Raw genomic sequence first — 67713 nt, 5'->3', positions numbered from 1 at the left:
AATTGTTTAAGTAAGACTCATTAGAGTGTTGTCAAATGGATAATGAGATACCTCAAGGGCTCTTCTAATTGTGGTTTGCTGTATGACAAAACTAAATGTGATACAAATAAGGTTGTAGTATTTGTAGACTCTGACTTTGCTGGAGATTTTGACAGAAGGAAGTTAACTTCAGGGTATATGTTTATGCTGAACATGTGCATGATAAGCTGGAGATCTTGACAGAAGGAAGTCAACTTCAGGGTATACGTCTGTGGTTCCCTTATGACTGAAAGATCTGCTTAATGAATTGTGGTTAAATTAAAAAACAGTTCAAATTAACTGTGATAATCAAAGTGCTATACAGCTGGTAAAGAATCATATGTATCATGAAAGAACATGTGAAACTCCAGTTTATCAGAGATGGGGTTGGAAAGGGAACAATAATTGTGTCTAAGATCCACACAAGTGTGAACCCAGCTGATGCACTTATAAAAGTGCTTCCCACTGCAAAGTTTGAATTCTATGTGAATCTAATGGGCATTTTGCGCAAACGTAACTAAATTTAGGAGTGAATTGTAGTTGATTAAAGATTTTTTTGGGTGCTTCTTTATTGAAAAGATCAACTGAATCAATTGCAAGGTAGAGAATGTGGAGATATATGTATCTGAATTTGTGGACTCAGATGGAAAATATAAAGAAGTTTAAAATCATTGTGCAGATTGACTTCAGTTGTGGCACGAATTAGTTATAATCTATTGTAAAATTTCCAGAAACATCAGTACATATAGAAGCCGATGAGCAATGCCTAATGTACAATCTCTTTCTTCTTCTTTTGTTCATCAATTTGCATATAATCTGTTTTGTTGTGATCTATGCAAAGTCTTCTATAAATCCATCTATATTTGATTAGTTGTTGATCAATAAAGTGGTTGAATTTTTCCCTTAAAACTTGGTGATTCGTACCTCTGTTCTTGTTCTGAATTCTTATTTTAGTTTTGGTTTCTTTATTCAATTGAATTTCTTAGTTCTTAATTCATCAAGATTCATTAGAATCAACTTGAAAAAGACTCAATAGATCCAACAATGTACATAAGCAGAAAATTTATTATTTGCTTGGTCGAAAACTCAACTATGAAATTTTAAAAGTATTTAACATGTGCTACATAAGCGTTTTTCCTTAGTTCCTTTTAATACTCATGGGCATTCCATAAAGGATTCCAAGTCAATCTCATTATTCAATATAATTAAAACATGGTGAGCACTAAGAAGTTGCCTATAGTTGTGACCTTTTCTTTCTTTCTTTCCTTTTTTTTACTAGTTAGAAGTTGATTTTAAATCAATGTGAGTATTTGGCTCCTGGATATTAAAAAAAAAATGGAAAGCCACTTAGTTTCTCAACATGGTTCCTAACCATACACTATTCCAAGCTGCTACTGGTGGGACTTAAGGAACATCTCATGTTGATGTTGAAATGCAAGTTATGCAACCCAAAAGGGTGGGTGAATTAGGATTTTAAAATTTATGCAATACAATTCGCACAACAATTTAATCTATTGCCTTAATCAAATAAAAAATAATAAATTCAATCAAGCACAATATTAAAAGAGTAAGGGAAGATAAAAAAAAAACACAAGGATTTTTACGTGGTTCGGCTATCCCCGCCTACGTCCACGCCTCCAAGCTCACCCGGCTTGAGGATTTCACTATCCAAGTCTCTCAAGGCTTCAAATATTTACAATTAACTTCCAATGTGTCAATGGACCTTTACAACAAGAGATTATATCCCCAATCTCTTCACCCCAAGTGTTTCTCACACTTGTACATTCACAATTTGATAATAAATGAAAATTACAACAAAAACTCTCTTTAAGAGTGGATATGCAAATAATAGCTCCACAATGATTCAATCTATGATGATTTGCGTTTTGGAAGCTCAATATATGTTATATGATCTTATATTTACTTGCATTAGTTCATAAAATGAAGTTTGGGTTGAGTTTTTATAGTTAAAGCCCTCAAAGTAGCCGTTATAGGTAAATTCTAGCGCCCAAACGGTTAGCCGCTTGATTTATCCGGCCAGCCGCTCAGGAACAGTGATATTACCGTTATTTTTGAATTTTGGCCCAAAACTTTTTATAATTATACTACGACCCAAAACGTCATAAAACTTTGCAAATAGGTCCATTTTCAGAACTTCCTAAGAATAGTTGTCTTTCCCAAACTTTTTGAAACTATGATATAGCCCCAAAGATATTATTATTTCGCAAAAAGATATTTTTCAACATAATACCCATATTTTTCAAAGTTCTCAAATTCTTTCACTTTAATCCAAAATATTCATAAATTATAGTATGGCCCAAAACATTTCAAATGTTTATAAAAACGTCCAACTCTGAAATTTAATAATAATACTTATTAAAATCAAAGATTTCAAAACTTAGCATTTTAAGTCCACATTACTCAAATCCACAAAATACTTTACTTTATAAAAACAAAACCTTTTAGTTTATGAAAAGTATTTAATTAAATTAATCTCTTAAGCTTCTCAAATGCTAAATCATGCATCAATTAAATCATACCGGCTTTACAATAATTTATCGCACTAATTTGTCCGTTTGAGCTCTAAACTTTATTCTTGACTTCACGGTTGTTCGTTGAGTGTCTTGAGCTTGATTTCACTTGATTCACTTGCATAAATATTACCCTTAAAAAACTAGTGAAAATGTGAAATACAATATCTATTAAATCACTTAATACATATGTTTGTTATCATCAAAATTACATTATGTATAACCCTTTAGGCTAACAGATGTGACCAAATGCAAAAAGAAATAATATTATATTAAGTTGAATGTTCAGATTAACACTTTTGTCTTTCCCCCAGGAGGATGCAAATCTAGAGTTTGGATTTCTTTAACCTCAAATATCAACAGTGATATTATTTAACATGATTTTCTTGTTATTTCCTTTTAAGTGGCTACAACAGGATAGTTATGATTTATGAATGAAACATGCTCTAAGATCCCAATTCCATTTGAGATTGAAGTTGAATAATTGTAACTAAAAAGTTATAGTGCTAAAATGTTTGATAAACACTAACTATTATAATTTGAAAGCTTAGTTGATTTGATTTTATACTTATATAATAAAAAAATCTATTATATTTTTACTACTTTTGTCAAAATAATTATTTAAAACTTATATTTACGACATATTATTAACTTTTATTTCATAATTATAATTTTTTTTACAGTAATTGTAACTTTTACACCTCCATACTAAACATGGCTTGAAAGTCCTTTTGAATTTTTTAAAGATAATTATAATATATACCATGAATTTAGGTGAGCTTAAGCTTGCACCTGGAAAATGTAAAGATCTTTCACTCTTAATCTTGTTCAATAAATTGGAGTTCAGGCCTTAGAAAGAGAGGAGCCATAAATTGAATTGACTTGATCTCAATATGATTCATTGTTCTTCAAATTGCAGAAAATGGTTCTTGTATTATATCTTTCTTGGGAAATTTACGAAAATAACCATTAAAATTTTATTATTTTCGCAAATAATCCTGTTAACTTTTTTCTATCAACATTAGCCAAATACAAGCCTTTCTTCCTAAATTACCCTTCTTTACAGAACAAAACCACCATTGTTTCTCCCATGTCGCCAAACCAAAAGCAGCTTGTCACTCTTGAATCATCAGCCAACAGCGACCGCAAAAGACAACGATAAAAGTGATATTCGATCATACTCTATTCAGATCCAACACAAATCGACCGGTATGAATTATTTTCTGAACTTACTTAACTGAGTCGGGTCAATCTGAATCTGCCGACGGGCTAATGTCGCAGTAAAACTCGGTGCGACAGGGTGCCTGTTGCACCTTGCTTGGAGCGACAGGCGCCTGTCGCACCACACCTTGCTCGGTGCGACAGGCACCCTGTCGCACCAAACCTTGGAGCGACAGGCACCCTGTCGCACCAAACCTTGGAGCGACAGGCATCCTATCGCACCAAGATTCGGGCGACAGGTTGCCTGTCGCACCCACCCTGGAGATTCATTAAAACTGTATTATTTTAATATGACTGCAATAATTTTTTTTTTATAATTTCAGGCTTAATGGATTCAGTTGTACTTGAATTATGTTACGATGGTTGGTGGGAGACATTAGAGAATGACCGTATGGAGTACGTGAATGGTAAAAATCGAGCTTTTTTGGTTGGAAAAAATTATCTGTTTGATCAGTTATTGGCAAGAGTATACGAGGTGTTACAAATAAACCCTAATGATTATAATATCACAATGAAGACAACTTTGAGGTCTAGTAACACATTATATCGTATATGTGCAATGCCCATGGATATATGTGATGATGAAATGGTGAGGGTTGTGTTGCATATGGCATCTGACGTAGCTAATGTTGGATGCATTCCTATATTCGTGACCACATCACCTCGAGTTCCGAGCGAAGGTATTGAGCCACATGTCGATACAGAAACTTCGTTTAGAGCAAATATGTCTGGCCCCGATAATGATGAAGAGGTGTTGCTGAGGACAATATCGCTGTAGCAATATTACTCTTCAATCCACGACAATTATGACAACATTGATGATAATGACGTTACGTTACAGGATGTTGGAGCAACGGTATTTCCAATAACAACGTCGTTGGAGCAACGATATTCTCCGTATCACAACAATGATTTTCGGGACAATGATGATTTTAATTATGAGACAGAGGGGGATAATGTTTGTGCATAACCTTCTAATAATACGAGGCGGGGCACTCGTTTCAATAATGATGGTGATGATGGAGGAGCCGGTCCTTCGAATGTTCCGTCGTTCAAGCATGAGGATGAGTGTGAAGATAATACTCCTGTGAATAACAGAGGCAATAGACCTATTCCTTCTATGGTTCGATCGAGAAGGAGAATTGACCCCCTTACAAGTCTTGCTCCAACTTTACCTTCGAACATGGTTGCTTCAAGCTTTGTTAGCAGTTGTGACTCAGATGATATAAGCGTGGGTAAGCTATTTGCTGAGAAGAATGAGCTTATATTACAACTACGCAAGGTGGCCTTTAGAGATAAGTTTGATTTCAAGATTGCACGGTCTACTACGACACGTTTCGAGGCTCACTATTGTTCAGAATCATGTAAATGACGTATTCGAGCAACTAGCAGTTCGAACGAGCAAAATGTGCCTTGGGTGGTGAAGAGAATTGATAATGTACACACTTGTCATAATGAGGTATTGGTTGATGAACGTCATCAAGTAAGGAGCCGGGTTGTCGGTCATATTATTGCAGAAAAATATATTCAAGATAAGAGGATTTATACTCCCAATGACATAAGAGCAGATATGCAACAGGAATACGATGTTCAGTTAACATACCAACAGGCATATAGGGCGAGAGAAGTTGGTCTTGAAATAGTTCGCGGCAACCCTACAGAGTCATACAACATGCTTCCTAAATACTCTCACGTACTAACTACAGCGAATGAGGGTACAGTCACTCACCTCGAGCAAGATAGAGATGGTAATTTCTTATACTATTTTGTAGCACTCGGATCTTCCATCAAGGGGTTTATGCAGTACATTTGGCCTGTCATTGCTGTAGATGATACTCATCTGAAGGGACTATATTGTGGAAGCATGTTCATGGCAACATGTCTTGATGGTAAAAATCAATTGTATCCGTTAGCCATTGGGATCATGGATTCAGAAAACAATGATGCTTGGGAATGGTTTATGATGAAGTTACACGGAGTGATTGGTGATAGACCTGAGTTGGTAATTATCTCTGATCGATGCACTGCCATAAGGAGAGCCGTTCTTAAAGTATTTCACAATGCAACTCATGGCGTTTGTTTTTACCACGTCAAAGGTTACATTAAGTCACAATTTAGAATGTCCAAAGCTCTTTGGGATGAATTTGAGCCTGCCTTTATTAATGCAGCAAAAGCATATGGCCACGAGGAATTTAAGAGACAACTTGAGGGGTTGTGGATGATCCACTCGGGTGCGGCTGATTACCTAGAAAATAATGTCGGTACGTGTAATTGGGCAAGGTCTCAGTTTGAAGGTAGGAGGTACAGCATTCTTTCCACCAACATCGCGGAGAGTGTTAATGCTTTCATGAGGGAACCTCGAAAATTTCCTGTGACTCATCTTGTTGATCACTTTAGGAAAACATTGCAGCAATGGTTTTATGATAGGAAAATTGTGGCTGAATCAATGACTACTCGGCTAACAACATGGGCGGATGAAATAGTCACTGAGAGGAGAATTATAGCTGAAAGAATGATAGTTCGGCCGGTGTCTCCGCATCGCTTTCAAGTTATAGGCGGTGGGCTTAAGGAAGGGTTGGTTGACTTGCAAAAGAGAACTTGCTCCTGCAGAGTGTTCCAGCTTGATCAGCTTGTGTGTGCTCATGCAATTGCGGCGTGTCTAACACACCGGGTGGATTTTATTAACCTTTGCTCGGACTTTTACACTACAGAATCGTTGGCGATGGCTTATGCACAACCAGTAGAGCCAGTTGGTGATGTGGCTGATTGGAAAATTCCAGATGAAATTTAGGAGATGCAAGTATACCCACCAGTTGAGGCACCACCACCTGGCCGTCGTAAAGAGCTCAGAATACCCTCGGCTGGCGAGGACGTTGACCGGCGGACTGTAAGATGCGGTCGGTGTCATGTAAGAATCCCATTGCGTCGACTCGAAGTTAGTTGTATTTTGTGTGTTATGAGTTTGTTAAAACTATTATTGTTTTTGTGTTCGTTGGTTAAAACTGTTACTATTTTTTGTGTATTGTACACTTATATTTCATAAAACTTTATTTAAAGTTTAAAATGTGAGGCATTAAAATTATATAAACTTAAGTGCGCGAAGTAAAAAAAAATTCAAATTCCAACATTTAAATTACTACATAGGTTTACAATTTAATATCGTCATTAAATATATCAACCGCAATCTTCTTTTTAAAGTACTCGACATGACTAGCGTTAAACTCCAATCTAAGCCCGAACATTAAATACATCGTAACCATCAATACAAAAACACCGCAATCGCCAGTTCCGGGCTCTTGTTGTGGCGCGCTCTTAACTGCGATAACTTTCCACGGGTCTTCACTCTGCAGCTCCGGTCGGATATTGTAGAAGCCAACATATTCCAACCATCGAGGGAATATAACTTCAAGTGGCTTGAATTTCAACTTGTACCTTTTGTCGTCGCGATTTGTGAGTAATGAGTCATAAATCCAGACTTTGTTTTTCCGAAAGTCAACTCGTGCTAGTACCCAATGCGCGCCGTCCAAGTTAACAGGGATGAGTAACTGCATATAACAATTGAAAAACATATTCGTCATGTATGAAATTAAAATACAACAAAGAAAAATCAACAACTTGAATATTTTCATTATATAGCATGTGAAATGTAATAAAGTACATACCATATCGACATCCGTCATTGATTTAGACATTGTGTGCTGTCGGCCACAAAGATAACTATTCAAGCGGTCGTCGAATACCATTGAATCGACTGCACAATTCTCGTTATTCCATAACTGATTCAAGAACACCTAATACATAGATAACCAAGAAATGCATAAATTAATAAAACTTAAATTTTTATAATTTAATAAAATTTATAAGTTTTGTCGGCACGTTACCCAAAAAAATGTGTCAGTATGTGTGACACGTTGGAGTAAGGCATTTGGATACTGCCGTTGTTTCTCGCTAATCAAGCGGAGATACTCGTGAATATGCTGTAGAGAAACAGAAATATTACGAGTTTTTTAAAAACAAATTATACACAAATCCACAACAGTATACACCACAAGAAAATTATAAATACCTCATCGCCTAGCCATCCCATCGAAGCTGTCCCCAAAATTATTTGAAAGAATGACCGCGGGTGCTGGACTCTCCGGCGGACTCTGCTATCACCAGTGAACCATCGATCAAACTCAGCAAACAGACTAGAGTCCTCCAATTCTCTCAGTGGATTTACATCCACACTCGTACTCATGTCAATCGCATGCTCCATGATTTGGGGTCGAGGTAAAGGCCGGACGTTCTGTCCTCGCCTAACCGGAGGAATCATGTAAGGACTGTTATAAACATACGACGGTATGTACGCGCGGCCGAACTTACTAACGCCCGGAGGCACCTTTGTGAACACCTGCACGCTCTCCCCACTTACATCCCCGTAGAAACTATACAATGACGTGGGCGTAGACAAATTTTCATTGCCCACGTCAGTATACACTCCAACGTCATCCGGGGCCTGTACATTCGCCAAAAAGAACATATTAAATAACTATCAAATTAAAAGTTAAACGAACATTATTATTAAATTTAAATTAGCTTACCGCATACGAGCGTGCAGTGGGAGAATCCTTATTTGGACGTTTAGAAAATGTTTCGATGAAGCCAACAACGGTTTCTTTAAAATCTTTTAATTCTGACTTTATTTCATACACGTTACGATCAATCTTATCCAGCCGTCGTCGTACGTAATCATTAAACTGCTTTGTCCTCGACTATGACAAAAGAAAAAAATAAAACTTTAGAATAACAATAAAAAATTAATAATTTAAAAAAAAAATATCGTATATTATTTCTAATCTCAGAATCTCGTGCGTCATCAGAGTTGTTTGTTTGCTGCTGGTGGTCATCAACAGCCACCTCATTCTCAAAAGTGTCATGCCCCACCTCATCTTCAAAAGTGTCATGACGCTGCTCTGGTATTGGGTTTAGTATGTCGTCATGATCGTCATGCTCGTCTGATTGCCTTGTAACCGACGGCATCGCGTTGATTGAGGGTTGATGCTGTATAAAGTATCATTTAAAATTAGTAAATGAAAAGTCAAAAATTTCGATTAACAAATTTTTAGTGCTTAGAGTATACCGACCTTATGAACCCAGTCTGGAATGCTTGGCAAGTAATCCTTCACAGAGAGCTAATAATTTCTACTACTCTCCTTTGAATTTGGCTTAAGAGTTTGTAAAACGTCCCCCTTCCATAAATTCAATTTAAAATTTTAAGTAAGTATACATAACTTAAATTTAGTAAAGTTAAAAAAATAAGTAATATATATTACTTACAAGACGAGATTCGTCGTTGAAGAACGAATAAACCTCCGCAAAGTTGATTCTCGACGACGCCATGGGCTTCCATTGCAGAATGCGGGGAATCTTATTCTTCGTTTTGACGACCCATGTTGATGGCAACCCTCTGATTGCTTCGTAAATCCAAGCCTACAATAACCAAAGTGAAAAATCAAATAAAACAACTATCAAATATTTAATACTATAAAACTTATTAATAAACAAAAAAAAATAGCACCTGAACCCCAGACATAAAGCCGTAAAGATTGTATTTTTCAATATTATGATCTAGATTTTTCAACCGAGTCTTCTTAAATTTCTCGTCTTTCTCGAACAGTGCATTGTCAAGACTCTCGTAAATCATTTCCCACGACAATAGACCCCATGGACGCTTTCGGAAGTACTGTATATCATCAACTTAGTCAAGCCAATCGAAATTAATTTGACAGTGATTTTTTCTTGCATTTAGTACTCTGTCCGCAAAATAAAACAGCGCAATCTTTAATGCGTCCATATCGTCCATTTCCTCGAATTTCAACTCCTTAAATACTGCATCGAATTGCTTCACATTAATCTTACGATGCACACCACCAAAATACGTGTTCCGTAGCCTCTGCTCCATTTCATCATTTTTTTTATTGGTATCAACACCAAATGAAAGTCCAGTAACCAAGCACCATTCGACAATTGACAAGCGAATCAAATGCTTACCAATTTGAAACCATAACTAATCCTCACGGCTATCTTCTTCATGGGCCACTTGCCGCAGTAGAAGATTGTGCAAAATTACCCCACTAAATGGAAAACTTCGACACTCCAAGAAATGCCCAAATATATCCTTTTTGAACATACGCAACTGCCGGTTTGTTAATTTTTCCTCGATGGCTTTAATGACCGAATATAACATACACATGCTCGAAATTCGGCCAGGAAAATGATCAGCATAACAAAAATACATCTTGCCTACTTCAATATCCGGTGATTCTGATTTCACCATGTATCTGTAATATTTATAAAATTATTACATTACATTTACAGAAAAAAAAATTAACTCGTTACAAAAAAAAAAATCTAATTTTTGGTGCGACGGGCAAGCCTCTCGCACTAAAAAATTGGTGCGACAGGGGCGCTGTCGCACAAGCTGTGGTGCGACAGGCGCGCGCCTGTCGCACCAGATTTGGTGCGACAGCAGGCCGCGCATGGGTGCGCGCGCGCCCTGCCCCCTTCCCTCCCCACCCGCAAAATTAAGCACAATCACTCCAAAATCGAAAACAATACTCCCAAACACCACCAACCACCACAAACATCATCACCACCACTATTAATCTCAAGCTATAACTATTATTATTCTAAAATCTCATTTTAAATTAATGAAAATAAGAAAAACGACTAACCTAGATTTTGTTGAAGGTTGTAGATCGTAGATCGGATGCCGGTGAGAGATGGAGCCGCCGCCGACGAGGGTTGATGTCGCCGCCGATGATGGGAGTTGGATCGGTTTGGGAGAGTTGGGGGAGAGATGAGGGAGGGGTATTTTGGTCTCAAATATTGTTTTATGGCTAATGTTGATAGAAATATTTTTAGAGGGTTAAGATGAAAAAAAGGAAAATTTTTTTAGTTATTACTGTAAATTTCCCTTATATCTTTCAGGTGTACATAATATTGAGTAGATCTTTCACTGCCAATGGCATATTTTTCACTCAGTCATAAGAACGCAAGGATTTATATAACCTATATATACTAATCAATCTCTTCAATTAAAAACTTGAAAACATTTAGGAGAAACATCTAAGAAAAAAAAGCATAAGGCTGAATAAAGAGAATCATGTAAAAGACATGACAGCACCCCAAAAGTAAGATAACATCAGTGTCTTCCACTTCACAATGTTTGAGAAGTCAGAAGTGGACGTGTTTGCTTTGGTAAAATGAAACTAGACATCTATGTGTACAGTAATAAAAATTCTCAGAATTTTCAGAACCCATTGGATTATGAAATAAATTATAAAAATAAGAATTGTTGCTGAAAATTAAAATTTTCCAACACTAGTGTTCCAATTTCGAAAAATCAAAACAATTAATATACAACGAGTTTTTGAATAATAAACATATAGATAGAAAGATAAAGATATCTAATTTAATAATCTATAAAGTTTATATATAAAACTCAATTGAAACATCAGTCATATGATATTTAATTTGCACTATTTACGGTTTTTGTGATAACATAATAGCACTACTTCCACTCAATAATAACATAAATCAATACATGATCATGCTTTCACAATTTTATTAATATAATACCCGTAAAATCATTCAATCAATCACATAAAATCAAAAATAAAATCAGAAGTTCAAAGGTTTATAAATTCTTTCTTACCTTCAAAACAAAATCAAAACTAAATAATATCTTTAATGGAAAATAGAAATACAATCTAAATCTTTCCCTACTCTTATTCAAAAACGTGAGTTTATTGTTGCTTTTAGTAATTTTGTGTTAGTTTAATTTGCGTATGTGCGTTCTTTCAGGTTCTCAGCAAGTTTATGGGTTATCGAAGGGTTCATATCCTGTTATGTCTGGCCCAAGTCAGAACGAGAGCTTCTTATTCTTCTTTCCAGTTTTTGAAGCACCGAGAGTGTGTGTTTCAATGTTGTGATGCTGTTGCATAATCAGGTGATTTTCTATCTAATCATTTACCCATTGCTTTGCTTGTGGAAGAAATTATATATTTGTGATTCCCTAGGAGATGAAGAAGGATATAGAATCAAAGTATGTTGAATCTGATAACTAGATGAAAGTAGATGATTAGCTAGATTAAGAAGTACATTTAAGACAACTTGTTTGACAAGTATATTTTGGAAAACTTTAGACAGAAACTTCCGCAATATGAGCTTGTGGAAAGGTGCAGAGAGAGGGAGAGATTTTGCCTGCTGGAACTTTGCTAGGGACTTGTTGCTTGTTGGGATCCAATATGAGAAAACATATCCATCAAGTTCTGCAGTGTGAGCAAGTGCAAAGGTATGGAGAGAGGAAGACGTGCTCCTGTAAGCAGTTCGCTGGATACTTGACGCATCGTGGGTCTTGACATGGGATTTTCACTTATGCATATCAAGGCTAGTGTAGCTGCTAAAACCAGATCTTGCATAATGTGACCACTTGGAGGTGTGAGCCTCTTATCAAAAATATTGGCAAGCAGCAGATTATACTCTCCAGATTGCAGAGATAGGAGGAGTTCCTGGGGGTGCTTCCCCATTAGCACTTCTAATGCAACAACGCCAAAACTATATACATCGCATTTCTCTGTCACCTTCGTTGAAGAAGCTAGTTCTGCAACACATAAATAATATGTGAAGAAGTTAATTAGCAAAGCATCAAGGCATTAGATTTTTGTTCTTTTTGCTAATGATTTATCTGGTCATGTCATGAAATTATTTTTGGGATACTTAGCTATATTTTTCTTTTAGGGTTTAATTAGCTATATTTTTCTTTTGGGGTTTAACACGTATGCTTTCTTTCAGGACTAAACTTTAACAAGAAAGACTAAAAAATGCCACTTTGGTTGATGAGCTATGAACCAGGATTGGTGAGGTTGGAAGTGCTGTTCATATTACATCACATGTTAGTAGGAAAACGATGCTCACTAGTGCATAGTTTAATGGTGTGGTTTGGGAATTACCTGGTGCAATATAACCATATGAACCAACTATAGCAGTGGTGTTATACTCTCCTGCTTTTAGCAGCCTCGCTGTTCCGAAATCAGAAATCTTAGGCTCAAAATCCATGTCCAGTAAAATGTTATTCCTTGATATGTCTCTGTGCACAATAGTGGGTGTAGAGTCGTGGTGCAGGTAGGATAGTGCATTTGCAACTCCTCTGACGATCTTTAACCTTATATCCCAGCTCAAAATCTCTGCTTCCTTGTCATCCAGCAATGACTTTGCCAAGCTGCCTCTCTCTATGAATTCATATACAAAAAAAAGGTCCCCATCAAAGTAACTGATTCCGTACATTTTTACAATATTCCGATGCTGAAGTTCTGTTAGAGCATGCATTTCAGATTCGAAACTCTTCATCTGATATTCCTCGGATAGCTCATTTTCGTCAGGAGTATGAAGACGCTTTATGGCGAAGATGTCACCTGTCAGAAGCTTTGCTTTGTAGACGCTCCCCTGTCCACCCCTTCCAATGCAAAATTTATAGTCAAAGTTATCTGTTGCAGTGACTATATCCTTAAAATCTATTCTCTTTGTGTAGTTCCATACAGAAAATGAGCTTTTTCTTCCTAAATATTTGTCCTTTTTATCTTCACAAGCTCTTGAATAACGGTGGAAAAGGAACATTCCAAAAAGAATTAACAGAATTGTTGAAGCAGCTACTGGAATGACAATGGCAATCACCAATTTCCTTTTGTTATTTCTGTTTTGCTTCTTAGATGAAGTGTCTCTGCTGCAAGGGGTCAAACCTTTTGCCTTTTCACCACATAGGCCAGGATTACCGGCCACTTCTTCAACAGAAGCTTGCAGAAAGGCCCTTGTGTTTGGGAGCGGACCTTCAAGATTGTTATATGATACATCAACATCCTGAAGGCTTACAAGATCTTCAAGGGTGGAAGGTATTGGACCTGAAAGCTGGTTGTGTGAAAGGTTCAGTACTTCCAGTTTTATCAGTTTCCCAAGCTGGGGGGATATTTCTCCTGTGATAGTATTTTGACTGAGGTCTAAGACAGACTGCAGTGCTATTAGATTCCCAAGCTGCTCTGGCATAGTCCCATTTAATCTGTTTTTACTCAGCTTCAGAAATATAAGTGTCTCACAGTCCCCAAGTTTATCTGGTATAGGTCCATCTAGATTGTTCTCTGACAAATCCAAATATTGTAGCCGTGAAAGCTTTCCAATTTCTGCAGGTATCTTATCTGAGAGTTGGTTCCTGCTCAAATTCAGTCTGATGAGAACTGAAGATCTGAAAAGCTCTGCTGGAATTTTCCCTGTCAGTTGGTTATCAGAAATGGCGAGATTCTGCAAATATGTCAAATTTCCAAGCTCCGCTGGGATACCGCCCTTTATTCTATTAGCAGATATGCGAAAGTTTGAGAGATTGGTGCACTTTCCCCAGTTTGATGTCAACATTCCAGAAAGCTGGTTGTCTCCCAAGTCAATATATTGCAGATCTGGGTATATGCCTAATGCATTCGTGATATCTCCATCCAGACGATTCTGCTCAAGCCTAACTCTGGTTAGTCCTGTGCAGTTCCAAAGACTTTCTGGAATAGGTCCCACGAGTTTATTTACATTGGCAGTTAAATAGATGAGGTTCCCACCTCTACAAATTCCTGGAGGCAGCTTTCCAGAAAAATTATTGTAGGAGAAGCTCACATTTGTTAAGAATCTGGGTCCAAAATCAACTGGAATGCTTCCTGAGAAGTTGTTGAATGAAACATATAACAGGGTGAGGCTTTGTAAATTGGTTATTGACATGGGAAGAGTTCCTTGCAAATTATTTGAGCTCAAGTCCAACTCTTCTAACATTTTGAGGTTGCCTATTTCAGGAGGAAGGGTTCCAGTAAGTTGGTTAGAAGAAAGACTTAACTTCACAAGACTGGATAAATTTCCAATGGTGGAAGGGATGGAACCATTGAAAAAGTTGTTGGCCAGTTGAAGATCAAACAGATTTGTCAAATTTCCGATTTGTTGAGATATAGGACCTGAAAATTTGTTATCAAAAAGATACAGATACTCTAGTTTGGGGAGTAACCCAATTTCAGGTGGAAGTTTTCCTGATAGATCATTCATCTGGAGCTGCAAAGAGATGATCTCTGACCAGTTAGAAAAGAGATATGGATGAATTTCACCAGATAGTTGGTTATTGGAAATCCCTAGCTCGCTGATTTGTCTTAATGAGGCCAGGGAAAGAGGCAAGGAACCTGTAAGGTTGTTAATAGAAAGTTCGAGGAAAGTGAGGTTGGCGCAGAATCCAAGTTCCTTGGGGATGCTGGAATTTAGACCTGCAGATTTTAGGTTCAAACGTTGAAGCCTCCTCAAGTTTCCTAATGAAGATGGTATCAGCCCGTGAAACAAATTCTCATGGAATTCAAGTATTTCAAGGTTTGATAGGAGCCCTATTTCATCAGGTATTGTACCGGTAAGCTTGTTTTGCCCGAGCTTCAGGTGTCGAAGCTTAGGAAATGTTTTAATTTCCCGGGGAATCTCTCCTTCAAACGAATTCTTTGTTAGGTTCAGATATTCGAGGTTTTCCAGATGAGTCAGTTGCTCTATCGGAATATGACCCATAATTAGATTATCAGAAAGATCGAGAAACATCAGCTTCGAGCATTCAGCTATAAACGAGGGAAATTTCTCCAAAAGATTATAGTCAAGCCAAAGATCTGTTAAAGATGCCATACCCTTAAACTTGACTGGGTCAGGATCCTCCAGGTAGTTAGCACCAATTCTTAGCAGCCACGCGTTCTGTAGGTTGCTAAGTTGATGTGGAATTTGACCTGTGAGTGAATTATTGTAGAGAAGAAGGACTCGGAGATCTGAAAGGTATCCAATTTCTGGAGGTATTGGATTTGTGAGATTATTGCTACTCAAATCAAGTAAGATGAGCTTTGTTGCATTCCCAATTCCAGCCGGAATACTTCCTACCAAATTGTTCATATTGAGATTGAGGGCAGTGAGATTAGGAAAAGCAGAGAAGTCAAACCCGTCCAGTGTTCCGTCCAGGCCTGAATTTGCTAAGTTTATCTCAGAAATGCTGCCAACTTCATTGCACTGAATTCCATTCCAGTTGCATGGGCCACTGTTGCTGTTAATGGCAGTCCATGAAGGAAGAGATGAAGAAACTAAACTGCTTTTCCAGTTTAGCAGAGCTTTTGCTTCTTTCTGCGCAGAAATTTGAACGACAACATAGGATAAAATGAGAAAGTGAAGTGTTCTGTGTACCTGATATGCATGTATAATGTACTGATTGTTTCAGTTTACTAACATTCATAAAGTACATAAAACAGTGATTTTCTTTTCTTAAATTAGTCTCATTTGTCATTCTTACAAGCGTAAAGTATGCTGAGATATTCATTGTATTGTATAAACCCAGACATGCATGCCTGTCTTTGGTTAGAATGTATAAGCTAAAGAGAAATCTTTAGGATGCATGATAGAAAAAAAATACTCACCATCTCTTCATTTTTGTAAGAGTTGTCATTTAGTCGGCATTTCTGTTATCATACAAGGACTTGTTCTGGAATCACACTTTGTCAATGTTTGTGAGAATGTTTCTGAAAAGGTAGTCTAGATCTAGAACATAATTATTTAATAATTTTAAGGTTTTTTTTTTAACATAAGTTTCCAGGCATTCCCACAGGATATGGGGAAAGAATTTATGAACTATAGACTTTGTGTTGTGACACCCGGATACTTTCTCAGAGTTCTTGTTCTTGGTAACTTTCATCTGTGATGTGAGTTTATGGGAGAAAGGGATCTGTCGTGCAAGTTCAATGGGCAACCCAATGAATGCTGCCAGGGTACAAATTTCTCCAATTAGATTTTGAAATTTCCTCTTATTTGTTTTCTTATAGTTGAATGTCAGCCTTCCTATATGCGATCAAAACCAAGTTGGTATCTGTCAATTCACTCATCATACTTTTTTTGAGGCCACACAAGTCCGATTCATAAAGAAATTTCATAGTTTTCCAACGTTGGACTTTGATTTGTAGTTTCATTGGTTGGTTAAAATGGGGATCAACAATATTATAGCGGGTAAGAACTGGAGCACTAATTTTGTAGGGTAGTAAATGGGATGGATTTTAGCATTCACTGTATTTTGTATTTTCTAAACGGAATTTGTTGGACAAATAAAATCCCACTGAGAAGGGTGCTTGATGCGTTTCATTATAAAAATGCTAAGTACTGAATTTTGCTTCATAATTAATCTCCCATTGCATTGTGTGTGTGTGTGTGTATTTTTTTTTTTATTAGCCAATCCAGTTAATCAAACTGAATAATTTAATTTAATGATTAAGACAAAGTAAAGTGGGGTTATGTATTTAAAACCGTATCTAAATCAAACATGATCACATTTTGCCTTTTCACTTACTGGTCAGCTTTCTCTGTTTATCTTCGAAGTTAAAGTATACCCTTTACCTGAAATTCGATTTGAATTTTCTGTACTGCTAGCATAAAGATAATAATTTTTACGGAACAGTTATACCAAACATTTTTCAAAGTAATAATACTAAAGGTTGTGAACAGTCAAAGTCAACTTGCCAACTACCATAATTCGGAAAGTAATTTGTGGAATTCTGTGATGACTGGAAAAATTGCTTCGAAGTTCCAATTTCTTACTTCAGTTTTTTTTTTTTTGGGGAAAAAATGAGGTTATTCTTGCTTCCAGGTTCAATTGCCGAGTCTTTGTATCGTTCTACAGAAGGAAAAACCGAAGGCCAACATGCCATATTCACACGTGTTTGAAGTTGCAAGTCAACTGAAGTGTTAAAAAAGTTTGGTTAAGGCTTATTGGTCATAAGGTAAAAATAATTATTTGAACGAACTTGATGGGAAGGAAGTTGCAAGGTTGTAAGCCAAATAATTAAAACGAAGAAAGCAAGACACTGTTTATTATTATTATTATTTTTCCTTTTTGACAAGTATCTCCCTCCCTCTCTCTGTGGGGCGTGGGCTATATAAGACGAGTACCAGCCCCCTAGATCGACGTAGCATGTTAGAAAGTCAAATAACCAAAATGACGCCAACCAGAAGGCTTTCTCTTGTTCTGTTTCACGTTCTTCTGCTCGTTTTACTTCCACTGCAGATTTCATCTTCCCCCAGAACTCAAGCAGAAGCTCTCCTCAGATGGAAGACCAGCTTCGAATTTTCGCCGTCGCCCTTCCCTCTTTCTTCATGGTCACGCAACAACCTCAACAACCTCTGCAACTGGACTTCCATTGTTTGCGATTCCTCTGGAGCAGTTTCTGAAATAAACGTCTCCGGTGCAGACATCAATGCAACTCTCACAGCATTCAACTTCACCGAATTTGCAACTCTCACAAGCTTAGACCTCAGCCACAACAACATCTCTGGACCAATACCGCCTGCCATTGGCACCCTCTCCAACCTGACTTTCCTAGACTTGACCAGCAACCTTTTTGAAGGTAGCATACCTTCCGAGATGGGAGACTTGTCGGAGCTTCAGTATCTCAGTGTGTATGACAACAATCTCAATGGTGCCATCCCTTTTCAACTTAGCAATCTTCGAAAGGTACGCCACTTAGACCTTGGTGGGAACTTCTTAGAAACTCCTGACTGGTCCAAATTTTCAAGCATGCCTTCATTGACACACCTTGGCCTTTACTTCAACGAATTGACCTTGGAATTTCCTTCATTCATATTAACTTGCCGGAACTTGACTTATCTCGACTTGTCACTGAACAAGTTGAGTGGCCTAATACCAGAGAGGCTGTTCACCAATCTGGGCAAGCTTGAATACCTCAACCTCACCGATAATCAATTCCAAGGAAAATTGTCACCAAATGTTTCCAAGCTCTCCAATCTCATAGTCCTTCGTCTAGCAACCAACAAGTTTAATGGTCCAATTCCTGGGGATATAGGTTTGATGTCTACCCTTCAGCTGGTTGAATTGTTTAACAATTCGTTTACAGGGCAGATTCCGTCTTCCTTAGGCCAACTCAAAAACCTTCAACGTCTTGATCTTCGAATGAACGCCTTAAATGCCACCATACCTCCTGAGCTTGGCCTCTGTACAAACCTTTCATTCTTGGCTTTAGCTGTGAATCAACTCAGTGGGGAGTTGCCTTTGTCACTGTCAAATCTATCCAAATTAAATGAATTGGGCTTGTCTGACAATTTTCTCTCCGGTGAGATCTCGGCTAATCTCATTGGTAATTGGACTGAATTGGAGTCATTGCAAATTCAAAACAATTCCTTCATGGGGAACATTCCACCAGAAATTGGCCTATTGACAAAGCTCCAGTACCTTTTCCTGTATAGGAACAACTTCTCTGGTCCTATTCCTTCAGAGATAGAAAAGTTGACAAGTCTTAAAAATTTAGACCTTTCTGGAAACCAGCTTTCGGGTACAATTCCCCCAACATTGTGGAATCTGACGAACCTTCAGAGCTTGCAGCTTTTCTACAATAATCTCAGTGGTACAATTCCACCTGAGATTGGAAGTATGGCTTCATTGGAAGCTTTTGATGTCAATACAAACAAACTGCACGGAGAGTTGCCAGAGAACATTTCTCGCCTTTTTAACCTAAACAAATTCTCTGTGTTCACTAATAACTTCTCTGGCAGCATTCCTGGCGATTTTGGAAAGTTCAGTCCTTCCTTGATACATGTTAGCTTTTCTAACAACAGCTTCTCTGGAGAACTGCCACATGAATTGTGCAGTGGTTTCGCTCTTGAAGAATTGACGGTGAATGGCAACAACTTTGCAGGGTCATTACCAGCTTGCTTGCGAAATTGTTCGAATCTGAACAGAGTTCGTTTTGATGGGAACCAATTCACTGGCAATATTACGAAGGCATTTGGAGTTCATCCAAGACTTGATTTCATCAGACTAAGCGGCAATCAGTTTGTTGGTGAAATTTCACCTGACTGGGGAGAATGCAGAAATCTCAGTAATCTGCAGTTAGACAGAAATAGAATTTCTGGAGGCATCCCTGCTGAGCTTGGGAATTTGACCCGCTTGGGCGTTCTAAGCCTAGACTCAAATGAACTCACAGGGAAAATTCCTACTGATCTGGGAAAATTAGTCAAGTTGTTCAATCTCAATTTGAGCAACAACCACTTGACAGGAGAGATCCCTAAGAGTATAAGCAATTTAACTGAGCTCGCATATCTGGATTTGTCAAATAACAAATTGACAGGAGATGTCCCTCAAGAGCTTGGGAGATTTGATAAATTATTGAGCTTGAACCTGAGCCACAACGATTTATCAGGAGAAATACCATCGAACCTTGGCAATTTGTTCGTATTGCAGTACATGTTGGATCTCAGCAGCAATTCACTCTCTGGAACAATCCCTCAAGAGCTGGGAAAGCTTACATCACTGGAGATTCTCAATTTGTCGCGTAACCAGCTGTCAGGGAGAATTCCAGCATCATTATCCAGCATGATTAGTCTACGTTCAGTGGACTTCTCAGATAACGAGTTAACAGGTCCAATTCCAAGCGGCGGCGTATTTCAGAACGCATCTGCAGAAGCTTTTGTCGGGAACTCAGGTTTGTGTGGAGACGCAGCAGGGTTAGATCCTTGCAGTCCTATACAATCTTCTGGTAAATCCACAAACAATAAAAGGAAGGTTCTTATTGGTGTCATTGTCCCTGTATGTGGCCTATTACTTCTTGCAACAATTGTTGGTGTAGTTTTCATATATCGTAGCAAAATCAAACTCCTTGATGAGGAGACAAAAAGTAGTAAAGAGAGTAATGCTTCTGAGTCATTGATATGGGAGAGAGAAGGAAAGTTCACTTTTGCGGATATTGTGAAGGCCACGGAGGATTTTAGCGAGAAGTACTGCATCGGTAAAGGAGGATTTGGAAGCGTTTACAAGGCGGTACTACCAACAAGTCAAGTTGTTGCAGTAAAAAAGCTTCATATGTCAGACTCCAGTGATATTCCCTTGATGAATCGCCACAGTTTTGAGAATGAAATACGCATGTTGACAGATATTAGGCACAGAAATATTATCAAGCTAAATGGATTTTGTTCCAGGGGAGGGTGTATGTACTTGGTTTATGAATATGTTGAGAGAGGTAGTCTGGCAAAAGTTTTGTATGAGTTGGAAGGGGAAGAAGCGTTGGACTGGGCTGCAAGGCTGAAGATTGTGCAAGGAGTGGCTCATGCTGTTGCTTATTTGCACCACGACTGCTCTCCACCTATTGTGCACCGGGACATATCTTTGAATAACATCTTGCTCGAGTCAGATTTTGTACCACGGCTCTCAGATTTTGGCACCGCAAGACTGTTGAATCCAGCTTCCTCCAACTGGACGTCAGTTGTTGGGTCCTATGGCTACATGGCTCCTGGTAAGCTAACAATTTCCTTTCTGCATTTTTGTTATAGTCTCTGAAAGCACTTTATATAAAAAAAAAATAGCTCTTATTAGACAAAGTTAACATTATCTTAATTCATTTGATATATTTAAAGTACACATGGCCTGTACAAAAGGGTATGATTTTGTGCATACATTTCCAGGAACAATTTCCTGGACAATAGGTTTTCTTCATGTAATGGTGTTGTCTCATGCTGTTATCCGGGGAGATTTTGTTGATTTAAATAGTTAGAAGCTAGTGAGTGCCCCTGTTGATGAAACATTTTGTTAATTTGATTGGATTTCTAAATTTCTTTTAATGTGCAGAGCTGGCAGTCACAATGCGGGTCACAGATAAATGTGATGTTTTTAGTTTTGGGGTGGTAGCACTGGAGGTTATGATGGGAAGGCACCCAGGAGAACTCATAACTTCGCTATCAGGGGAATTGTTTCTCAAGGATGTGCTAGACCAGCGTCTTCCACCTCCGACAGGCCAATTAGCAGAAGCAGTGGTGCTCACGATCAACGTAGCCTTAGCATGCACAAGTACCACTCCAGACACACGACCTAGTATGCGTTTTGTGGCACAAGAATTATCAGCAAAAACCCAGGCTTACCTGCCGGAGCCACTTGACACAATGAGAATTAGCAAACTCAGAAGCCTTCAAAAGTAGAACACGATTATGATTTTGGACAAACAGGCTTTCGTCAAATCTTGTGTTTCCATAATGCCTGTACAATAGGAATATTGGTTTTTAATGCCCTAGATGTGTAAAATCCTTGGCTTTTTACTTAAAGTTATTCATTACCACTATTCATGTACATAAGCAGAAAACTTATTCTTTGCTTGGTCGAAAAACTCAACTACCAAATTTTGAAAGTATTCAGCATGTGCTGCATAATCGTTTTTCCTTTAGCATGGGCATTCCAAAAAGGATTCCAAGTCAATCTCATTATTCAATATGATTAAAACCATGGCGAGCACTAAGAACTTGCCTATATTTATGACCTTTTCTTTCTTTCCTTTTTTTTTTTTTTTTGACTGGTCAGAAGTTGACTTTGAATCAGTGTGAGTATTTGGCTCCTCGATAATTTTTATTTTTATTTTTAAAAAAGGGAAGCCACTTAATTTCTCAACATGGTTCCTAACCATACACCATTCAAGGCTGCTGCTGGTGGGACTGAGGGAACAGCTCATGCTGATGTGACCAAATGCAAAAAGAAATAGTATTATGTTAAATTGAATGTTCATATTAACTCTCTTCTCTTTCCCCACAAGGATGCAGATCTAGAGGTTGGATTTCTTTAGCCTCAAGTATCAACAGTGATATTGTTTATAATGATTTTCTTGTTATTTCGTTTTAAGTGGGTACAACAGGATAATTATGGTCTATGAATAAAATATGCTCTAAAATCTTATTTGAAATTGAAGTTTAAATAACTGTAACTAACAATGTTAAAATATTTGGTAAACATTAATTACTATAATTTAAAAGCTTAGTTGATTTAATTTTATACTTATATAATAAAAAAATTATTATATTTTTTTTACTTTTGTCTAGATTATTATTTAATTATATTTACGACATACTATTAATTTTTATTTCATAATTACAAATTTTTTTCTACAGTAATTGTAACTTTTACACCTCGATACCAAACAAGACTTAAAAGTCCTTTTGAATTTCTGAAAGATAATTGTAATATATACCATGAATTTAGGTGAGCTTAAGCCTGCACCTGAAAAATATGGAGATCTTTCGCCCTTCATCGTGTTCAGTAAATTGGAGTTCAGGCCTTAGAAAAGAGAGGAGCTATAAATTGAATTGACTTCATCTCGATATGATTCATTGTTCTTCAAATTGCAGAAAATGGTTCTTATATTATATCTTTCAAGTGTACAAAATATTGAATAGATCTTTCACTGCCAGTGGCACATTTTTCATTCATAGTCATAAGAACACAAGGATTTATATAACCTACATACACTAATCAATCTCTTCAATTAAAAACTTGGAAACATTTAGGAGAAACATCCAAGAAAAAGCAGCGTAAGGCTGCGTAGAGAATCATGTAAAATGACATGACAGCAACGACTATTCTTGCTTCCAGGCTCAACTACCAAATTTTTATATCATTTTACAGAAGGGAAAACGAAGCCTCGTTTGAAGGCAGAAGTCAAATAAATTTCCACAATTCAAAGTATCAAAGTTGTTACAACTCTCCTCCTCTCATCTTAAAAGAATTTCGTCCTCGAAAGTCATTATTGATCATTTATAAGAATAAAGGAATCGATCAATTGAAAGACACTACAACATCGTCATTGAATTTATAACAAAGCTCAAAACTCAGCAATCGAGTTAATCAATAGTCAAAATCCTGCTTAAACAATCCTAAATACATATTCCCACGACCTTACAAACACCCCATTAATCCTTTAAGAAAAGTTCTTCGTCAATCACCTCATAATCAGCCCTGCTTGCACGAATTCATTAACTTAACAGAGATCACACACCCTTTTTTTTTTTTGGGAAAATGAAAGTTCATGCATCTTTTCAAAAGCGTGATACAAATTCGTGAAAATTGAATCATAGTCATTTTCAATAAAACAGTTTTTCAAACAATCATTTTAATGTCTACTTTGACAATACAAAGCTTTTGATAAAAACTTCAAAACATAAAAGCTTTAACATAAATGCATGTAAGGTGAAATAATACATTATCAATCGGAAGTCTCCATAAACTTTTGAATTCTAAAACTCATCAAAGAATCACGTTTATTCAAACATCACAATAAAGTCATTGATCCCGTGTGCCTACTTCGAAATCCTTGGATAGAATGCTAGGATTAATATCTAAATATAACTCCAATAATAAACAACTTGAGTCTCGTTCCAATGATCAAATAATAAATGCCTCAATAACTGAACCTAAAAAATCATAGGATCAGTTCCATAACAGAACATACCTTAGTCTTCAATTTTTAATAAGGTATTTCCTTAATAGAACAATCTAAGATTTTACAGAGAGATCATAAGGTTTTTTTTAAGAAAATTAAAATTTTTGTAGCTCGATTCTTCCCAAAACTATTGAAAATAATTCTCATCCCAGACCTCATCAAATCTATTAAAAGGTTATCTGTTTGAACATACTTGCTTTAAAAATATAAAATAATTTATTTTTTGTCATAAAATCATGAAAATTTCCATAAACATACTAGAGATATAGACAAATAATTATTCCAAATTTCATAGTTTTTTAAGAACTCTAGATATAATGAAAAAGTCTCAAAATTCATGTTTTTAGTTAGAAACAGAAATTCCCAGAATTTCAGACTTCAATTTAAAAATCATGACAAATTGCATTCATGTCCAATTTCATTGAAACAAGTTTCAAAACATTATTTTAGATGTCTTGCTTAATATAAAAAAAAAAAAAATCTAAACTCAAAATCAATGTGTATGAATTTCTACGAATTTCAAAACAACCCTCTTCGGCACAATTCTCTATAAATTCTTAGTTACTAACACTCTTATCTAAACAAGCTTCACTCTAGATCATCAAAGACGAGTAATTAGCAAAATACGGGGTTATAGGCCTCAAACCTAACTTTAACCTCAATAGACAGACAAGTATTTTATTTTCTACTAATGACTATCAATGATAAAGAGTTTACAAAATCTTAGAGCCTTTGCTTTGATACCATCTATAATACCCTGGCTCCTTGAGGTTGTTGGGAACAAAGACATTACGAAACATTCCTTAAAGCTTAAAAACAATAAAATATAGAGAAATTATCACTGCACCACTTTTATTTTACCTTATATTCATCTAACCACCACAAAATTCTCATATATTATCTGCACCACCTTTTTTTTTAATTTATATCAATTAGCCACTTTTACATTAACATTGTTAAATAACTTAAATGAAATGATCATTTTACCCCCCAAATAAATTAAAAAATTATTTTACCTTATAAAAGCTTTGAAAAATAAAATAAAAATTATAATTATGAAAATACCCCTAAATTTAATAAAAATAAATCCCAAATAGAGATGTTCAGCTAATTTTTATTAAATTTAGATTTTGTAAGATTTAATAATTATTTTTATTAAAAAACTATAATTTTGCAAAATTTTATTTAAATAAATGAATTTATTTACTGAAAAAATAAACCCCAAAATTTAAATCCCAAGATTTTGCAATTATTTTTATAATTATAATTTTTTATTAAAATGAATTTTATTAAAAAATAAAAATTCTAATTTTGGATTTATTTAAGGGTATTTTTATAATTATAATTTTTTTTATTTTTCAAAGTTTTTATAAAATAAAATGGTCTTTTAATTTATTTAGGGGTAAAATTATCATTTTGTTTAAATTATTTAACGATGTTAGTGTAAAAATGGTTAATTGATACAAATTTAAAAAGAAAGGTAATGCATAGAACATGTTAGAATTTTGTGGTGGTTGGATGAATATAAGGCAAAACAGAGGTGATGAAATGATAATTTCCCTAAGAGCTTGATGTCCATTTCATGACCGAATTTTAGAAAATTCACTTTATTATCTACATGGAAACTCACTTATCCAAAGAGTCTAGCATAACAATATATCGAAGCTGCCAACAAAACCATCCATCTATAATCTCGATCTGCAAAATGGTAAAGATGAGGGATGAGCTATCAACTCGGTAAGTAAACTCATGCATAACGTGATCCTATATCTACATAATATATAATAATTGTTTATTGAAGCACTAAGATCTTTAAATAATGAGCACTTAAGTCTTTCAAACCTTAAAACAATTTGAAATCATATATCAATTACAATTTGATACGATATCATATTGAACACTTATTATAATCGCTTAAGACAAATGTAGTCAAAATATGTAATATCCCGCATTGCTAGCGAGTAAATTCCTACACTAGTTTATAAGTCTTAGCTCTCTTAAATAAGTAGATGTATTTTGAGTTACAAAACCTAATAACAAAATCATGGCGTGTTGTTGCGCAAAGCGAATAACATCTATTTGGTTGTTGGGCTTCGACTATTGCAACATCTTTACAACTACATGATATTGAAAGTTTCTTAATGAAACTTGCTCACCAACCCTTCTGAATACCAATTGATATAGTATAACATTAAATGGGCTCAAGCAGCTGAAAATAATATATGAAGAGCTTTCGTTCATCATTTTGTATAGTAAATTGGAGCTCAGATGCCCATACAAGGGGGTGAGATATACACTGAATTGGACCTGATCTCAATTTGATCAATTGTTACTCAAACTACAGAAAAATGTTTTTATGTCTTTCAAGTGTGCATGATGCCAGACTGCCAGTGGCACCTTTCTCACACATAACCAATAGAACGCAAGGACTATAACCTATATGCACTAATCAATCTCATTAGAAACTTCAAAACATTTAGCAGAAACATCCAAGCAAAAGCAGCATACAGCTGAACAGAGAGAGGATAGCACCCCAAAGGCAAAATTAGCATTCCACTCCACATTGTTTCAGAAGTGGACCTTTTTGCTTTGGCAAGAAAGGATCAATTCGAACCCAAAGCAGCGAGAAAATTGATGCCAGAAGTACTGACCAGAGGACAACAATAGTAGGAGTCCTGTTCTGTCTTCCCATCAAACCTTTGAGGAAAGGATAGAGATGAACAATGACCCAGAAGGCGAAAAATAGCTTTCCGAATAGAGGACCCCATGAGCCATAGCCATTGTTAATTGCATCAGAAACTCCAGCCACAACTCCCACCATGTTCAAGATTATAAGAGTGGTCGGTGGGATAAGAAGCGTAGTCCACTTGAAGAGATAGAGTTCACCAAACTCCTCGTCTTCTGCTGATTTTGATGTTACAGTGAAGTTGGTATCGACTCCTGCCAAGACTTTGAGAAGGCCTTGGAAGACTGCAAAAAGATGTGCAGAGACACCTCCAATAACCCAGAATTGCTCATTTCTCCACCAATCCTCAATGCTAACACCACTCCATCGAAGCTCAAGCACTCCCGTTACAATGATGGAGAGGAAAAGTGCCAAGAACCATATACTAGCAAGGTTGTTCAGCTGCAGAGAACAAAAATTTGGTTGGAAAAATTTTCAGCAAGACATACAAATGTAGAAATAATTTGATAAACCATTTAGATTCTACTTACAGTGGGGATGATGAATTTTCCAGTCAAAAGGCAGATAGCAGGAAGAGTACAATAGGCAAGTAAAGGAATGGAAGTGAAAGGATAAACAATGGTGTTGGTGTATGCAAGCCTCTCTAGCCATTTCAGCTTTCCACCATAGCCATACCATAATGGGCAGTGACGACTAAGGAAAATTTCAACAGAGCCAAGAGCCCATCTCAGAACTTGGTGCAATCTATCTGATAGATTTATAGGAGCTGATCCCTTGAATGCTGGTCTCTTTGGCACGCAGTACACGGATTTCCATCCTCTACAATGCATCTTAAACCCAGTCAAAATATCTTCTGTAATTGAACCATAAATCCATCCAATCTGCAAATAGAACAAATTCATAAAATTTTATTGCATACGTTCAACATAATTTGAAAAGAGAGGAAAAAGAGCTTCCTATAATCTCTTACCTCTTTGCCCCATTCAGTTTTCTCTTCATAGCCACAACTTATGACATGAATGGCTTCTTTAATAAGTGATGTGCTGTTAGTCCCTTCAGGGAGGCCACCATCTTCCTTGAGAGTTGAAGCAATAAAAACTGGTGACTGTCCAAACCGTTTCTCGAAGTTTTTCTGGGACATAAGTGATGATTTCTCTAACTCATCATATCCTTCAAGCCCTTCTTCAATCTCTTCGAGATCAAAGACAGGTGCCGATCCTTTCCTCACGTAGTTCTTCCCCATCATTTTCTTCTTCTTTGTATATAAGCCGCTAAAGAAGCCACGCTTGTCCCCCTTCTTCTTAGATTTTGACTTCCTAGAACCACCACAGCAGCAACAGCACCATGAAGGCCAGCAGTCGCAGGTCATTTTAGGCCTCTTTTCGGAAACTGGTGGATCATAGCCATACAATGCCTGCCTGTTGAAGACACATCCTGTGCCGACATAAACTGGCCCTTGGATCCCATCTAGGCCTAACATGTTTATCTATAACATATAAAAAAAAAAATGGAAATATCATTAGTCACCCAATTAAGAAAATTACAACTCCGTTAAAAAATTTAATGTTAATCTGCTTGAAACAAAAAAATGTTCATCAGATTAGCAGGACTTACATCAAAGAACACAATGTTCCGATTAGCATATCTGTCGTGACGATCAATACCATCAAATCTCTGTGGAAACTGGACATAGCAGAGCTTTTTCCCTAGCTGAGGGTCCATTAAAAAGCACATTGCTTCTCTTACAGCCTTGCTGTTGTTTAGGTAGTGATCACAATCCAAATTCAAGATGAAGGGTGCATTGGTGAGCACTGCAGAGACTCGAACCTGCATGCAGAAAATCAAAGAAAACAGATCAGAACGGATATGTCACCGAAATGTAAAACAATAATTGAATTATAAAGCTATTACCAGAGCATTCATGGCACCAGCTTTCTTGTGGTGATTATAGCCAGGTCTTTTCTCACGGGAAACGTACACAAGACGTGGCAGCTCCTTGCCTTCTACATCAAGTGCACCCTCACTTCCCAAATATACCTGCACAAAGCGAGAACTTTCGGTTAAAATCTGAAATCAACTTGTTTGATAAGAACAATGAAAAATTGATTAAGGACATAATCTCGGGAAACCTGAATCATTCCAGGATGATCGCGAGTGTTGTTCCCAGGCCATGGCGTGCCGTCCTGCATCACCCATCCTTCTTCTGGTTTCTTTTGAGCCTTTGACACCAATGCATTAATCCTCACTTTGAATTCTTCATACTCTCTCTACAACACAACAGAAATGCATAATCCCATTAGTCCCATATAAAATGCGACAATGAGATAGACAACATGTGCACCGGCTTGCAAACTTACTTTCATGGCTCTGCGGTCCTTAACAAAAGTAGGCTGAACCTTGTCTTTCAAGTAATCAATCTTCTGAGAGAAGTAAAATTCAGGAGCCCTTGGCTCAATGATATACTTCTTACAAAAAGGCACCCACCTCCTCGCAAACTCAGCAGTTTCTGATAGTGCATCAAACAGCAGCATCGAAGCACCATCATCAGAAACATAACAGCTCACCTTATCAACCGGATAATCCATAGACAAGATAGACAGAACAGTGTTTGCTGTAATTATGGGTGGTTCCTTCAGAGGATCAACCGTACTCACAAAAACATCAACTGGGGCAAGACGATTAGGCTCTCCCTCGCGCTCAAACCTTATCGACAGGCGATCAAGGTAAGTTTCACGAGTGATGGGAAACCATTTGGGGAATTGATCAAGTATCCAAGAGAAAGCAAACCAGACTTCGCAAATTACAGAAATAATCCATAGAGGAAATGCATCGTATGCTGGTGTTAAGATACGAAAACGAAGGAAGAAGGCCAGAATGAACAAGCGGAGAATAATGACTATGCGATAAGGATTGATTTTGCTGGAGGGAATGGGGACTTTTCGCCACAGCGGTTGTCGAGCTTCAGCCATGCTGCAAAAGGAAAATGTGTCAATTTATGACATTTTGATGATCTAAAAGAGGACAAGAGATGTACATATAGATGAGGAAACTATATTCAGACTCTTACAGGAAGTCATCATCTCCATCTCCTTGATCATTGCCTCCATCATCTTTAGTCACCAAACCTCTCTTTTCTTGCCTAATTTTCCATTTTTCAACTCTTTCTTGCCATTCTGCACTGCTGTAACCCTCTTTATCACCTTCAAAATCCTTACCAGCAACTGCAGAAGCAAATAGATTATATATATATATGTAAAAGAAGCACAAATGTAGGACATTCAAAGGAAGAACACTGCGCGTATATATGCATACCGCTTCCTGCAAAGGAACCAGGGCCATTGAGAAATTGGTTCTGATTATTGTCTCCATTTTCCTGCAAAATTCATCACCATGATCCATACTCTCTTTTTAGTTATTGCATTGGAGTTTTAATCATTTTAACGTTACGTATGGTTGGTTAAACATATAGCTTAATTTTGTCGTACTTAACATTTATTTAGGATTAAAGCACAAAATGAAGCATTCAAAATTGGTGTTTAATTGGTATATAATACCGAGCGAGTAGTAGTAACGTGATGATGCTGATCATGATCTTGGTTATCAAAATGGTTCTTGAACTCATCCTCAAAATCATCATCAAAGTTATCTTCTTCATCTCCAGCAACTCTAGCACAGCCTGCATGCAGAAACAAATGAAACCTTTATAATAATTACAAGCTTCATACATCTTTGGGGGGGGTTGGGAATCAATTTTTTTTTTATTCTTTTTGCAAAGAAATTAAGGACATGCATGCAAAGCTAATAACGTACCTTTGTGACGCTTATAACGAGTGTTGCAGCCAGGGCAGCACTGGCTCCCTTCACTCCTTTCATACTCATAACAAGGCCTGCAAACGGGGAAGCCGCATTCGTGACACGCCACAAACAGCTCCCCATTTTCTTTAAGTCCAATCTCGTCGCCGCAAACTCGACATAACTTTGATCCACTCTGGCGAGTTGGAGGCCGCTGCTGCCATATATGACATATCACATTATATATATAGAAAATGGAAATAACACAGTTAAAGATGAAGAAGAAGAAGAAGAATGTGTATATGAAGAAGAGGAAGAAGAAGAATGTGTATACATATAATATGTACCTCTTCATTGGCATGCATGACATGGAGCTCATTCCGGGAGTGAGAACCAGCAACGAAGCTGCCCATGGGGTTGGAGGCCATGGCGAACAAGGGCAAGAGAAATTAAGAAAGCGAGATAGATGGAGGGAATTGTGAAACCAACTGGGTATTATTATAAGATGGAACTTGTGTGTCTACCAAACTGTGAGTTGAGAAGTCGTAGGTTTGAGTCTAAGAGACGTCAAAGCAGCAGCAAGCCAGGCGATAGGTAGGAGGAGATATTTGAGAAACAAATAGTTTGCTTCAAAATGCCAAATGCTTAGACACAAAGGCATGGCAGCGAAAGCGTATATAAACATTATGTCTCGACTGTATAGCTCTGCAAACAAAACTAATGTACCAATTGCCTTTGCTTGCATCTGCATGTGCTACGTAACCCCACCTCTACCACGTTCCATCAAGCCTTTTTTTTTAATTTTTTTTAATTTTAAAATACACACACACATACACATAAGTGCCCTTAAGTTAATAAGCTAGTTAACATCACTTCTTAATATAAAAACATGGAGCCTTTTAACTTAAGTAAGAAACCGTTTTTCGAAAATGAAAATATCTTGATTCTGCTTAATTGTTTCTAGATTATAACCAGATTAATGTTGCTATCTATAAATTGACAAAATAACTAATGGAAATAGGAAGATTAACATCATCAAACGACAATCTACCAACAACAAAAGCATAACTTAAACTAATTTTTCCATGTTTTATTTACTGAATTATATATACTTTGCTCGTTTTCTAACATTTCTTATTTCTTAAAGTTGGTCATGCGGGTAGGTGTATAGGTCATATTCCTTTATTCCCATTGCAGATATTGAGCACCTCTCTATAAGTGAATAGAATATCCCATCAATTTGGTCAAGCACCAAAATCACAAGAACCTTTGGTGTCGCGGTTACATGTTCCACTGCAAAGCACTCCCTGGTGTTACAGATAGGACCAACAATTAATGTATCGACAAAAATGAGGGGAAATTTTACGATTAGATCGGAGAGATTTAAAATATATTTACAGAGAACGATAGTTACAATGACAGAGCACTTGAAGATTTATCAATGCATTGGAGTTGCATATTTCTCCATGCATTTTTATGACCCATTGTTGTTACCCAAGCTTTTTATCCTCACTCAAAACAGAGCACAATTAGGAGGTCGAAGACTGCTATAACAATCCACTTTGTTTTATCAACTAAACTGAAGAGTTCATAAGCAAATTTTGCCAACATAAGCATGGCGGAAAAAAGGAGAGCACTTCATACTTCAAAAAAACTCTCTGCATCAGATAAGTTAGCTAACTCCATCTTACTGTAAAAATTTTGCTTCAAATGAGCATTGCCTAATGCTTTGTCGCTTGATGCTACTATGATTTATTCCTCAGTTCTTGGACGCTTTGAAGGTTGAGAACTTAACTCGCTAACATTTAGCTCAGCATTCTCCGGAGCTTCTGTTTCTGGTGCCTTTTGTTTCCCATCCAGCTCCTTTGGCTGTGAACTTTCCTCATTTGTAGAGTTGGCATTAGCTGTGTCAGATCCTTTCTTGTCATGGTCCACCTGTGTACCTTCTAATTCACTTTTTGCTAGGGAAGTAGAGGAATTCTCCTGGTTTGATGAAGATCCCTTCAGCATGTCAATGCCAGACTTTTGCTTCTCAAACATCATTTGCAGGTACTTCCCTTGCTCTTCTATTCGCAACTGCAAATTTCTTTGTATCTGTGGTGCAGAGAAATATATATATATAATGTATGACATAGTATGCATACAGCTTTAAAAAGTATCTGCACAAAAACCTGAAGGATCCAGCCAGAATGCTGAGATAGGTATAACCTTTTTGTTGTGGGGGGGGGGGGGTTGAGAAACAGTAGTTTCAACAAAATAAGAAAAAACTAATCTCTTCACATTACAGAACTATAGTCTGAGAAAGAATAAAATTAATACCCAGAAATGTCACAATAAGAGAGCAAGGCTGGATGACAGTTGAGGTAAAGTTCAGTCTAATCTAAGGAAGACCATCTTGCAGTTTCCAATTTCTTAATGGAAGTCTCATGGAAATTTATAAAGTGCTTCACTCATCAATCCTATTTCCACCATATATATACAGGTGCAAACAAATGGCATTCATGGAACTAGAGCTTGGCTCCACTAATTTATGAATGAACTGAGTTCAAGCTTTGAAGACTAACATGATAGAAATATATGAAATTCGACTATTATATATGATACAGAGTGCTACCTTTTTCAATTTAATTTCAACCCCAAAACCACAAATCAAACTAAAATATGGTTCTTTACTGAAGAATGGATTTATACCTCAAGCTGTTCGTGCAGCCGCTTTTGAACTTCCATTTGTAGTCGAAGTGCTTCAGTGATCTCAATACCCCTGTTATCCAAACCACAATATAATTACAAATACAAGGAACCAACATGATACAAATAACAAGGAAAACAAAACCAAAAACCAAAAAACCTTGATGTAAAGCTTGAACCATTGGAAATGTAGACCAGGTAAACCTAATCGGAATCTACAAAACCAAATTCCTTTTCTTTTTCTTTTTTTTGCAGTTCTCTATTTTCACTTGGGCACAATTTTTAAATCAGATACTTTAAATAGTTTTTCAGGCTCTATTCTTAACCAACAGTGGATATCAGATTGACTTGCCTTATCACTTCTACTAACAAGTGGGAAAAGGTCATGTCATAACTACTAACACAAACACACACAAAGGAACATCAGGGGGCAATGAAATTGTATTTCTACAACTCTTGAAGAATAATTTTTAATATCATGCAGGTGTCTTCTGTAAGCTCACTTTACAAGCCAAATAATCTCAGGGGAAGAAAAGCTGGCAAGCATAAACATGTCTACAACTTCCCCACCAAATCAACTCATAAACCGCTCGAAAAACTGATACATATCCTTATCGCTTATGGTTCACCATATTTCATATAGCTTATGAATACCCATTTTCTGGATCCTTAAGAGCTTTAGAAACCCGAAGACCACATAAAATATCCACCCACTTGAAGGCTGTGGTAAGCCATTTCCAGTTTGTGGATAACCCTTGGTGTATAATTAAATGTTGAAACAAATGCCCCAAACAAGTCAAATGATGTAATAAAACAAAGGCTACAACTAATCAGAATATGAAAAGATGATCAAAGACCTTCTGTAAAGTAGTAAGTAAATGACTTACGTTTTCAAATCGAGAGAAGATATTTCTTCAAGAGGAGTCAATCTTTTCTCGGAGGACCCTGCAACAACAGAAAAGGCAGCACTACTGTAACAAATTTTACATATACCTTTTGCTTACATGTATCATATACTTCACATCATTAAAAATTTCAGTGAAAACACATCACATATCCAAGGACAAATATCCAATTTCGAAGACTCAATTTTTCCACTAAAAAAGAGTATTGGGATCGAAATGAGAAATCAAACTTTTTCCTGCTCCAACGACCAATATATCAGTATAGAGAGTAAAGAAGCTGATTAAAATAGAAACAAATGCTGGAACCCAAATGAAATTAAAGAAAATGGGCAGAAGAAATGTTGAACTTGGAGGTCTTTGTTACATACCTTCTGATGAATCTGGCCTGTACCTAGCTGTCCTATACTTCTGCAGTTCAAGAAACAATATATCCTATCAAATGAGTAACCCAGACATAGATGTGTGCGCACAAACACATGACATGCACATGCTTCCATGCACCAAACAGACAGATGTGGAGATATGCGCACCCAATAATTGTTACAGAAAAGTAATCTCCAGAAAAGAAGTGTTCATACCTGCAAGTGGCTTTTCACATGGTAAATAGTCAAGCCTTCAACTTTCATGAGTTTCAGCACACCCTTAGGAGTAGCTCCTGTAAGTTGAAAGACAAATCAATTGAAGGATAGGCCTTATGATTTAATTCGAGAGAGAGGGGCCAGGTGAGAGACACACTTTCACTACCACCAAGTTGGTTTACAGCCTCCACAAAGGCCTCATGAAGTTCTGGCGTCCAACGCATTCGTGGCTTGGCTGGGGCATTATTTGCTGAGGCAGAGGGGGTCACAACAGTGCGAATTTCTGTAGATGAAGCCGGAAGCTGCTGATGAACTTGGGTCCGATGTGCCGGCATACTTGTAGGTGTTTTTGGAACCTGGTATGACATCTGATGCAGCAAAATGAGAAATTGTAATTATTTTGCAAGGTATGTTAATCATCACATGTAATGATAGAGCTCACACCTTTGGTTCCATTTCAGTCATACTGGTGTCAGCAAGAATCTCATTCCAACTAGAACCCAAAGGATCATCATCGGTAATTAGCTGGTCTGCCCATTCATGCCAATCATTTCGTTTACTGAATTCCTCCGAAACAATGGCACCACTGCAACTACTACCTTCCATTTGACTATTTTGCACAGGGGTGTTTGCTGCAAAATCAACATAACCTGGCAGTGACTCTGGACACCAGGAAGAACTGCTCTCTTTGGTGTAATGACTTGATGTTGAAGATTGAGGTAAACCCGAATGAGAAGTCTGAGGAATTGGAGTTGATGATTGTGAAATGAAAGAGGTGGTCCTTGGAAGCTTCTCATGGGGTGATGCAGATGAATACTGAAGATCGCTTGACAATCCAGAGGATGATGAGAATATGTGACCAACTACTCCACTGTTTGCAGGTATATGAGGGGCAGGAGCCAGAGGCCTTGTCCTGAGTTCTTGTTCCATATAAACCTGTTGAGAATTTGGCAACTTGGAAAACGTATCTTCCAGAGGGGTTGGAAGGACTGGTAACGATGAAGACATAGGTCCAGAAACCCCCAAGTTATTGAGCTGTCTGGCACTTGATCTCTGAATGGATAAAGGACGTGCCTCCATTATTGTCCTTTGATTTCAAATTAGAGAGTATTAATTATTCAGTCAAACAGTATCTTAATTTGTGCGCTTCACATATCATGGCAATATGGCAATACATACTAAGTAAAAGCCTCCTGAAACTATCCTTCTCTCTGGCTTCCAATGTAGCACAAACTATCCTTCACATATCATTAACTGGTGTATGTTAGCATAAAATAAATAAACTAAAAATACCAATCCTAAATGCAAATAAAAGCTACCACAATGAAAAGCACCATAGAAAAACATTTTTGTGGATAAAAAGTCAACAACAACTCGGGAGATCATACATGCACTGATGCACATATTGAAGTCCAAGGTCAATTCAGAACGATAATAATACACTAGAGGAGATGCCAATTCACAACCCAATCCAAAAGCTTATACTGTTTCCAAGACATGAAAAAACATATAAAAATGGCAGACATCACAAATTAGAAATCAGTTCCTAAACTCCTGTTTTTCGAACACACAATAATTATAAAGTTCGTTTCCAATGCAAAGATATGTTCTGGCAAACGTGCAAATACACAGGGCAGCGTTCTTCATAGTTCCAATCTGTAAAGGATTCCCAAGTCTATTCTTTTCTTCCTCCATTTCTTTTCCCTTTTTTCAAAATAAAAACCAGCTAGTCCTTGGAAAGAACTGCAAATGCTATACTGCCACAAGGATTATATGTATACCAACAATTATCTATGTAGCGGCCAACATCCCACTTACCTTAATAAGCTATACCTGTATGTGCAGCATGTTTTCTCGAAATTTCTACTTGGCTCCAAGTTTTTACCATCAGTGAGAAGCGAAAGAAGACAAAATGTCTCCGCAACATTGAATGAGGCCTCATATCAGAATAATTCCCAACTTTTGTTCTTTAGCTAGTAAATGTAATATCATTGTGCTTAATCGGTAACAAGATTATTTATATGGAATTTCAAGAACATGGCACTCCCAAAGACCACGTGGAACAATAAAATCATAGTGGCACTGTACGTCATAAACATGATTATATAAATAGCATTTCAAGAACATACTAATATTCTCAAACACCTCCTGTCACTGTAAATCATAAAGACCACACATCGGAAACATGATTATTTAAATGGCATTTCAAGAATATAGCCTTCTCAAACACCACGTGGCACCCTGAAATCAGGATTCTCATCAAACAGAGGAGACCAAAGCTTTGCAATCATGAACAAAATCAATGCCACTGCCAGTCAGAGAAGTAATATCTAAGCTAAATCATAACACAACTAGGTACAGAGTCCACTAAAACAGTTTTTACTTTCCCGTCAGTTCTGCATACTTCAACAATTATCAAACCTGAACAATACACAAAATGAGGAATCACAAAAGTAAGCTAAATTAAGCTCCAAAATTTAAATTTCCACCGGCACCCATTAATCTAAAAGGAGGAATTCAAAACAAAATATCCAAGTAACTCCCCACGCAAAAACAATTTCCAAACGCCGCAGCACGCAAAGAGCATAAATTCAATACGACAAAATTTATAGATAGCAGAATTAATAAGAACCCAATAGGGATCACAGAAAGAATTCAACAGGGTATCCAAAAAATAATAATAATAATAATCCACATTTTACCTCATAAATTTCTTACACAAAATTATCTAATGGGCGTACCGAGTTCTTACCTCAAAGGCTAAGAGATACGTCGGGAATCCGAAATCGAATCAAAACGACGCCGGAGGGTGATATAGAATTCGGTCACCGGCGGTGGCGACAAATTATAAGTGAACGGTGACCAAGTGCGCTTTGCTCTTCTCCCATTCTTCTGTTTCTCTTTCTCTTTGGCTATTTGGGCCGCTGCGTTGTTAAAGGTACAAAGATTGGGTTTGGGTCCACTCGCGATACGAGGGGCGTGTGAGTTAAGCGCTAGGAAACACTGGACGTTGTCAGGAAATGTTGGGCCCACTTCGGGAATTTGTGAATGGTTAGTGATGAAATATTTGATGTGCGTGCACGTGGGCTAGTTATTTTTTTCACCTCTTATGATTATGAGATACGCTGGTCTTCCAGTTGCTCAAAAGCCAACGGGGCAAAGGCCATTTTCTTTTTTCTTTACTTTTTTTTCCCAATTTCAGTATTTCACATTTCTTCTCTCTGTGTGTGTATATGTTAAATAAAAATGAAACAAGAGAATTTAAGTTGGGAACTTGTCATGAACCAATTGATTGATGGTACAAATCGTAATTGCATTCCTTGTTTTTTTCTATTAAGCCTGTCTTGAAACCTGGATTTGCGATTTATTATGTCTCACTGTCTTAGTATCATCAATGCCCTTATATTTATTGGTTGGTGTCTTGTACATGACATGTTATATGATTGTTTGGGTCACCATGGGCACAGAATTTGATCATTAAGATCAGGCAGAGATGCTAAGTAAGCCTGCACATGATGCTGCGGCCGACAGGGTTCACACGGGACATGTTTCTAAGATCTACACACTTCTTCTATATTTGTCACGGCCGTGGCAGTTGGCATTAACCCACACCCAAAAAAAAACAAAAAAACAAAGCCCACTTTCTGTTTGTCATGTTTTCTTTGAATTTGCTGTGATAATCTTGGAATCATCGTGAAAATTATGTTAAACTCCACTAGAATGCAGCAAGCTGCTCTCATTTTCTAGCCAAACCAGGGGAGGACGGATGAGCATCAAAATCACTTGTAATTTCATCTCAGAGGAATAATTATAAACTCTATATTGCTTAAAAGTTACAAAAGCATATTCACTTTATATGGATGCCCAAATCTGGAATCTTTACCTTAAGTTTTTTTCCAGAAAAAATTGATTCACAATAATAAGTGGGGAACTTGGGACAAGGTGGTTCTGCTTTCCACTTGCATAGTTGATAAAACAAACATTAGACTTGAGATCTTTCAACAGGTAACCAGGAAGCACATTAACACAAACAAAAAGCAAGTCACGACTTTCCAGGACAGACCAAAATAGATTTGCTCAAATTTTAGGACAAATAGTACATGGAATTTGGGAGCTTGAATGTTCTTTTTGGCTTGGGGAGTCCTTCAAAACTGCTCCACTGATCTCCAACAACTCCCCAAATGCGATACCCTTCTTTAACCAGTCTTTTCCTTACCTGCGCCTTGTACTGCTGCACTTTCTTGTACTCATCTTCAAGACCCCTCAGTTCAAGACTAGCCCATCCATGGTATCCGACATGGATTAGGTTATCGACAGTGTATGATCTTAGAGATTCCCTTCTTGAAGACACAAGGAAAATCTTGACCCCTCTGTTTTTTATCTCATGGAAGAGATTAAGCGTGTGCTCCAGAGCCGGCGCCTTGCTTTCTTTCATCCATGCTTCCCATGATGATGCGTTCAGCCTTTCTCCCCTGTTGCAGTTAAAATTGCACATCGTAAACCATATGTTGTTACAACATATTCTAGGCGTTCATTTCGTTCAAAAATCGAACTTACCCGAAACCGTGTTTCTTGAAATAAGGAATGGTGGATAGAAGAGTGTCATCAACATCAAAAATCCAAGCATCTTTGCCGTCGCCGGCCAAGCTGCAACAACCGCTCAAGTAAAGCTTAACTTCTTCGGCGGCCCTTTGGGAATCAGCCTTGTACTGGGAGGATGTCATGTACTTCTTGATGTGATCAATGCATTCTTGAGGCACGACTTCAAACTCCCTTATGTTGTTGAGCTCCACATTGATCCTCCAACTCTCACAATAGGTCTTCAAGCTATCTTTCACAGCGTGTCTCCTTATTCTTTGGGTCAAAATGTTCCAATCTGCCAGCGCTGAGGCAATGCAGAGGCTTGTGAATGCTAGAATCAACACCGAGTTTCTTGCCATTTGATGCAATGGCAAACAGAAATCACAAAAGATGAGAGAATGATGAATTGAGAGGAACAAATAAGGGGGTAGCTGCTAGAATGGGCCGTGGGGCAGGTATGTGATTTTGGTGTTGGTGATTGAAAGTCACATGGGATGAGGATGAAATTATTATTACTTTGTTAATGTATGAAGACAAATTTTCAAATTGTGTGCTTCACAACTCATGTTGTCTCTCCCAATGTGCTTATGTCTTATGCAATTTTAATTTCATGTGGCATGTTACCACCAGGTCTTTTATTTTAATACTGTTTCTTGTTCATAATGATGGATTTCAATCATTGAATTTTCTAGCTATCACCGCCATTCTTGCCATCAAACACGGCTTGATCACTGAACTTTCTCAGGAAGGCCACCACCCCACTTTCAGAAAGAGATCATCAATCTTTGTTAATTTAGGTGGTGAAATTAATTCTTTTTCTCAAGTATTTCATCCATATAATCTATTGTATCCCATGTTCTTATCCTGTTTTCATTGATACAAATTAATGGCACCAAAAAAATTTGCGAGGAAAATAAAGGAATTAAAATTACCCAACCGCGGGTAAAAATTCCCCTTTAACTTTGTTTAATTTTCAGATTTAAGACTGCAATATTTTTTTATATTTCAACAATCAAAAGTAACAGTGGATAGTGTGTGACTGTGGTTTTCGATTCTTAAAAGGATTTGTTGATAATTTTTCTTTTTCGCTTTTGAGAAACTATAGATGGCAAAGTTTAAAATTGCTATGATTCCAAATTGTTAGTGGACGCAATTGTCAATGAATTGAATGATGTATGTTTTTCTGTCAACAAAAAGAATAAAGCAATAGATGGGGGGCACCCAAGGGTGCCAACTATTAATCATCTTAGCTGATATATATATAATTTTTTTTTTTCATAAGAGCTATATATAAATACTTTTATTACTTTGTTAGTTGAAGGGTTTAATTTTTTAAGGAAAAAAAAAACTCAATAATATTTTTTTCAATTGAGAGGTTACAACGGATGACAACTTTGGGTAAACAGCAAGAAACAACGAACGATGCGAAATTACCCCCTTTTTTTTTTTTTACAAAGAATAATTACTGGATTTAGATTCACATAAAATGACACAATTGTATTCGAGTTAAAATAAAATGTTAATAATCTTATCGTAATTAAATCAGCCGACCAATAATCGTATCCAATTCGCGTTCGAAATCAAAATTACCATTTAACCTTATCGTATTATTAAATATTCCGGAAAAAGTAGATGCCATTCTTATAAAATAAAACTTACCATTGCTTCATACTTCGAAAAAGTAGATGCCACTAAACCGTGAAAAATAATAACAAAAATCAAAGCTCCAAAATTGAAAAATACTTCAATTATGGATAAAGGCATTCACTCACATGGTGCACAATCTGAGAACTGAGATGCCACATAAATTTTGTTTGAGGCAACAAATATTCAAGTGGCTAGTGAATAGTAACATTAACGATGTAAGTGAAAAAAAAATTGAGCTAGCTCCCAAGTAGAAACCACTCAAACCAGACCTTTTGGTGAACAAGTTGTTATTATGGATATATAGACCTTCAAGTATTTACAAATACTTTTGGAGGTTTGTAATAGCCTGTTATAAATATTGCCTTCAGCCAATGCCGAATCAAGTTTCATGACAAGAAAAATAAGAGGAAAAAGAAAAATTGTCTATGGACATGCCTCAAAAAGCCCTCCGAAGTAACAGAGAACAATTGAATGATTCATTGTTCAATGTCGGGAAAAACCATCATCGAAGTTCAGAGAATAGCTGTGGATATCATAGCTGAACTGTGTGTTGATCCCTTTCCATCCCAAAGCTTGTTTCCTCATCGACTTGAATTTCCAGAGCAACTGCCTCAAGACATGTGATTTACACTTACAGCAACAAACAGTCGGCACTCTTCTTTGAACATTGCCTAGGGTGACTGCTGATCTAGTGCTTGCCATTGTCTTCCACCATTCTAGGAACTGGAGCCTCTTCGCGTTCATTATTTTGAAAGTTTTCATGTTTAGCTCCTTGCTCAGCACGAACTGTATGGAGCATTCAAGAAGTGGTTTAAGGATAGAAGCAGAAAATAAATTATGAGAAATATAATTTTAAGACAAAACATGAAGAGTGAAGGCCATGCTTTTAAAGTATCAATGCCCACTACCATGTGTCATTATCAATGATTTTAGATCCCACTTTGCAAGATGTAAAACACAAGGTACATTCAACTTTAATTTTTCACCAGTCGTCTAGTCACTGGTCATATGGTCACAACTGGGAATAATATAATTAAAGATTTGATGATAGTGATGTAATGTCACTGATGACAAAGCACTTTTTGTATTGGCTTGTCTAGGAAAAGTTGCTACTTGCTGGTGCTTATCGTTTGTGATTTTGCCTCTGTTTCGCTCTTGTGAGTTGAACTTGCCCAGCAAGTGACTGTGAAGAAAAAGTAGGAAGGGCAGGATAAGGTTTTATAGAGTAAAAGTTCACACCGTCCATGTGCAAATGAGTGACTGGCATGATCAATGACATTTATCCATTTGCTTTCTTCCAAAGTTTCATCAATAAATCTAGCAAAAGGCCCACAGAGATATTAAAAAGGGTAAAAAAAAGAAAAATTGTGGGGCAGATAACGTGATATTGATGAAAATAACTGTTAACCGATAAAACCTATGCCACTAATTTGTCACATGATATATAAAACAAGTGAAGCCAGAATGATAATAGTTTACGTCATGTTGATCATAGAATGAGAACCTATAAACAATTAACAAAACAGCTACTTAGAAAAACAATTACAATGAACAATTTGCTTAGACTGAAGATTCACGGTAAAGATAAAGAGTCATTTTTGTAATGCAAGAAGAAAGAGTGAGCTCTTACTGAGGAATAGAGAGTTAATGCTCAAAGTTAAGCATTAGTACCACCGAACATTATGTGAGAGCCACAAATATGAAATATGTACAGGCACCAAACTCTCTCGGCAATTTCACCTAAGAATCATCACAAGTTGATTTCTTGTTAGCTTTTAACAGAATGTCCATTCATAACTATTATTTTTTTTTTTAAGAGGGCATATATGAATATAGTAAATGAACACATCAGAAAAATTCACACAATTTTTAGCACAGGTATAGCATTTCCAATAATACATGCAAAAGGCAGAATAACAGTACAAAGGACTAAATAAAATACTTATTTCCATATGATCTGCTTTGGTGCCTGACCATGTATGCCAAGCTTGTTTGAATATCAATCAGCCGATGCTAACTGATCTTTATACGAACATACTACTAGAAATTTCCAATGTTCTTCACATCATTTGCTAGAAAACATTAAGTTCACATAATATGACTATCATTTTGTATTAGTACCAATCTATCACGTTTTAAGAATTTGCATGCAAACTACCCCTATTAATCAGAAAATTCACAGAAAGCATGCAGTAGCCAATTTCAACTTGCTCATCATTCAAATAAAAAAGAGATGTCTCTTATTTTCACAACAGAGATTATAGTGAAAGTTCCATTTCAGCACCAGGGAAACTGTTCTTCACATTTTAAGAGTTCTCATCAGTCTCAAAGTCTTCTCTCCATATAAACCTAATGACAGACATATTCTTCAATAACTATATAATCAGCATACAATATATAAGGATCCGCATATGTGTAGGTGCAGAGAAATGAGGGAAAGGGGTTGAAGATGATACTCACAACTTTTATGCTCCTTCCCATCTCGAAAACAACTGCAGCATCTGCAAACAAGAAAAACGTTAACTGTTAACTGAAATAGAAATATTTCCCAGGAAAAATAATGATTTTGATTCGTATGACAATTATGAAGCAAGGACAGTTAAAAATTGAAAACCTTGTTAAAGATTCTCCCTTAAATTGAGCCTCTATTTCATTGAAATATAATCTATACAACATTGACCTGCGATATCAATTCACCAGTTAACAAACATGAAAAATAGATTAAGAATGTTTCAGGAGAAGGTAGGACTGTTTCGGAAAGAAATTCACTATAACAGATTGGGGATTTTTTTTTCTTTTTTTTTTCCTTTTTGCACATTTATTTCAGTGAGGTGCAGAAATAAATTCACTATAACATAAGGGACTCATTTCCGTCCCATGTGAATACGATGAACTAATTTGAAGTCTATGGCAGATCTGGAAGCATAGAAGAATCATAACACTACCACGATGGAATAGCAACTGCCACAAGCGCAGGAGATAGCTTCCATAGCTGATGAAGCCGACCACTTAAAATTCCAGCCAGATACTCAAGAATGCAACTTTCCTACTCTAAAACAGCAGAAATGATCGTAAGAAAATTATATAAACAAAGATAGCACATACAAGCAGAGAAGGATATGTGGAGCTAAAAGCTGGAAGTAACTGATTTGACTGCATATAAATAGAGAAGCACATCATAAAATTAAAATCAACGGGAAAAAAAAAAAACTTCTCAGTCTGTCTCAGATATGAACTTGATTTGGCAGAAAAGGAGAAAAGAACCTCCGCTTAATCTACCCAGAACAAAATCTTTGACCTTAGCTCTATTGTCCACAAAATCTTTTCTGATAATCATTTATGTTTCTTAAGTAGCAAAAAAATATTTCAGAACTCTGAAATTCCTATAATATCTTTAAGTCTTTAAAGACAGTAAAGGTACCTTTGAACTCATCATCTCCTCCTTAGCATAGAAATTTTGCAATCCTCTCTCCCACAATTTCTGGTATTGCTGTGAGATGGAAAGGGGATTATAAGAAATGGACGTGAAATGTTCAATTAGGCAACTCCATCTGCTTGCAATGCATCCAAGTAGCAGGAGCTCCTGTCTCAAGAAAAAACATAAAATTATGTACAAAATTTAAATAATCAAAAGTTTACTCGTTGATAATTTAAATTACCACATATATTAGATATCAGAAGCAAAACCTATGATCTGCTCCCAGAAATGAGATATTCCCCCAACCACCTATTTACAGGGTATGGGGCCATTTGTGCCAATTAACTTGAAAAGGTTGTACCACTAACTGGATCTAAGCAGTTCTACATCAGATTTCATAAAAGCTACTTTACAAATCCCAACCTATTAACCAATAAATCCATGTTGTTTCACTTTCTAAACCAATAAGGGGATTGAAAATCTAATGCAATATCATAACATATCATCAAATAGTTTGAGTTGGAAGGACAATATATATCTCAACCGAAAACCCACAAGACTATAGTTTCTAATTGTAAATGACTATTTTGGACCCCTAACAAACATAAAATGACAGTATTTAGGATACTGAATCCTTGCAAGTCATTTCATAACCCTGAGATGTGTAATCACCATGCCTCAAAAACTACCACAGGTACCATGCTGTTTGGATTGACTGACATGATTGCTTCTGAAACAACTTAAGTCCGCAAATTTTAAGTATAATTTTACATTCAAAGTAGAATTTAAGCATCTATAGAAACATTGGGGAAAAGAACATCAATGGCCAATTTGTATGCAAGTTACTGAACAGCAGTGCAGATTGTGCAACATCTCCAAATTAAAAGATTCTTATCCCAATAATTTGTTGCAAAAATGAAACCTCCTGCAATCCTTTGTAACACAAGAACTATGTAATGTGTGTATGTAGGAGTGTGGACATATCTGTTCTTGTAAACATACAAACACCTGGTTGCACAACATGCATAACCCATATAACCAAGCATCCAGAAAATTTAAACAGGCACTAGATGTAATCAAGTCTTTAAGAGATTGATGGAATATTTCCAATGACTTACAATGATTTCACTCAACTTATCATCACTGCCTTCTGCCGAAATATGAAGCCTTTCCAATACTTGTACCCACTGAAACTTAGGTGCAGAAAATATCATACTCGCACCAGATACCAGTCTAATAGTTCTCATATCGAGAAAATACAAGAGATTCTTTGATTTCCAGCAGCTCCAGGTGACAAAATCAACCAAGGTGCCAACATTCCTGCGACCAAAGCATGTTTAATGCAGACCTTGTAGTTGAATTTTGCAAGATAACTATTATCGTCTCTTAGGTCAATCCAACAAGTCATAGTTATGAAACATCAATAAAAATCATATTCTTCTATTCTCTTAGGTCAAGCTATATACCCTGTCAGTGCCAAAGATCTGTCTTGCCGCAAATGCACTTCAACCAAGCTATTATCAGAACTAGTCCAACTATCTCGTTTGATAGCACTAGAGAGGATATTTAACCCTGACTTAACTGTTGATATGCATGACACTGCAGACTGCCTCTTGAGGAACCCTTGCACAGCCAAATGTGCAAAATCCTCAGCAGTCGACATATCAATCTCCATAGTTGGAGCAATTTCTGAAGATGGCATAGTTGAGTCTCTCATCGGTTCATGAACCAAGTTAACTGTAGAATCCAGAAGTGTCAACTTGCTGAGATATATATTGAGGCAATCATGCTCTTTTTCCATAAGCTCATTAAGATCCATCTCAATTGCTGCCCTTAAGAAAGCCTCAAGATGTGCATCGCTCAAAGGTAAAGTACAAATGAAATGTTCGCATACAAAAGCCCTGCCTTTACTAAGAACAGCAGTTGATAGATGTGAAAGACCCTGATCATGAAAAATCACAAAAGTATGATGAGATAGAACTCGTACTATATTGATTCCAAATTCAAATATCTAGAGTAGCAAATAAGATTGAAGTAATAAGAGATTAAATATGGTCCACAACCTGAGGGAAAGAACGATTGGATGTTATTTCAGTTACACTAGTATCAAGTTCCTTCAGGGAGTCAAGATAAACCTCGGAACTGCACAAGTGACTAACCACCTAAACATCATCACTCGAAGAAATCAATAATGATAACCGAAGAAATAATGAAATAATTAATGCAAATCCATTGTAGTAAAACTTAAAATCAGAAGAATTAACAATCTAAGCACATTATGACAAACAAGTTTAAGGCATCTAAATAATCTAAGACTCATGGACTGATGATCCAAGACAGAAATTGTGACGTGAATAAGAAATTATAGGCATGCAAGAATAAGAAACGAGTGCAAGCGAAAAAATCAAGAACAAAAGTCAAAAATATATAAAGTGAAGAGAGAGAAGATACTGACATTCTCAAAGAAAATGCCCCACTGAAGAGCTTTCTTGATGTTTTGAGCATCCCAATGAGCGGGAAGGCCGGAGGATTGACACCCAGATGCCAGAATCAATATATCTACAAAACCTTTTATCAGTTTCATCATTTCTTCTAAAGATATTTCTGGGTAGTTCCAACCCATTTTCACCTTTGAGTGCAAGCCGAAAGGAATTGAGCTCTGAGAATGTTTAGGGTAAAGCTTACACAAGATAATTGTTTGTCGTTGGGAACGAGTTGCCAAACAAGTCTTTTCGATTTATCTGTCCGCTGCCGTTTTGATTGGGCTTGCCTTTTCCCGCATTCAAAATCTTGCCACTTGATACGCGCCGTTTTGGACTTTTGGGAGCTTGAGTTTAAATTTTTAATAATCTCTATTCTCTACATAATAATTTTATTATTTTCTTTCAAAAGAAACTAATCAATTTTTTTTTTTAATATCTAAAGTCCAAGCATGAGATGATATATAGGCCCTTATTTTTTTTAATACGAACAAATTGTTAAACCGTATAGTTTAATAGTATTAAAATTTGATTCTATTAAACTGCACGATATATTTGCGTGAAAAAAAATGAGAGTGTCTACACTAAAAAGAAAAATTGATTGATATATATAAAGAGAGAGTATGAACACATTTCATCTCCAGTGTTAATTTTACCAAACTAAATGATATTGTGGCTAATATTTTAATAAAGATTGATCCACATATTTTCAAAATCTGAATTTATAAATTTTTTTACACTTTTACTCATTACCCAACACAGAAAAACTGTGAGATCATCTATTACTTTTAAACTTTTTACAAAATTTTGTCTTTAAAAGTCTTTTAACATTTTTTTCTTTTAATCTTGTTTAAACACGTGTACAAAAAAAAAAACTTTATCTGGGCTCTTTGTAATGTCAAAAAAACAAAGTGTATAGGCATATAGCAACAGAACAAACCATCTTTTATTGCAGCATTGAACAGTTGACAAGCAAAGCTCAAATTGTCATGCAATGCAAGCCCATATGATTTTACGCGAGAAACTACTGATGGAATTTCCATTATACTCCGACTTAATCACATAGACTACCAGGAATAGCTAAGCCGCGTTATGTTACCTTGTTCAAAACAGTACAACAAAAAGCAATGAAGTCTGACATACACGTAACACAATTGAAAGATGCCACGAGCTCCTGATGTCCACATTGTGTACATTTTGTAACACAAGGGAAGTTGAGCAAGTGCATATGCAGCAACAGGCAGAAAAAGCCAAGACGATAACGACCGTTACAACTGATTTGCCTCCCTCACGAACCACAATTGAAAAGCCTGCGGCAGAAGCTACCATCATTGTTGCCACAGCCCAGAAGAGTAATCCAAGACCCCGCATCAAGAGCCTCGGTAGTTGATCCAGGAAATCTTCTACAGCATAGCCTGCTGTTATTATTGACAAAAATGTCACCAGTGAAGCAGAAGAGAATATAAGACCTGGTGCATCCGAAATTGCAAACACCAGGAACGACTTAGTCTTTCATAAAAATTTTGATTCTGGTATCCTCTTTGTCGCCTTCAGGCACACAGTAAAAGCTGCAGCAAACATTATGGTAGCTATGAGAGCTGCAACAACCATGCAGGAGTTTGCTGTGACCTTCATCCATTGCTCCCTTTTCTCGAGCAAATCCTTGTGTTGCTCCATGAACACATCTCCAGCTGTTTTCCCCAACACGTTTGGAGTCTTGTTAACAAGAAGGTGCACTAATTTTTCAATTTCCTACATGAACGAGTAAGTTAAATGAACTAGGATCCAATGATGATCTTTTAACATGTGCGCATTAATAATAGTGAATACGTTAAGATTTAATTTCACATTTTTTATCCAATAACTATCAATCGCAATCTTGTAAAAAGATCATATTACCTTAAACCACTGCAATTCTCTTTGCATTTGCAGAGCTGCATCAGAAACGACTCTGAGACGAGCGGGAGGCGTCAACTCTGCTGCCAAATGCAAGATATTGTTGTTAGATGCATCTATTGAGTTGCTAAAAAATGAGCCCATTATAAACATCCATCTTGCGCGTAAGATTGAAAATCTTTTCTTGCCGGTGTTGAACAGCAATTTGCAGCAAAGGTTGCTGATTACTCCGAAGCCAAATAAGATTAGGAATCATCTGAAGAGACAACTCTACGATTTCAACATCTCCACAAGCTGCTGCAACGGTTATGGTGCCCGACTTGAGGAAAAAATTCATAAATTTGTGGATCGCTCAATGATGAAAGTTCTCTAGCAACACATTTTATCAATACCATGGCGTATTTATGCTTCAATTTCTCATCCTGAATTTGCTTGATGGGAGGTGCTGTCCATCCTACTGTTGGGCGTTGGCAGTTGAAAGTTAGCCCCATTTCAGCACATTGTTAAGAAGTACCCCATAGAAGAAGAGAAGAAAAGTGAGGAAAAAACAGGATTTGCAAACCTGCATCTGTAAAGATCTTCCAAAATTTTGGCGACGTACTAAATACGCCAACTTTTGCTGACAGGGGTGAAATATGGTTGAGTTCAACAGGGTTATCTAAAGAGGCAAACAAAAATGAAATTAACAGTTGGATTGTCTTGTAGGATTTTGCCGCTATGTTTTCAGAATATAAAAATCAAATATGCGTAACAATATCCTATCTTTCGAGAAAGAAGATTAAAGAGATTAAACTCAATAAAAAGTACAATACTGACAAAGGGTAAATAGACTTTTGCAATTCTCGAAGAATACTTCCACTCTCGAAATCTGAAGGCTTAGAGGCCAATGCATCGAGCAGATTACACCCACAATCATCTCTAACAGTAGCTAAACCAGGATTCCCTCTCTCTATTAGATAAAGCAGAATATCTGTTGAATGAAAAGCATATGATCAATAATTAAACAAACAAGTTCATTTCTTAAACGGAAAATTGTAATAGATGAGAGAAATACATCAAGGTACCCAAGAAGTAATTAATTAGCTAAATTTATTTAATTAGCACGAAAACCTCCAGCGGCTAGTGATTAAGCAAGTTTACCAGCCAAAGGGCCTGTAAATGGACAGCCACGAGGAGCATCAGTTGTATGAAGGGCAAGATACCATACAGTTTCCTCGTCTTTTGGAGTGCAGCAAGCAGCTGCAAGCAAAGGAGTCCAGCCATCGTTGCTTGTAGTTTGAGTGAGATCAGGGTTTTTTCTCACTAATGCCCGGCATGCCTTGAGGCCACCCCCAACAGCCGCATAGTGAAGTGCCGTGTAACCCAAGTCATCTGTCATGCCAAGGTCATCTTTACGTAAACACTCTGCCAAATTATCCACCAAGTTGGAAAACTGATGCTCCTGTTGCTGCAAAAGGTGAAGCTGCAGTCGCAGTTCTGAAAGGATTATTGCAGCCGTAGCCACGGTTTAAGGAAGCTGCTGGCCACGGTTTAATGGAAGCTGCTGGTTCGGCATGGGGAATGGGTAATTATTATTTAAGGCATTTGCTTGAAGATGTGATTGAGACTGCTACATATTTTGCAAATGAGTCGAAAGATCCTGAAGGAACGAAGCATCCATCAATTTTCTTTATGCTTTTTCTCGTCTTTCGAATGAAGGAACGAAGCATCCATCAAATAAATGCTTTTCTTTATGCTGTTCTCTTCTTTTGTCTCTTGTGCGAATTTAGTTTACTTTTTCCTTTCCTTTCAAAAATCTTGCGGGATCCCACTGCATTCTTATTTCCTACAGCGGATTCCTTCAGTTTGCAGCCAGAAATGAGATAGCAGGACATCCCAACTCACAGTGTCAAACACCACAGTTTATTATAAATTTGAAAGAAAGGCTTCAATACAATATCATTCATGAAGAATCCACATTAGAAAGGAACTGTAATGGCTGCCTATCTCGATCTATTTCGCAGAACAATTGAAAAAAGTTGCAGCAAAAGATATCATTACTAAGAATGTGGCTAATTCACATAGACAATATTATGAGACAAAAACAAACAAGGTAGCTAATTTGCTGTTTGTGAGTTTTAATGCATACCTTTTGTAGACTTATAGTGAGTAAAAAATGCCAATACAAAATTGGGTGTGATTTTAAGATAATGAAGTCTTTTCCTTAGTGACATGATGCTTAAAATAGATAAATAAAGAGGAGACAAATTAATTGGTTGATTAGATTTGAAGTTTCAACACGTAAATCCATAAATCCGATGCCATGTAATTAGATTTTTGTCCAATTAATCCAACCAAATGGTAAATCCAATTAAAAATGGATTAGTGTGGGTTGGACCTTGAACACCACCACACATCCGCAACCAGCCATGATACCTTATCGATCCTCTTCAAATGTTCGTACCAAAAAAGGAAAAAAAATTATAAAACAGAAGAAAATCTGAAAGATATTTCACCAAAAAAAAAGGCCAACTAATAATAACCTAATTATAAAAAAAAAACTTAAAACTTTAGAAAAAATCAATATTCTCTTAAAAGAACAAAATTCTTGGAAATTAAACACAAATTAAATTCTTCTACAATTAGAATAGGTAGAAAATCTGAAATCTCCTTGTATCCCTGTCTAGCAATAGAGGAACAACCACAACACTCATCAGTAGGAAATGATCCCAATGATATTAACAGACCCTACGATCACCTAAAAAACTAAGGCCAAAAAGATCCCTTAAACCCCCACTCAGACAATAGCATTGGCAGCACTTGCAATTCTTGGCCACAGATCAGCACACTCCTTACCAATTGGTCCAGTTATGGCAGATCCTACAATCACACAATCATGCCAAATCAGACATCATATTAGAAACCACAAAAAATTTATTCAATGCAAGACAACTACAACTACACAGAAAATATCAAAACCAAGATATAACTAATTTTTGTTCAGGCAATCCGCAAATTAAATATAAATACACTCAATTCAGTTACATAAAAGGTTACTAAATAAGTTGACATCACAAGGAATATGTTCTCAACCATAGATCACAATTGAACCAACCGATTCGTAACTGTTGACATAAATATATTTTGGCAATCATTCCAGATAGGAAACATATATTCCCCTGCTAATTTTACAATCCTTGCAAAATCAACATTCATTTCATGTCGGCTACCATTTAGACACACCTAATCTTCAAGTTTCAATCAAACTGTTGAAAATCAAAAAATATCTTATAAAGAAGTAATTTAAGTCATGACCAAAGAAACAAAAACAATTAGCAATTTGACACAAAAAATTAGCACTCATCAAGAAGTAACAATAGTGTCATGTCATGATAAATCAAAACATTGAACGGAAGTAATACCTTTCATTTCGCCCTTAGGGTTGACGATGACACCAGCATTATCTGCAGATCAATGAAGCCCAAATTTAGCAAACCCACAAGCTAAATCAACAAAAACAGGTCATACAATAATAACTAAGTCGAGAGAATCACAACAAACACATGGTAATAAAAAATACACATACCAAATACTTAATTCCCAAACCTAATATCTTTGTACATGTTGGGCAAGTGAAATTTTACCAGCAGACAGGTAACACAATGTAATTAGAAATCACCATCATGCTGTTAAAGACTGGCAAGTTCTTCTTTTTATATATGCTTCCTCATTATGAATGACCAAATTATCAAGTCAGCCACACCATTATAAAGAAAGCAACCATCATAACCAACCAATTAAAATGAACTAAAAAAAAAAACAATCGTTTTAGGTTAAAACAGAAATGGACCTTCAAAGTACATGAAGACGCCGTCCTTTCGGCGCCAAGGCTTGCGCTGGCGGACGATGACAGCTGGCATGACCTTTTTCCTCAGATCGGGCTTTCCTTTCTTGACAGTGGCCATGACCATGTCACCCACGCAGGCCGACGGAAGTCGGTTGAGTCTCCCTTTGATTCCTTTCACCGATATTATGTAGAGATTCTTCGCCCCCGTGTTGTCGGCGCAGTTCACCGTCGCCGCCACCGGCAAACCCAGCGACATCCTGAACTTGTTCCCCGCCGATCCTCCCCTTCCTCGCTTCGACATTGTTGCTCACTCCTCTCGTCTGTGGTTCTCTTAGAAATAAAAAAATACCGCGCTTATATATGTGTGTATGATCGGCTGTGTGTTAGGGTTTTTGAAAGACAACTTTCGGGTGTTTGGATACAAGGACTCTCGTATTCCTGCACTAAGGCTGGCAACATTTGAAACGACGTTGTTTTGTTTTGTCATTACTCATTACTGAATTAAATTGTTTTAAAATAAAATTAAAAAAAAAAAAGGTAAACCTAAACGCACCGCTTCAAATCAGTTAACAGAACAACTAACTTAACTGAAGAAGAATGAAGATACTATCTATTACCAGGAATCGAACAAGACGATGATTTGCACTTCATCACATCTTAGCTCTCAGCTTCTCATCATCTCACCCCACAAAACCAAACCAACGATCCACTACAAATGCCACGTCAGCCCTAGAATGTCCCTCGACCAACAGCGGCCCCCTTCTTCTTCTTCTTCTTCTACTTCTCCAACGAGGCTCCTCACAGCCGTCACCAAACTCCTGTGGGGCCCATCGCTTCCGCCTGGACTCCTTGTCTCCACTGTCCGTACATCATGGAACGCCGCGTGGCAACTCATGATGTCGCAACTCGCCCCCTCCGATTCTTCAGGCAGCTATACCCGACCCGCTTCCAAATTCTTCCTCATAAACAACCCGCCATCCACAGCCAACCTTCACCTCTACGTGGGACTCCCCTGTCCGTGGGCCCACCGGACACTGATAGTGCGAGCGCTCAAAGGCCTCGAAGACGCCGTCCCCGTCTCAATCGCCGGGCCGGGGCAAGACGGTTCTTGGGAATTTACCAATAACCGTAACCCCTCCCGGGATAAGGATATCCCTGTTCCGGGTTTGGATAATGAAAATGGGTGTAAGAATTTGAAGGAGGTTTATAAGTTAAGGAAGGGAGGCTATAGCGGGAGAGCCACTGTGCCGATGTTATGGGATGTGGACAATAAGGATGTGGCGTGTAACGAGAGTTATGATATAATTCAGTTTTTTAATTCGGGTTTAAACAGGTCGGCCCGTAATCCGGATTTGGATCTTGCACCGGTGGAGTTGAAGGGGAAGATTGAGGAGTGGAACAAAATCATCTACCCCAATGTGAATAATGGAGTTTATAGGTGATTATTTTTTTAATTCTCTGTTTAATGAAAGATGAAATTTTTTGTAACTTTTTGATTGGGATCATAGATGTGGATTTGCTCAGAGTCAAGAGGCATATGATACTGCGGTGAATGATCTGTTTAGTAAGTTGGACATGATAGATGATCACTTGGGTGGCTCACGGTACTTGTGTGGAGATACATTGACTCTTGCCGATGTTTGCTTGTTTACTACTTTGATTCGGTTTGATCTTGTCTACAATGTCTTGTTCAAATGCACAAAGAAGAAGCTACTTGAATATCCCAATCTTCATGGGTACATGCGTGAGATTTATCAGGTAATACGTTGTTCAATGTTCACTGCATAGTCTCTTTGTGTAGAGGGAGAGAGAATCATTGACGAGTGTTACTTTTGAATGTGCTTCTCAATTTAGCATCTTTCTTATAGAACATGAGTTATAATATATCCGGAGAATGTAAAGGGATTTACCTTTGCTTGAATTCATGCTCCTTGGAGTAGTAACTTCTAGTAAATGTCTTTAGGTGGGAGGCTTATCTTGAGGATGGGCTTAACGGGTCTTTGAGTTCGTAGGCATTTAAAGAAACCCTTTGATTATAAGTTTGTATTCTGAGTACAGGCTAATTACTTAAAATCATGATTCAAAGGATTGAGAAAGTTAGCAGGTTAGTACTGATTGACTGTGGAGTTGAAGCATCATAAATTATGCCGGTTCACTTTGATTCTTTTTAAACTTAGACTGATTAGGTCTGTAAGGAGTCGCAGTTCCTTGCCACAGATTATACTATTGTCTTCAGTTATTGATTTGTTTTTGTGGGTTACGTGCCTAAGTTATTTGTTTTTCACCTGTGCGTATTCTGAATACTTACATGTAGTAATGTGTATTTGGCAACAGATTCCAGAGGTGGCTGCAACCTGCAATTTAACAGCGATTATGGATGGCTATTACAAAATACTTTTTCCACTGAATCCAGGCAGTATTCGACCCGTCATGCCCTCAGGCTGCGAGCATGAAGTTCTTTTGAGACCTCACAACAGGGAATCACTTCCATCGGTTGATAGAAATACGCCTGTTTATATTTCTTAGTATGCCACGCATCGAAGCAGATCACTTGTACAAGTTGAATTTGTATATATATATTGTTAACGTGTAATAATGTATCACCGTGTTTTCTATATGCTATCAGACTGCATATCTTTTCCATTGACAAATTGAAACCCGATAATTCGATACCCACTGCATTTCAGATTCGTGTCGAGCATAGGCAAATGATACAATTTTGTTAGGAACTGCTACAGCACAGGAGTAAATCGCCTAACTATTAGATATTGAATTCGCACAATCATGACCATGAATCAGGGGTCGACCCACGAGAGCTCCAGGGCAAGCCTAATCATAGATGATAATCCCAGCTACACGATTGACATATCATAGATCAAAACTCAGAGATATAAAAGAACCAACTTTTGTCCAAAATGGCTGAGGAACTTTGGTTGACCACAAAATAATAAAAACAAAACAGCAGCCTGTGTTATATAATAGCCCAAGAGGTTTCAGCAGCTAAATATGGATCATGTAAATGCCTACACACTAATCTGTAAATTTGTGCTAACATTTGGGTCCACTGATGGTCTCTACACATGTATATACAGAAACCTGTACAAAAAGCATCCAAAGAAAATGACCCCATCACTCAGGGGGATCAAGAGGGAGCCAAACAAAAGTGCACTTCATGATCTCTTTTATCTTCAACAAGACTGTAAAAGCTTGTAACATAAGAGCAATCATTTCTTCAATCAGATGCCTCTTGTCAAATCATCTTGCAATGGATACAGATTTGGATCCTGAACCAATGACGTACATGATCATAGGTAGCCAAAGAGGGGTGAGAAAAATACAAGAAATGACTCATAAAAGTGCATTAAATAGATCATATTATTTAGACCAACCTTCTCAGGCTCTAAAAATTCAAGAATGAACACTAGTTCAAATTAGAAAGACATGCACAACGCCATAACCAAGGAACAAGATTTCAGCAGAATAAAGCAGGTCCCCAGTGATGAATATTACATAAATAAAATAAAATTTCCAAACAGCTATATATGAAAGCATGAGGGCTGCCAAAACTATTCAACAGCAAGTCAACATGTCATCCCAAGCCCCAAAATTTATAGTTGCCCTCCTTCAAAGGCCTGGTATAATGCAAAAATGAAATTTACTTCAGTGATGCAACACTTATAGCATCTCAAGCAAGCCACTCATTAGACCAATAGCAGCTACAGGCACCAAAATCTACTTAAAATTTTGGCCAAATAGCAGAGAGAAAGTACCCAACAGTGGTTAACTCCTTTCTGACTGTGAAAGACATTTAAAACATTATTTACAATGTGAAAACAGTTAATTTTGAGGTATTTTTTTAGAACCATCAAACAGTGTAGGCACTCTGCACACTCTCTCCAGCAGTATTTCCCCCATCATCACCAAAGACATGTAGATTGCAGAACAATTATGCTAGGAACAGGCCTAACTAGTAATAGCAAACAGTGTGAATTCCCAATCCCAATGTTTCTCGCAGAAGCTAGGAAAGCACCACATTTTAACAAAATACAAACAGTTTCAGGAGTATGAAACAATAAATATGTTGCAAGGGTATGAAAGATTAAATGGGTTAGCCACTTTCCTACATAAATCTATTTCGAAATCCACATTACATTGCATTTCATTTGGAGAAAAGTGTTTCCAGATGCCATCAGTGCAATTTGTCTCAAAGAAACCCAGGCTTGATGGTGAAAAATAGCTGCTTCTAAGAAAGAGCAACTTATTTTCAAAATAAGGTCACCAATGCATCAAAATTTATTTGCAAAACATAAGGCAACCCATAGCCTTCCAAAACTAAAAAGCATCCACATTCACGGAGTAGCCAGTTCGGATGCACACCAATGCAGACAAGAAGCGCATCTAGCAAAACAAAAATCACATCCACAAAAAGACAATTAAAGGTCCTTACTGCTTGAACGTTTCATGTTCCTGCAGAAGTTACTGCCACATCGACACCGGAATTTCACTAGATGATCATGGTCATCAAAGTCAATACCATAATCCTGCAGACACATACCACATGGTGTCTTAATATAGAACAAATTAAAAACTCAAAAGATACTTATACAGAGTAAAACGTTGTAGGCATTCAATAAATTGAGATGCCCTTTTTTTCAGACATTTAAAAAGGGAATATGGCAGAATAACCTGAGTAAGCTCATGCACGCAAATCAATATATGTAGCGAAGCACTGAACTATATAGAGAGTAAAATATTAGCAGCAAGGAAAGCTGTCTCATGGATGTCCTACCATAACCCCGAAATTAGACCATGAAGAAGCAGAAAATTCTGCATGATGTGTCAAATGAACTAGAAGATATTCATTAATAACTTTAATAAGTACATTGTAGGCTCTACAATACATAGTGACTTCACTTTTCTTTATTAAATAAGTGACTAGTAACTAAATAAACTTCCTCATAATTCATAAACATTGCAACAAATGCAAACAAAGATATAATAAATAGAAGATGCTTCTAAAAAGTTGGCACTATATGTTAGTTCTTTCTTCTACTTTTTGTCTCTTTTGGCGGTACTGCACAAGCTTATGTATTATAAGAGAATAGTAGACCAGTTTGCTCCCTTTCAAACTGCAAAACTTTGCAGCAAGTCAAAATCAACACATTAAAAAAAATCATTCAATATTCCTTCTCAAATTTTAATAACATCAAAACATGATAACATGACACCAAATATTTCTCAATGTGAGAGCAACAAGAAGCACAAGTTAAAAGTAAAAAAATTGGCATCATAAATCATATAACTATCTTCTCCAGCTGTTTATATTCCAAAACTGAGAAAGTACAACTAAAAATAAAACTACTGACCCAAGTTAGCTCTTCAAATGCATCTACTTCTCTTGTTGTAAAGAAAGCAACCTGAAAGGTGCAAATTCTCCATTAGAGTTGCCATGTACATTAAACCCAGTATTAAATTTGGATCCAAAGAAGAATTTTAGGATTTTTTTACGTGATAATAGTGGTGCTCTGGAGTCTCAATTTGAACCGGAATCTCTATCAAGTTTGCATCAAAGCATCTAAAGACACCAAAAACAAAAGAAAATGTAGGGAAAAAGTCATTAGCTACCTATTCAGCAAATGAAATCTATAGACAGTAACATATTTTTAACTAATTTAGCACACCTCACAATCAGCCACCCTGAAAAAGCAAACTGATAGTTTAGGTAGTAAAGTTAGTGAGCTCCAAAAACATGAAAAGCAAACAGATAGTTTAAGTAAGTTATTGAATTCTAGAGACACACAAAGGAAAAGATGTTTCTCGTTATACATAAGAAAATATCATTTACCTAACTACTGAAGTAACAACAAGAACAATTGATTATACTCGTCAAAAAAAAAAAAAACCCCAAATGCCAATTTTATAAAGACTTGTGAAAAGATGTTTCTCATTATACATAAGAAAATATCATTTACCTAACTACTGAAGTAACAACAAGAACAATTGATTATACTCGTCAAAAAAAAAAAAAAACCCCAAATGCCAATTTTATAAAGACTTGTGAAAGATTATCAAGAGTGGAAGCAGGAAAAAGGCAAAAGGAATACACTATGGGGCTCTACCTATGATTTAAGAACCTGGCAGCATTTCCATAACATGTGGCATCCAAACAGAGAGCTTCTTTGTCCTTTGAAACTCCTTGGGAGACCCAAAATGCATCCAGTAGAACTGGGCAGTTATGTTTCCTAGTATTCCTCTGATAGAACTCCGTGATGGTTACTATTTCTCCAACAAATTCACATACAAAAGCACCTTTTGGCAGCTTCTCTAGAGTTCTCAGCCCCCACCCTTTTCCATCAGATGTAAAAAACAGCTAATTTGTAGAGAAAATTAACAATGGAAAATACAAAAGATTAGATGGCAATGACAAAGTGATGCAACAACTTAAACAGAACCTGAAAATGAACAGTCCATAAACATTTTGGAGAACTTTAACAGTTACCAGCACCAGAAATTAAATTAGAGCTCAAACATCAACCAGATGCAAAGGTTTAAACCTGAAATTTGCAACTTATACCACGCTGCACCACACGATTGCCGCATTGTTTATAGCAACCACATTTGCTCCAACATTCCTTGATAATGTTCCTCTTCAAGTGACCCTTACATGGTTCCAAAATGCCTTCATTCTTTGATCTTTCAAGAGGGCAATCTCTGCAATTCAGGAGGTGTTGCTGCTGGGGACCACGAGTCATTGAGATACACTCTTCTAAGAATTCTTCCTCAAGAACGCCTTCAGGCGTGTATACAAATCTCCCATTTTGATGTGCACAAGCACAGGTTAGGCCTGACTGTAAACAGTTTCCAAAACAGGCAGAACAACAACTTTCATCACCAATCCGAGAAAGAGAGAAATTCACACAAGCATTTTGGAAAACTAAACTGTGGGATATATAGTAGAAGGATGGTGGGCGCTCATTGTTGATCTCATTAACCCAAGGGATTGCAACTCTCTCTTCCCCTTTGGTTATGTCTTTAACATCATGTATAGCCCTCAACTCATCAGGAGTTAGTCGACATAGTGGAACAGGTACCAAACTATGCAAATTGGAAAACTCAAGATCTCCCCATTCCTTTGCCAGACCACTTTCCACAACACCATTTGCAACGATTTCTTCACTGGTAGATACGTGATCATCCGCACCATTTAATGACTTTAGAGGCCTAGGAATTTGAGGTGGAACCAGCTGTGCAGATCCACTACGAATACCAGATGGGATGAACATATTTTCTTTGCTACCCCCAACAAGAATAGCATCTTGTGCAGTAGATTTCTTCAATATATCCAAATTCGGTGTCACGCTCCTTAACTCCTCCTGCAATCCGTGAGATGTATTAGTTGCCAGCTCCACGAAGCAATTACATACATCTTTCATCAGGTTCATGATTGAAAAACTTGGGTCTATGATTTTATAAGATCGTAGACACCTCTCCTCCAACAATTCTCTTAGCTCATCTAGACTAGGCATATGGAAATTTTTCCTTCCAAAAGTAGAGTTGCAGCTAAGAGAAATCTTCACCTCTCCCATGGATGATGAGGCAATCTCCAAACTAGGAGGAAATTCAAAAGGCATGCCAGCAAGTTTGCAGTTGGAACTTCCCTCACCCAACGAAGCTAGAGCACCATCTCCCCTATATTCTCCCTGTACATGGTGAGAAGCTGGAGGCTCCTGAGAAACTGGCTCTTGCACTGAAATGTTCCCAGGTAATGAATCTTCTTGTCTTAATGAATCTATGAAATTAAACAAAAACCAATAACCTCAGTTTTAAAGAAAAATAGTGATATTAGCATCAACTAGCATTATATGCAAAAATCCTTTGTTTACTTCATGGATAAGTTCATTGAACTGCATCGTCAGGCTCAGGCACCCCCAACCAAATAGCACAAACCAATCATTAACTCAAAACATTAACATAGCAAATGTTACTATCAATTGTACCTGGACGGATAACCGCAATAGGAGCCTCATACTGAGGTGCGTTATCTGTGAACATGTCATCAGTAAATGGCTCATCTTTGGGCCTGATAAATACATGAGTGCTGGGCACCACCTTCTTAGGCGAAGGAACAATGCCAGGTTCAACGGTTGGACCTCTAATGCACAATGCATGAGATGCTCTGTTCTGTGCGGAAGCAACTTGAGGTGAGACAGGCTCCTTTCCTTTATAACTATGGTTTTCAAGCCTTACATTCCCCAAATTGAATTTGGGAGACTTTGTCTTTTCTGGTGACTGCTGCTGGAAAGAAGAGGCAGGTAATTCATCCCCATCCATTTTTGGCCTTCTTGACAAAGTTCCACCAAAGCCAGGGCTGGAGTTGCTGGGAGAAGGTGGAACTACCGATTGCACGCCTCTCCGCAACCGCTTTAAGGGGCGTAGAGGCTCCTCATGTTCAAGAGATTCTTCCTCAAATTTTTCCTCCTGTTAATCAAATCAGAAGGCATTAAGTAAATACAAGTGAGGGGACTAAAAGGAAAAAACCAGAACATAAAATGCCAGGTTGGAAACGAAAAATAAATGATTGCATACTTACAGCAATTTTAGGTTTCTTCTGTTCTGACACCTGATTTCGGTAAAAACAAAAGAAACATGGTTAGACAAGCATACTAAAAATAAAATACGGAAAGAAGATGATAAAAGAATAAATATCACAAACCAAACCGTGATAGGCAAAGACAAGTAATGAACCTTATTATCCTCTTCCTCGAAAATAGCATCAGCAAGAACTCTGTAATTTTCCCCTTCTATGAGTTCCCAATTTTTATCATACAGTTTTAGAAGCCTTTTTAATACCGGCTTCACTTTGTTTTCACTAATTCCAAGAAGCTTCATTGCCTTAAAAGCCTTTGTGATTTTGGGATCGGGTGCCATAACTGATCACAGACTAACTGTTCCCCTAAATTGGCCTTCTGATCACCAAATTACCAACAATATTTCAGTCATCAGTAAAAGTGAATAACAAGAGTCTTGAAACTATAAAGCATGTATAATTTCATCCAACGGTTTCAATGACACACAATAATAGGAATTAAACCAAAAAAACAGAAACAAAAAGAAAAAGTGATCAATAGAAACAATACGACAGTTTTTGAAAGAAAGCTAGTTAAGAGCTGAAATAGTTCTTATTTAATCAAAATCATAGTTGCATAAACTTAGGCAAGTAAAGAACAATTCCTTAAAAATGCTTTTGATTATGATAAAGAGATCAAAAAAATATTTGCCTTCATTTTGGTACCAAAAAATATTACTAGAATGAGACCTTAAATCTAAAAGAAGAAATTTTCCAGGCAAAATTTCAACAATTACCCAAAATAAAACCCACATGCATTGTAAGAACTACAGGTATATTTCTAAATACAAGAATAAACCCATGACCTATACTACTAGTATCGAATACTACAAAAGTTCCACAGTTTGCATCCAAGATTGAATTTAGAAAAAAAAAAACAAAAATACAAGTTTTTACTTTCTTTTTCCTTGCCTTTTAAAAGTCTCACTATTTTGCCAAATTTCATAATAATTAATTTAAAGAACCAAAAAGGGGATACAAGAAACACACAAAAAGAACCCTTTAAATTTTCAGCTTGTACGGACTAAAAGAGCATACATCGCTAATGTTTGATACGGCTACTTTTTCGAGTGCAGGCAAGGAAAGAGAGATAAAATAGCTTACCAAGAGCAGAAATGTAGCAATCTAACGAAAACAGCGAATCCTAAAACGACCGTGCAGAAGCGATGATACTCATAAAATAGTTTCTCCGGGAGCAGCACTGTAACATCAGAACAGAAAAAGGCGACTTCAGAAACAAAAATTTCAAAATTTAAACAAAAAAGTGCATTTTTAGTCGAAGGACAGATGGATCGTACAAAGGGAAACGACATCATGCTTTTTTGAGAAAGGAATATACCTGCATTGAGAAATTGCTGAGAGTGATTTTAAGTGAAGAGTAAGACTGTGAATTAGGGCACTGAATGGAGGTTTGAACTTTAAGTGATTTTTTTTTTTTTTGAAGAGTTTAAAGGCTCGGGTGGGGTGTTGATGTAAATGGCCACGCTCGTGAGGGGCGTGGGAGCTAAGCTGTCGACACGAGTCTTCGATGCGTGCTGAACGAATTATGTAGCGTAGGTGCCCGAGGGATACTGCTGGTATGGGTCTTCGTGTACGGAAATGTGATGGTTCAGGTTTCGGTTCAAATGTGGGTAATTTTTATTTCTCCCTGAAGTTTGGCATATTTGCAGATAGATCACGAAGGCGCGTTTACTAACGAAAGCCTCCCTTCAGAATTATGACATTAGTAGAGTTGGTAAAATTTGACGCGATCCGATTACTCAACATGAATAAATATATTTAGGTCATTAAATTTGATACGATTATTAAATGGGTCAGATTCAAGTTGACACGAATTTTTTATATCGGATTATGATTAAAATTCTTAACCCATTTATCTAATAATTTTCTTTTTAAAATTATTTTCTAAGTTTTTATCATTAAAACTCAAATGTTAAACATGATTCTCAAAGCTTTATTTTTTTGGAAAGGTAGATATATGCTCAGTATTTTATTTATAAAATTTTATATAAATTTAAAATTTTAATAATATAAGTGTATAAAATATTAATACACATGTATATTTTATGATATTGATATATAATATTATTTACATATATCTAATTAAAAAATTTAATAATATAAATGCATAATATTTTAAGAGAATGTGTATACGTGGATGTATATATATATATCTATAATATTTATTAAATATATAAATATTAAACAAATTATTGAACAATCTATTTATTTTTTGCCCGACCTTAGTTGTCTTAAGATGGCTAAGGGAATTTTGGTAATCGCACCTGAAAAGGCCAAAAGTTTTGCATCTTTTGAGTCACATGCGGAGTGTATAACTTGTAAAACTAAATTCACGCCCGATTTTTTATCTCTGTGCGAAGTGAAGCTAAAACAGCCACCGCACCTTGATCTGAGTTTCGTTGGCATCCTACATCTTCGGATGGTTTTGGGAAAGCCAATAATAACAGGTCAATATCGGAACCAAGTCTTGTTAGGGTTCATTTAGAGCGTATATTTATGCTGCCTTAATTTTTTTTAAAAAAATGTAGAATAGCTTGTTTATAGTTGTTCACGCCTGAGTATTTGTTCTGGGTTTATTTGCGGTGACGCCTGAATTCAAAAAACGAAATAAGAAATTGGTGACTTTATTGAGCTGTGATTATCTTGAAGCTTAGATGATGATGGGTTAAAACGGGGTTGACATTGATGCTAACTCAGAGCTTGAATTTCATAGCTTAGATGGGTTAAAATTTGAATTTTGATTTTTAGTTTTATTTTATGTTTATGCCCTGTGATGTTCCCGATGTTTTTGAAGAGCATTGCCTTATTAGACAAGTAGAGTGATTCAAGCAAAACTTCATTGAGCTAGTTGATGATGATGCCTGAAAACAGTTTTAAGCTGCGACTTTGAGCTTTCACCTGACACTACAATGTGGAGTTTTATATTTATTTTGAGTTTATTTTAATTTGCATGATCTTGAAATTTTTGTGGAGTTTTCTGTTTGTTGGTTACATGGATTTGATGTGAGAATGAGGCATTACTCCGTACATTATAACGTCATTCATCGCTTATATTTGTTCTGGATTGTGACAGAAGAGTGTGAATGGAGGTGAAAGCTCTAGTTCCCAGCATCTTGAAGGTGGAATTGCTGCAAGTATTGCCCTCTCCCAGTCCAATGTCCATGATTATGACAACGCTGAGATCTTATGCCAATTCACATCAGTCTTTTTATGTTATGTAGATGATAACCACTGAATATACTTTTAATCTGTGGCATCCAGTAATCAAGCGGATCAACTAAAGGTGCATTTAAAAAGAAAAAAAAAAGTAACGAAGTACAATCTAATCCCACTAACTAATTTTTTTAAGATATTAGATGATATCACCTTCTGATAGGCAAAACTAGAAAGATAGTGTATCATCTTCTCAAACTATAAACTAACTATAGATTTGAGTTTTTTGTTATTTTGATTTTTGTAAATGAAAATTTCATGTTGTCAAAGACAACTAATATCTTAAGCTTGCTTGGTTAATTAGGAGCTTATTATGCGCAGCCATTGCCTGCTTTTTGAGGAGGCTGTTAATTCTAGCTACAACTGATCCTGCCTAAATTTTTTCGATACTGGAGGTGCAATATGTTGTTTTATATTCAATGCTTGTTTTCATTTATCAATTGTGCTAAATTAGATTCAATTCATATTTGAGTGGAATATATGTTTGTTAGTGATGTAGTTTTGGCACTAAAGCTTCGGTGTATTAAAGTAAGTTATAAATTGCTTTGGTGGCAGCATTGAATCTTAATTTGGTTGTTTGTACCAGTTTGTTTTTGCCCGATTCATAAAGTATTCTAGATTAACTAGGGTCTGATTGGAATTGAGGTCAGACATCTATAATTTAAAAATTATAGTGTTAAAGTGTTTAATAAACACACTATATGTTGTATCTTAGAAGTTAGGTTGATTTAATTTTATACTTGTAATGATAAAAAATGTATTATAGCTTTATTAATTTTATTAAAATTATTATTTAAAAATTATATTTATTATGTATTATTAATTGTTATTTCTTAATCACAGTTTTTTTTTTCATAATAATTATAATTTTAACTACAATACTTCAATACTAATTAGAACCTTAATCTCCGTATGAGAGATTTTGGACGGCAACGGTTTAACATTCTTTTTTTTTCTTTTTTTTTGGTCTTACTTGTGAATTTTAAATGTTAGTGAAGTTAATGTGGTATGCATTTTTCCTTCTTTTTTTTTTTAATGCAGTTGTAAATAACCATACATGGAAAGGGTAGTTTCATGAAATTGTAGCAGTAGTGATTTTGGTTACGGAAAGCTATCAGGGGCATTGTAGTACTTTCGCTTTCAATTAACAGTCAAACAAAAAGGTAACTGACGGTAGGGGTGTTTTTACTAATAAACGTATCTTTGCCATCTATCGGCAAATATACCAAACATTAGGGGAGTAGCGCATAACAACCGCCTCCCTGAATTGGCATGTTGCTAAAAATGGTGCGCGAGTGGGACTCTCTCATTAGATCAAATTCATTTAAAACATACTAAAAATACTAATTATCCTTAATTTTATGCATGATTTGGCCGGTTTGAACTCTCAGCATCATATAATGACAATTTAAACAAGATTTCCGTGGCAATTAGGCCAATTAGTGATGGCATGAGATTTGTGGTTCATTAAATGTAAATTAGCTTAAATAAAAAACTGAAATGTAACGGCCTAGCCTAATTAAATAACGATTTATGAATCAATAATTAATTTGATTTTATATTTATATAATAAAAATCTTATTATATTTTTATAAATTTTGTCAAAATTATTATTTAAAAATTATATTTACTACATACTATTAATTTTTATTTATACTTATAATTTTTTTCCGCCTTAATACCAAACAAGGCCTAAGTTTCTTATCTCCTTTTGATGAATGTTTTGTGCTATGTTGTTTTCTTTTTTTTTCCTCCGTCTTATCTACAAGTGAGTTGTAAGTCTCTTATCTTCTCTTGATCTAAATGGTTTGTGTTATGTTGATTTTTTTTCTCTTTGATCCACAAGTAACTTAATCAGTTCTTGAATGTAAGCACGCTTAATTGGAGTTAAGGTTTAGAATGAGCAATGATATTTAATCATGAAAAATTAAACAAAAATAAGACAGAATTAATTTTGATATTATCATATAATCATACTATCGTATAATCAAATAACAATATAAGTATAACACAATGTTATAGTTCATTTTGTCATCCTTCAAATTCTTTTGCATTTTTCATCAGTTTTACTTGACAAGTTTCACAACATTAACATTGTGTATGTTAAATAATTTTATCAAAAATTAAGATAAATAGCATTTATCAATGTTTGTCTAATACTAACACTTCTTGAGACTTTTTTTTTCCTGAAATTGTCTAATATAATAAAGACTTTTTGATAATAAAAAAGAAGAAGAAGAAGAAGAAGAAGAAGAACACTTTGCATTTACATCGGACTTTTAAGGCTATTTAAGAAACAAAATGATAATATCCCCTTTCAATTTTTGGAAAAAAAAAAAAAAATTGTTCCAACTTTCAAATTAAATAAAATAGACCTTCCGGCTTTCGTTTTCACAAGTGCCAATAATTTCTTCAACCCATCAATAAGCCCAGAAACCCAAGACCTGCAGCCTGCAGTCTTCCCTCATCTAGTTCCTATTTAAACAAGTAATCGTTTCATTTCGAGGCATCGCCCACGCCTTTATGTACTCGAAAAGAAGTCAGAAACATCAATTAATTTATTATGCTAATACTGGAAACTACAGAAACACAATTCATGTGATATACAAACAGATCACTTTCAATTGGCGGTCAAACCACAGCCAGGACTATTGACCAAATTTCTGTTCAGTTCACAGCAGAATCAGAAACTGATCAAATCAAATTTCTTTTTTTATTGGCAGGGAGAGTCACTATCAACACCAGCCACAACCCACAAGCCTCACTGTCTGTGATTAGTTACATGCATGCTTAATGATCTTTCTAACCCACTAATGTGCAGTTATTGAGCTTTAACAAAATCAATTAAAGCCTAAAAAAAAGCTTAAAGCACACAAAAAGCAGAACTTATAAAAGTACCAAAAACCCTTTTAAGCAAGCACTTGCTTGTTATTTTCTTGTTTTCACAACCAAAAGCCCAATACACATCTCTAGAATACTCCCACCTCAGCCCCCCCCCCCCCCCCAAAAAAAAAACAAAAGGAAACACAATGCATTCATCAATTATGTGAATTGTGAACTGTAAAGAAATTTCATTTCACATAATCACATATCCCCTTAATGGATTTTCACACAAACCCCTCATCATTATCACTCATCCTCTTCACAACACTTGTGATATTTGTTCATGCCAAAACAGATTCAGACATCACCAATTTAGTCTACAGAGGATGTGCCGAACAGAAATTTCCAAACCCATCTGAGGTTTACACACAAAACC

The 67713-nt window shown here is 36.6% G+C and overlaps 11 protein-coding genes, 1 long non-coding RNA gene and 1 other non-coding gene across 35 annotated transcripts in view; 3 read left to right on the top strand and 10 right to left on the bottom strand.

The window, feature by feature from the left end:
• Positions 1–7472: 7472 nt before the first annotated feature.
• Positions 7473–7882, bottom strand: LOC112100035. Its single transcript, XR_002906293.1, has 3 exons — positions 7837–7882; positions 7652–7747; positions 7473–7561 (listed from the first exon to the last, which is right to left on the bottom strand). It is a non-coding gene; the product is annotated as an uncharacterized LOC112100035 (long non-coding RNA).
• A 3977-nt stretch (positions 7883–11859) lies between these two features.
• Positions 11860–16164, bottom strand: LOC18049133 (MDIS1-interacting receptor like kinase 2). Its single transcript, XM_024187551.1, has 3 exons — positions 16138–16164; positions 12767–16031; positions 11860–12417 (listed from the first exon to the last, which is right to left on the bottom strand). The coding sequence occupies exons 1-3, from the start codon at positions 16162–16164 to the stop codon at positions 12032–12034; spliced, it is 3678 nt and encodes a 1225-aa protein (XP_024043319.1). The 3' UTR covers positions 11860–12031.
• Positions 16165–17820: 1656 nt separating this feature from the next.
• LOC18049132 (MDIS1-interacting receptor like kinase 2) lies at positions 17821–21998 on the top strand. The gene is made up of 2 exons (XM_006443702.2): positions 17821–21133; positions 21466–21998. Exons 1-2 carry the CDS (start codon positions 17827–17829, stop codon positions 21810–21812), a joined length of 3654 nt encoding a protein of 1217 aa, XP_006443765.1. The 5' UTR covers positions 17821–17826; the 3' UTR covers positions 21813–21998.
• Positions 21999–26342: 4344 nt separating this feature from the next.
• On the bottom strand, positions 26343–31088 carry LOC18049131 (cellulose synthase A catalytic subunit 4 [UDP-forming]). Of its 2 annotated transcripts, none has more exons than XM_024189113.1 (12): positions 30923–31088; positions 30594–30792; positions 30338–30459; positions 30096–30156; positions 29851–30004; positions 29141–29753; positions 28913–29050; positions 28695–28820; positions 28398–28610; positions 27754–28269; positions 27314–27664; positions 26343–27224 (listed from the first exon to the last, which is right to left on the bottom strand). In XM_024189113.1, exons 1-12 carry the CDS (start codon positions 31001–31003, stop codon positions 26643–26645), a joined length of 3156 nt encoding a protein of 1051 aa, XP_024044881.1. In that variant the 5' UTR covers positions 31004–31088; the 3' UTR covers positions 26343–26642. The 2 variants fall into 2 exon arrangements, with proteins under 2 accessions (XP_024044881.1, XP_006443764.1); XM_006443701.2 differs by having other exon boundaries at positions 30594–30789.
• An 825-nt stretch (positions 31089–31913) lies between these two features.
• Positions 31914–37696, bottom strand: LOC18049130 (protein PHOSPHATE STARVATION RESPONSE 1). Of its 5 annotated transcripts, none has more exons than XM_024188050.1 (9): positions 37499–37693; positions 35926–36000; positions 35191–35833; positions 34904–35114; positions 34747–34823; positions 34537–34576; positions 34151–34208; positions 33267–33336; positions 31914–32669 (listed from the first exon to the last, which is right to left on the bottom strand). In XM_024188050.1, exons 3-9 carry the CDS (start codon positions 35824–35826, stop codon positions 32328–32330), a joined length of 1434 nt encoding a protein of 477 aa, XP_024043818.1. In that variant the 5' UTR covers positions 35827–35833; positions 35926–36000; positions 37499–37693; the 3' UTR covers positions 31914–32327. The 5 variants fall into 5 exon arrangements, with proteins under 5 accessions (XP_024043818.1, XP_006443756.1, XP_006443759.1 ...); XM_006443693.2 differs by having other exon boundaries at positions 35926–35984; XM_006443696.2 differs by having other exon boundaries at positions 35926–35979.
• A 913-nt stretch (positions 37697–38609) lies between these two features.
• LOC18046340 (acid phosphatase 1) lies at positions 38610–39824 on the bottom strand. The gene is made up of 2 exons (XM_006443691.2): positions 39304–39824; positions 38610–39218 (listed from the first exon to the last, which is right to left on the bottom strand). Exons 1-2 carry the CDS (start codon positions 39684–39686, stop codon positions 38831–38833), a joined length of 771 nt encoding a protein of 256 aa, XP_006443754.1. The 5' UTR covers positions 39687–39824; the 3' UTR covers positions 38610–38830.
• A 1802-nt stretch (positions 39825–41626) lies between these two features.
• LOC18046339 lies at positions 41627–47118 on the bottom strand. Of its 13 annotated transcripts, none has more exons than XM_024188620.1 (10): positions 46848–47117; positions 46456–46554; positions 45859–46334; positions 45511–45712; positions 44396–44557; positions 43920–44020; positions 43589–43654; positions 43435–43475; positions 42605–42714; positions 41627–41760 (listed from the first exon to the last, which is right to left on the bottom strand). In XM_024188620.1, the coding sequence occupies exons 1-9, from the start codon at positions 47013–47015 to the stop codon at positions 42632–42634; spliced, it is 1398 nt and encodes a 465-aa protein (XP_024044388.1). In that variant the 5' UTR covers positions 47016–47117; the 3' UTR covers positions 41627–41760; positions 42605–42631. The 13 variants fall into 13 exon arrangements, 12 of the variants coding, with proteins under 12 accessions (XP_024044388.1, XP_024044390.1, XP_024044387.1 ...); XM_024188622.1 differs by having other exon boundaries at positions 41717–42157; positions 44396–44464; positions 46848–47118; XM_024188619.1 differs by having other exon boundaries at positions 41717–42157.
• Positions 47119–47771: 653 nt separating this feature from the next.
• Positions 47772–50297, bottom strand: LOC18046337. Its single transcript, XM_024189009.1, has 5 exons — positions 49909–50297; positions 49622–49738; positions 49331–49426; positions 48772–49225; positions 47772–48624 (listed from the first exon to the last, which is right to left on the bottom strand). The coding sequence occupies exons 1-4, from the start codon at positions 50144–50146 to the stop codon at positions 49047–49049; spliced, it is 630 nt and encodes a 209-aa protein (XP_024044777.1). The 5' UTR covers positions 50147–50297; the 3' UTR covers positions 47772–48624; positions 48772–49046.
• Positions 50298–51049: 752 nt separating this feature from the next.
• Positions 51050–52962, bottom strand: LOC18046336 (60S ribosomal protein L23). The gene is made up of 3 exons (XM_006443686.2): positions 52598–52962; positions 52170–52211; positions 51050–51627 (listed from the first exon to the last, which is right to left on the bottom strand). The coding sequence occupies exons 1-3, from the start codon at positions 52893–52895 to the stop codon at positions 51545–51547; spliced, it is 423 nt and encodes a 140-aa protein (XP_006443749.1). The 5' UTR covers positions 52896–52962; the 3' UTR covers positions 51050–51544.
• Positions 52384–52524, bottom strand: LOC112100603. The gene has a single exon (XR_002906971.1). It is a non-coding gene; the product is annotated as a small nucleolar RNA snoR137 (small nucleolar RNA).
• A 169-nt stretch (positions 52963–53131) lies between the features above and the next one.
• On the top strand, positions 53132–55265 carry LOC18046335 (glutathionyl-hydroquinone reductase YqjG). The gene is made up of 3 exons (XM_006443685.2): positions 53132–54032; positions 54103–54352; positions 54929–55265. The coding sequence occupies exons 1-3, from the start codon at positions 53230–53232 to the stop codon at positions 55118–55120; spliced, it is 1245 nt and encodes a 414-aa protein (XP_006443748.1). The 5' UTR covers positions 53132–53229; the 3' UTR covers positions 55121–55265.
• A 135-nt stretch (positions 55266–55400) lies between these two features.
• On the bottom strand, positions 55401–62749 carry LOC18046334 (probable inactive histone-lysine N-methyltransferase SUVR2). 6 transcript variants are annotated; one of them, XM_006443684.2, is made up of 12 exons: positions 62560–62749; positions 62325–62421; positions 61340–61560; positions 61185–61214; positions 60592–61072; positions 60172–60383; positions 59149–59967; positions 58714–58964; positions 58103–58169; positions 57961–58011; positions 57042–57135; positions 55401–55878 (listed from the first exon to the last, which is right to left on the bottom strand). In XM_006443684.2, the coding sequence occupies exons 3-12, from the start codon at positions 61520–61522 to the stop codon at positions 55850–55852; spliced, it is 2217 nt and encodes a 738-aa protein (XP_006443747.1). In that variant the 5' UTR covers positions 61523–61560; positions 62325–62421; positions 62560–62749; the 3' UTR covers positions 55401–55849. The 6 variants fall into 6 exon arrangements, with proteins under 6 accessions (XP_006443747.1, XP_024045525.1, XP_006443746.1 ...); XM_024189757.1 differs by having other exon boundaries at positions 55401–56226; positions 59149–60383; XM_006443683.2 differs by having other exon boundaries at positions 59149–60383.
• A 4718-nt stretch (positions 62750–67467) lies between these two features.
• LOC18046333 (cysteine-rich repeat secretory protein 3) overlaps positions 67468–67713 on the top strand; it is a 1258-nt gene continuing 1012 nt past the window's right edge. The window contains exon 1 of the mRNA XM_024189755.1: positions 67468–67713. This exon is cut by the window's right edge and continues 594 nt beyond it. Within this exon, the coding sequence (XP_024045523.1) occupies positions 67554–67713 (160 nt within the window). The 5' untranslated portion in view covers positions 67468–67553.

The sequence above is a fragment of the Citrus clementina genome, unplaced genomic scaffold, assembly GCF_000493195.1.
Source record: "Citrus clementina cultivar Clemenules unplaced genomic scaffold, Citrus_clementina_v1.0 scaffold_3, whole genome shotgun sequence".
Taxonomy (NCBI): Eukaryota; Viridiplantae; Streptophyta; class Magnoliopsida; order Sapindales; family Rutaceae; genus Citrus; species Citrus x clementina.
Note: the sequence above shows the minus strand (reverse complement) of the source record. Positions and strands in the feature narration are given on the sequence as shown.

Excerpts from the sequence above, each read along its gene's own strand:
- LOC18049133 (XM_024187551.1), bottom strand. The coding sequence starts at position 16,164 with ATGAATATCTCAGCATACTTTACGCTT. Across the intron at positions 16,032-16,137 it reads TCTCAGCATACTTTACGCTT|GTACACAGAACACTTCACTT; the intron begins GTAAGAATGACA and ends CATGCATATCAG. Across the intron at positions 12,418-12,766 it reads ATATGGTTATATTGCACCAG|AACTAGCTTCTTCAACGAAG; the intron begins GTAATTCCCAAA and ends TATGTGTTGCAG.
- LOC18049132 (XM_006443702.2), top strand. The coding sequence starts at position 17,827 with ATGACGCCAACCAGAAGGCTTTCTCTTGTTCTGTTTCACGTTCTTCTG. Across the intron at positions 21,134-21,465 it reads CTATGGCTACATGGCTCCTG|AGCTGGCAGTCACAATGCGG; the intron begins GTAAGCTAACAA and ends TTTAATGTGCAG.
- LOC18049131 (XM_024189113.1), bottom strand. The coding sequence starts at position 31,003 with ATGGCCTCCAACCCCATGGGCAGCTTCGTTGCTGGTTCTCACTCCCGG. Across the intron at positions 28,611-28,694 it reads CTGGTGCCATGAATGCTCTG|GTTCGAGTCTCTGCAGTGCT; the intron begins GTAATAGCTTTA and ends TTCTGCATGCAG. Across the intron at positions 28,270-28,397 it reads GGAACATTGTGTTCTTTGAT|ATAAACATGTTAGGCCTAGA; the intron begins GTAAGTCCTGCT and ends TATATGTTATAG.
- LOC18049130 (XM_024188050.1), bottom strand. The coding sequence starts at position 35,826 with ATGGAGGCACGTCCTTTATCCATTCAGAGATCAAGTGCCAGACAGCTC. Across the intron at positions 34,577-34,746 it reads ATGTGAAAAGCCACTTGCAG|AAGTATAGGACAGCTAGGTA; the intron begins GTATGAACACTT and ends CTTGAACTGCAG. Across the intron at positions 33,337-34,150 it reads TCTTCTCTCGATTTGAAAAC|GGGTATTGAGATCACTGAAG; the intron begins GTAAGTCATTTA and ends TTTGGATAACAG.
- LOC18046340 (XM_006443691.2), bottom strand. The coding sequence starts at position 39,686 with ATGGCAAGAAACTCGGTGTTGATTCTAGCATTCACAAGCCTCTGCATT. Across the intron at positions 39,219-39,303 it reads TTCAAGAAACACGGTTTCGG|GGGAGAAAGGCTGAACGCAT; the intron begins GTAAGTTCGATT and ends TAACTGCAACAG.
- LOC18046339 (XM_024188620.1), bottom strand. The coding sequence starts at position 47,015 with ATGGGTTGGAACTACCCAGAAATATCTTTAGAAGAAATGATGAAACTG. Across the intron at positions 46,555-46,847 it reads GGGGCATTTTCTTTGAGAAT|GTGGTTAGTCACTTGTGCAG; the intron begins GTCAGTATCTTC and ends GATGATGTTTAG. Across the intron at positions 42,715-43,434 it reads TGGGAAGGAGCATAAAAGTT|GTGAAATTGCCGAGAGAGTT; the intron begins GTGAGTATCATC and ends GATGATTCTTAG.
- LOC18046337 (XM_024189009.1), bottom strand. The coding sequence starts at position 50,146 with ATGACAGATGACTTGGGTTACACGGCACTTCACTATGCGGCTGTTGGG. Across the intron at positions 49,739-49,908 it reads ATTTACAGGCCCTTTGGCTG|ATATTCTGCTTTATCTAATA; the intron begins GTAAACTTGCTT and ends TTCATTCAACAG. Across the intron at positions 49,427-49,621 it reads TTCAGATTTCGAGAGTGGAA|ATAACCCTGTTGAACTCAAC; the intron begins GTATTCTTCGAG and ends TTGCCTCTTTAG.
- LOC18046336 (XM_006443686.2), bottom strand. The coding sequence starts at position 52,895 with ATGTCGAAGCGAGGAAGGGGAGGATCGGCGGGGAACAAGTTCAGGATG. Across the intron at positions 52,212-52,597 it reads CGTCTTCATGTACTTTGAAG|ATAATGCTGGTGTCATCGTC; the intron begins GTCCATTTCTGT and ends ATTGATCTGCAG. Across the intron at positions 51,628-52,169 it reads CCCTAAGGGCGAAATGAAAG|GATCTGCCATAACTGGACCA; the intron begins GTATTACTTCCG and ends GTGTGATTGTAG.
- LOC18046335 (XM_006443685.2), top strand. The coding sequence starts at position 53,230 with ATGATTTGCACTTCATCACATCTTAGCTCTCAGCTTCTCATCATCTCA. Across the intron at positions 54,033-54,102 it reads GTGAATAATGGAGTTTATAG|ATGTGGATTTGCTCAGAGTC; the intron begins GTGATTATTTTT and ends TTGGGATCATAG. Across the intron at positions 54,353-54,928 it reads ACATGCGTGAGATTTATCAG|ATTCCAGAGGTGGCTGCAAC; the intron begins GTAATACGTTGT and ends ATTTGGCAACAG.
- LOC18046334 (XM_006443683.2), bottom strand. The coding sequence starts at position 61,522 with ATGGCACCCGATCCCAAAATCACAAAGGCTTTTAAGGCAATGAAGCTT. Across the intron at positions 61,073-61,184 it reads AGAAGAAACCTAAAATTGCT|GAGGAAAAATTTGAGGAAGA; the intron begins GTAAGTATGCAA and ends TTTGATTAACAG. Across the intron at positions 58,170-58,713 it reads GCCAGGTTCTTAAATCATAG|ATGCTTTGATGCAAACTTGA; the intron begins GTAGAGCCCCAT and ends TGGTGTCTTTAG.